This window comes from Canis lupus, chromosome 36 (assembly GCF_003254725.2).
Source record: "Canis lupus dingo isolate Sandy chromosome 36, ASM325472v2, whole genome shotgun sequence".
Lineage (NCBI taxonomy): Eukaryota > Metazoa > Chordata > Mammalia > Carnivora > Canidae > Canis > Canis lupus.
In genome coordinates this window covers 20,736,019-20,808,107 of record NC_064278.1, presented here as the reverse complement: position 1 = coordinate 20,808,107, position 72,089 = coordinate 20,736,019, and the positions used below count along the sequence as shown (strand labels likewise).

Genomic DNA, 72,089 nt, shown 5'->3' with positions numbered 1-72,089 from the left:
CATTTAGCTTAACTTTGTTTATTTCTATATTGTTGATAAAGCCAATGGAGCCACTCACTGTTGGCAAATGTCTGAAATGCCAAGATAGGACAGACAGGGTTCAAGAAAAACTTGGTGATCCACATTTCTGCTTCATTATTCCCTTTGGTAGATGAGTTGAATATGCTGCCGTGTAACTGGATTTTTATTGCGTATGATATGGTGGGAAAGAGAAGAAGGAAAGGGAGTATCTCTTGGTTGTCTTAATATCACTGGTTTTCAATTCTAAGAAACCTGAGGCTAATAGTTTAAAAGAAAAAAAAGAAACCTGGACAATGAGTCCAAAGCTTATTTTGGCCCTTCTGTAGATTTTTATGCCTTCTGGAGCCAACTCGGACCTTAGAAATATTTATTATTGGTATTTCTAATGAAGAACAACCCTTTGTATACACCAATCGCCCACAGTAACTTAGTGACATAGTGGAAGCATCTGCTTCTTCCCCAGGAGCTGACATGGGGTCAAGGTTACCTCTGGTTGGGAATATCTGGCATATGACATATTTGCAGGTAGGCTGTTTAGTTTTAAAATGGCTTTGACATCATATTTACTGCTAGGTTAAAGTACTATAGACCAGTTGTTAATATGAGAAATACAGCTGGAGACTGCTCTAACACAACGCTAACGGGAAGTTCAGGCCTGTAGGAACACTACATAAATAGTGTTCCTCCTGTATTATGTTAATTCTTAGAATAACCTCGCAGCAACATTTCATCGTGACATTTGCATCTATATACCCTCGTGAAGTCTTAGGTTGCTTCATCAGGCACAGAAATATGTTCTTCTTGCCTGTGGCTGCCAAAGTAAATAGAAATCAATGGAAAGCAGCAAAAGTGCTGAAGTCATTCCAATAAGGGAAGTGTTGTTAATTTAAATTTTGCACTTGACATTGGTAAGGACTAATAGCAAAAAATAATGTCCGAGGCTGACTTCTAAAGTCATTTTGGTCATCACTTATCCCACATTTCTTTGTTGTTGCAAAAATAGTGTTATAAATAAGAGACACTTTTAATTGTGATAGATCATGAAAATAAGGGGTAAAAAAACAGAGGTTTTATGCATCTGAGTGATATTAAGTCCTTGGAAAACTTTTACACCAAAGGGATCTTATCATCTTGCCTGTGGACTGAGTGACCTCTGTGTGTGTGCGTGCACATGTATGCGTGTATGCATGTGTATGCATTGCAGAAACTTCAAAAAGCACCTCCTGCTGCTTTCAAAACCAGGCAAATATGTTTGAGGCCTGGTGGTAATTTAAACTAGGAAGATATACACAGAGCTGAAGGTGGCTACACAGGAAATTAGAAAAGTCTTGACTCCTCTGAGCAAAATGAATGTGCCATTGTATCACTGAATAATTGGTGGGGTGGGTCTGTGATGTTGATGCTAAGCAGGTGTACATAAATCAGAATAAATGTTTGTAATTAATTGTTATTGGTGTTAATAAGAGAAGGTTTTAAATAAGCTCACTCGCTTTTCCCTCAGTTAAACCTTCGGGAGTTTAAGGCTTGTCATTTCAATCCTAAATGAATCAAATGTCTCAAGTGTTCTTGAAGATTTCATGCTAGATCAATAGAATATTGTAACCTGACATCGGTGATCAGTGATCATTTCTTCTTCTTTGGTGGAGCTCCTAACCTTAAATGAAAAGTAGATTTGCAGTCTGAGTTGTAGGGTCCCACATGCTGTTGGAACACCCACTTCAAAGCAAAAGTTTAAGAAAGGAAACACCTAGTTTGTCAATCCTTGGGGTGAAAGTTTTAGATCGAGTTGTTATGTCATGTCTGCCCGCTCTGCTGTGGGTCCGTCTGGCTTCACACCTGACTCAAAGATCAACTTTGTTAGGCGAACCCAGAACATCTGCTCACTCTCCATCTTTTTCCTTTCAAAGACATCTGTTAAAGAATAACAGAACTCTCTGGATTCATTTCTCAGATTTGTGGGAAAGCCCAAGTCAGGCACTTTGTGTCCCACCACACCTCCCCAAGCCTGATGGTGAGGAATGTTATTCTTCAATCCATATACATTCCTACAAAAGAACAGTCCTAGAGGGGAAGACAGGCTTTGCATTTGCCAAATGGCTGGGAAAAGAGGCCAAGGGAAATACCCTAGTGTTTAGAATCTGCTGTGTATTCCTTCTAGGAGTGCTACCTGGAGCAAGGAGACCAGGGGAAGGACGAGTCTGGAATTGGGTGAGGATGAAATCGAGATATGGAACAGGTAGGAGGATCATGTCATTAATTGACATAAAAGAGAATGCTAAGGCTAATTGCAATGAATGAAATTCAGAGGTCTAGCAAATGCAAGGAGACATTTATTCCAAACTCAGCAAAAGAGTAGTAGCATATTTTGGAGACTAAGGTAGCAGTCAGGAAATATCTCCCAGGTAGTCTGCATCTAGGATTGTGGCCTGGGCAGAATGAGTTGAAAGGAAGCAGATTGTGTGTTCTCCTTCTATTGTACCCTGGTTTTTTATGCTCTCCCCACATGTCATAATCATCAGGAAGCCAGAGGAAGATGCTACATAAACCGTACTACCATTACATGGGTGTTCAACAAGCTAACAGGATCCAGCCAGAGTGGTTACCCCAAGACTGTGTCAGCATGACCCAGAAGGCAGAGGAAAGCGAGGTTTATGAGTATTGGGCTGAGTCCACTCTTCCTTAAATGTTTCAAGAATTGTCTTAATGATGGAAAAGAGAGATAGGAGAGGAAGCTCATTAAACTTGCCAAATCTGAGATGTAGCTGGCTGGCTGTATGCAAGCACCGCAGAAAAACATTTAGAGGTCATAATACATTTTTTTTTTTTTTTAATGAGCTAGCAGCATAGCACCGAAGGGAAGAAACCATGTGTTCTGTTAAATTTTTAAAATAATTTTATTGTGAAAGACAGTAAGGTGCAAGCTGGTAGCTTTGTCAGCAATGCTAATTGCCTTTGAAGAGCATGCCCATGGGTTCTGTGGGGTAACAGGACACAAAGGGCATGGAGAGAGGATCTGTTTTTCCACTCCTGACCTGAACTCACTGAGGCTATGTCAGAAGCTTCTTTCCTCTGATGGCCCAGTTAGGTACTGGGCCTGGGCCAGGGTGAAGGTCGACAGAGTGGCTTGGTTCTGTTCTGAAGATTTTCCTGCAATATAAATTGCCTTTCTGAAAATATCTGAAAGAGTGAAATGCCACATCTCCAATTTCTAGCAACATATTCATCTGCCATCATTTGGCCTGGAAGCTTAAGCACGAAGACCACTTGAGGCCAGACTTCAGAGTGATCTGTCTCTAAGGAATAACTTTCATATTGTACTCTTCGGTTTTACAATTCTTCTTAAGCTACTGTAAATTCTCACCATAAATCTGCAGAAAGACTTCACCCTGCTTGTCAAACCCTTACAAGACTCCCATTTTCGCTCTTAGTTCAGTCTCCTTTCTAATAGCCAAAGGCAGACAGAGGCAAACCAAGAAATCCAGACACTGCACCAATGGGTTAAATTCTATGTCAGAGGTACAACTATAACATATTACAAGCTTTTCATCACATAATACATCACTCAGGGAAAAAATATTTGGGGCGGCTTTTCTAATTCATCTTCCTGGTGTTAAATGAGCACATCTCCGGTGTTCGTGTCTTTCTGCTTCAATTAAAGCAATCATGCCTGCTCTTTTAGGAAACTATTAAGGGTTTATTACTTCTTTGTTTCACTGCTAGTATTCAGTTTCTCCTCTTGGTCTCCCCTTTCAATACATCTTTTCTTTCTTTTTTTTAAACTTCTTTATCTGGCTCTGCTTCTCAGCACAAAATATAGTTTGGGCTATTGTTCGATAAGATGGCTGCTGGTAAGATATAGCTTGTTTAGTGAACATCAACAAGTGTTCAGTGTTTCCTGTGCATTTGATCCATTGGATGGGTGGGAGTGGTCAAAGGAAACATGAGGTGGGTCCTATTCCCAATGGGGAAAGGAGGTGTCAATACTCACAACATCTAGAAAACAATTCACTGTCTGTATAAAGCCAGATGTTTGGTTTCTGTATGGATGGGGTAATCAGGAGATTTAAAGTAAAAAAAAAAAAAAAAAAAAAAAAAAAAAAAAGCAGCCCCTTTAGTTAGGACAGTCTTTCTGGAGGGAAAGTATAACACATTGCCTAGCACAGAGGAAAACAGAACACATTTGGGATTGAGAGAATGGCCTGAGCATAGAAGGAAGAAAGGCCAGGAAACATGGGTGGGGTGCATCTGACCAAAGGAGAGGAACTTCTCTGCTGGCAAAGTCAGGTGCTACTTATGGAAACCTTCAACCGCAGGGCTGAGGGGTCTGTATTTGAGGCAGAGATACTGGAGGTTCTTCATAGAGAAAAAAATGCAATGGAGGGAAGAATAGGTAAACTTACCTAGTAGTATGGTATGCAGAACTCCCTGGAAGAGAAGATAGCAAGGGAACAGAATCATAGGTAGTTGGACCGAATGTCCATTGACATTCCTTCTAATCCACCTTGGAGAAAATAATTATATAATTCTATGCTAAGGAAGAGAGAGAGAGAGAGAGAGAGACAGAAAGACCTAATTGTAAAGATCTACAAAGGTGTCATAGAAGAGGTGGCATTTATTTTTATTTATTTTTTATTTTTTATTTTTTTATTTATTTATGATAGTCACAGAGAGAGAGAGAGAGAGAGAGGCAGAGACACAGGTAGAGGGAGAAGCAGGCTCCATGCACTGGGAGCCTGATGTGGGATTCGATCCTGGGTCTCCAGGATCGCGCCCTGGGCCAAAGGCAGGCGCCAAACCGCTGCGCCACCTAGGGATCCCAAGAGGTGGCATTTAAATTGGTTTCATGGAAATGGTTGGACGAAACATTTCAGGCAGCAAGAATAGTATAAACAAAGGCATAGAAAGATTAGAAAGTGTGGGGCCATATGGAGAATAGTTAGAAGTTCAGTTTGGGGAGGGTGTATGCAAAAAGGAACCCTGAGGTAAGTTAATGTGGGGAGGATTCTGGGTGTTGGAGCCAAGTTGTAGTTATTCTGATGTAATCTCACTCCTTGCCCTGCTCACCTCCCCGATAGGAGCCCTCTCTCCAATGTTTGTTGTATGTCTAGCTTGTTTTGAACACTGAGGCTCTCTCAGAGGAAACTCATCTTCTCCCAAGAGAACCTAGGCCATTGGAGAACAATTCTAATAATTAGAAAACTCTTTTTCATGTTGATGTGAAACTTGTCTTTCAGTATCTTGCTTCTGTTTATCCCCCTTTTGCTCTTTGAGGCTAATAGGAGAGGCACCAATTTAGAAAACCTGAGTGCTAGGTGCCAGGCTGAGGAGTTTGAGCTTAAATCTGTGAGCGGTGTATTCTGGAACAGTGAGTAGATGTCTTAGTTTCACTGAAGCATTAGAAGCCCCTAAAGTTTTTTGAGTTGTAGAAAATTGGGATTATTTTTATCTTGAGAAAGACACAACAGCTGTGTGGGAAAGGGAGCCAAGCTGGGAAGAACATTTTGGAGACAAAGAAGAAGACAGTGTAAAAGGAGAGCTGATAAGATCTTTAAAGTAAATGCTTAACTCAGGTATTGAGAAAACCATGAGATTGTCTTGGGGATTCAGTTTCTCATTTAAAAAAATGAGAGGAGTTGAACAGGTTACCTCAAGAGATACTTCTAATCCTACTATCTTGTGATTCTAAGTTTTTGAAACTGGAAGAGAGATTTAGAAAAGTAGCAAGGGTTTGTGTTATAGTAAAAACAGAGAGGGACTGGAAGGGGAATGGAAAAGTATTGAATCCAAGAAATGTTATAGAGAAGACTCACAACCCAATATGACAGCTTGGCTGCTAGGCCAAAGGGAAAACAAGAATTAACCGTGACTCAACTCTCGGGTTATTAGGCAGAGTGTTTCTAAGAGAGGGAGAAGAATAGTCAAACCATGGAGGATATTCTAATTGTGAGAATGGGAGGAGCCAGTGGAAGGAAGTGGAGATGGGAGGGAGGGGCAGAGATTGGGATGTGTTTTGAAGGTAGAGTTGATGAGATTTACTGCTGGATTGGATGGAAGAAGGAGGAATATATTATGCTTAAATCTTAAAGGCACATTAGTTGATTTAATGGAAATTAAACAGAACAAATTTAAATCTCCATCTCCAACTCAGTTTGACTGAATGATTTTCAGTGGAGCCCTACTATGTATGTTCCAGATGCATTCATTTGATAGACATTTGTGCAGCACCTGCTAAGCCTAGGTACTATTAAGGGTGATACTGATAAAATCTGGGGCAAGACAGGCACAGTCCTCTCAAAGGTCTTAGAGTTGAGGGAGTGACATAACTATGATGATTATCAAATAATCACCCTGTGAATGCATGACTATACATTATAAGAAGGGCTAAGAGGGAAAGGTATACAGTGCTTTTGAGCTTAAAAATGGATGGAGCTAATCCAGCTTGAATGCTCAGTAAGGCTTCCCTGAAGGATGATGGCAGAGAGAACATCATGTTCACAAGTCCTGTGGTAGGAAGAAACATTGTGATTCAAGGAACAGAAAGCCAGTGTGCCTGGAGCCCATAGAATAAGCAGAAGAGTGATGGTGGATGGTCAGTGAATGGTCAGATCATGCAAAGCCTTATAGACTTTTGTACAGATTTTGGTCTTGTTCCAACGGTGATGAGAAGAAGGTGACATTGATTAAAAAATCTCTGGCTACAGAGTTGAGAATAGATTCAAAGAGGGTCTTCGCATGTAGAGTTTCTAGGTGAATGCATAGATTGGCTAAAGCCTGAGTCATGTGAGTTGCCTTGGGGTAGGAGTGGAGACCAGAACAAAACTAGGGTTCTCTTAAAAGGCAAGGAGAGGGAAGTGCATGCAGTGGCACGATATATCATGGTCTCCTCTCCATGTCAGCATATCTAGAAAGACTACATTTTTCCCCCCAGTGGCTACATAACATTCAACTGTATTGCTAGGTCATACTTTAATATTTACCACCTCCCTATGAGTGGACATTTAAATTGTTCTGATTTTTCACTCTTACAGACGAGACTACAAATGGGAACATCCTTGAACATTTATCTTAGTTTTTATGAGATGCACAGAAATAAAAATACTCGGTCAGAGTATATGAACATTTTAAATTTTAATAAATGAGGGTAAATTTTCCTGAAAAATGTGATGCCATTTTGGAGCAATATTTTAAGGATCATCTTGAACTAGTATGTACTACCAGAGGTAGGCAGTCAGGAGTTAGGGCAGCCAGCGAGGAGCTGGTACAGTAATAGTGATGCAGGGATGAGGTCCTGAGTTCATGATCTCCCATGATGGACTGTATCAGAGTTTGCCTCAAAGCCAGTAACCCCCAGATGGGGAATAGTCCTTAGGCCAACAAATCCCTGAACTTCTAGGGCACCGGCCACCAGGAGAAACAGATGCTTTCTGAGAAATTGGCTGCAAAGAGCTAGAATCCCAGGCATGTTCTCCTTAATCCCTCTATCCTTCTTGACTGGTCTCCTCCTTTAATTTCCATAACAGCACATTGTGCTGTTTCTTCTCCTCTTTCATGGGCTATTGTGTGAGCTTCACTTTTTTTCTTTGCCTTGAATATTGATGTTCCCCAGACTTTGAATCTGGTCCCTCTTCTTGTGCATCTCCATACCTTCTCCTTAGACCATCTCATTTCTTCCCATGTTCAGTATCTTTCAAGTCTGGCAGTTCCCCAGTTTTTATCTCCAGCCCAAACCCCTCCTTTAAGTTTCAAAATTATGTATGTGCCAATTTAACTTGTCCAAATGGAACACTTAATTTCCATTTCCATTTTATGCCCTCCCTCACCCCAGTCTTTCCCGTAAGGCCATATTGATAAAAGGTATTTTCACACACCTAGCTACTCAAAGGAAGAACCTGAAAGTCATTTTGAATTCTGTCCTTTTCCTCACCCTCTCAGTACAGTCTGCCAACAAGCCTTGTTAAATCCCCTTCCACGTTGAATCAGCCGATTTTTCTGTCTCGTCATTTTTCTACTTTAGCCTACCAACTCTTCCCATTTAAACTCTTACCCTCTCATCCATTCGCCATATAGCAGGTAGATTTTTGGAACATGTAAATCAGATTGGTTACTTTCCTGCTTAAGCACTACCCAAGGCTTTCTGTTGGTTTTAGGATAAAAATTTGAAGGAATTACTACCCTTGTCCACAAGGCCCTGCAGAACCTGGCCAGGGCCTGTTTCCAACCACATCTCCTATACCTGCTCTCTCCATGGGGTTCACCACTTTCCGTCTTGCTGTTTCCCTTTCAGCAACTTGACCATGCCAAGTTTCTGCCCATTTCAGGACCTGTTCACCTACCAGAAATTTTTTCCCCCTGGTCTTTGCTTAACCAGCTCCTTTTCCTCCCTCATGTCTCAAAGTAAGTGTTCTCCTCAGGTAAGCCTTCTTTGACCCTCTGCAGAACACGGGGCTCCTGTATTGGGTCTCTAGGTCAGACCTTTGTTTCCTTCATACCAGTCATTATAGCTTGCCACTTAATTTTGACTTGTTGTTTTCTTTTCTCAGCTCTAGAATGGAAATACCATGAAAGATGGCACATGTATGTCTTGTCCACTCTGGATTTCTCAGTATTAGTAGGGAGCAATAAATACTTGTTGGATGATTGAAAGAGTCCTGTTCATTGGTCTTATTCTCAAACAAAAGTCTCATTTCTCTATGGCAGTGAATCACTTACTCTTTGTTATATATCATGTATAGAACATAACATTAGTTGATTTTTCTACTTTTACTCTTATTTTTAAGTCTCCAAAGAGAATGTCTCCTTTACCCAACTTGCTATGAAATTGCCCATTATGTTTTGGGCTTCACCAAATCAGAGACTAAAAAACCCAACGAGATCTTTTTCTCTCTGCACAACATACAAAAACTGCATTTCAAATGCTTTGCTGTGCCCTGAATTAATTTTTGTTGAGTGTCTTTTCTTTGATTCTGGATCTATATATGCTTTCCCATGAAAACATTATTTAATTAGCTTTAGGAAGATGTACAAAAGTCTTTAAAGCCTTGCAGGAAAGAAAGCAGAGTTTGCATTTATGGAATGGTGTTCACAAGGAAGCAGAGTAGAAGATGTACCCTGAAACTACCTCAAAGGGATCCCTGGGTGGCGCAGCGGTTTGGTGCCTGCCTTTGGCCCAGGGCGCGATCCTGGAGACCCGGGATCGAATCCCACATCGGGCTCCTGGTGCATGGAGCCTGCTTCTCCCTCTGCCTGTGTCTGCCTCTCTCTCTCTCTCTCTGTGTGTGACTATCATAAATAAATAAAAATTAAAAAAAAAAAAAAAAGAAACTACCTCAAAGAAATGAGGTAGGTCTGTTTCTGGAGCTCTCCCATGTTCTTTCTTTGTAGCAAGAACAGTCCTTTCTCACTTGATTGCTGGTTGATACATTCAGTGCTGCCATCTCTCCCACCACTTCAAGACTGGTCAAGCAGTAGGTGTCTGATGAATTAACCATGAGCAGTCAGCTATTGGCTCTTTGAGCATCGAAATCTACTAAATTTAGTAGTTGGCAGGACAGCAGATAACAAGAGTTCTGTGACTTGTGGCTTGACCTCCTCCCACTTCTGGGGTCTCTTATTTTTAATCTGAAAAACAAAAAAATTGTATGTTTACCCTCATCAACCCTCTGGACTCATGGACTTTCTCTCTCCTTTTCTCTCTGCCCACACACATGGATGAGGATAGGGGAAGAAGGCAAAATCCATTGTGATCTCAGAAACATTGTGAAAGTCCTGCGCTTGCAAAAGAACTATATGAAACCTTTCAAACAAAGTAAGTCTAGCTTTAAAATTTTATCTATTAGCACAGCCTGGACTCACACCTCAATTCCAACAGCCTGTAAAATGTCATTTTCCTCCATTACCAAAGTTCCATTATTGTTTAGATGTATGAGGGCTCTGATTAGCCTGATTTTATTGCACATTAAAAATTTGAAAAAAAAATTAGTGCTAACAATGGCCTGACAAAATACAAAGCTATAGTCATTAAAATAGTGTGATATTGGAGTAGGTCAGATATGTAGAACAATCAAACAGGACAGCCTGAAAACAGAACCATGCATATACTAAAATTTAGTTTGTATCAGAGGTTACATTGCAAATCAATGAAGGTGTAGATGGACCCACCCTGTTTTATTCCATGCACAAATATAAATTCCAGATGGATTAAGTGCCTGAAGTATAAATCGTGTAACTCTAAACCTATGTGGAAAAAAATATCCTTGAAGTAGAGTCTTTCTTTAATAGGATACAAAAAACATACACTATAGAGGAAAAGGCATTTAAATCTGACTATAGCAAAATTTAACTCTTTAATTTGGCAGCAAACAAACAAAACCCATTGTAAACAAAGTTTAAATATAATTGAACAGAACAGATGGTACTTAAAAAAAAGTTTTTTATTTAAATTCCAATTAATTAACATACAGTGTAATATTAGTTTCAGGGGTACAATATAGTGATTCAACAGTTCCATACACTACCCAGTGCTCATCACAGCAAGTGCCCTCCTTAATCCCCTCACCGATTTCATCCATCCCCCCACCTAACTCTCCTCTAGTAATCATAATTTTTTTTCTCCATAGTTAAGAGTCTATTTCTTGGTTTCTCTCTCTCTTTCTCTTTTTTCCGTTTTGCTCATTTTTTCTGTTTCTTAAATTCCACGTGTGATTAAAATCATTTGGTATTTGTCTTTCTCTGACTGACTTATTTCAGTCACTCTGACTAGAAAGCATTATACTTTCTAGTTCCATCCATGTTGTTGCAAATGTCAAGATTTTATTCTTTTTTATGGCTGAGTAATATTCCATTCATCTGTATCACTTTTTCTTTATCTATTCATCAATTGATGGACACCTGGGCTGCTTTCATGTCTTGGCTATTGTAAAATAATGCTGCTATAAACAGAAGGGTGCAAGTATCCCTCTGGATTAGTGTTTTTGTATTCTTTGGGTAAGCAATTAGTAGTATAATTGCTGGATCATAGAGTAGTTCTATTTTTAACTTTTTGAAGAACCTCCAAATCATTTTCTACAGTGACTGCACCAGTTTCTATTCCCACAAAGAGTGCCAGAGGGTTCCTTTTTCTCCACATCCTTGTCAACATCTGTTGTTTCTTGTGTTTTTGATTTTAGGAAAAGCATTTAGGTTTTTTTTTTTTTTTTTTAAGATTTTCTTTATTCATGAGAGACACAGAGAGAGAGGGGGAGAGACACAGGCAGAGGGAGAAGCAAGCTCCATGCCGGGAGCCCGACGTGGGACTCAATCCTGGGTCTCCAGGACCAGGCCCTGGGCTGAAGGTGGCACTAAACCGCTGAGCCATTCGGGCTGCCCAGGAAAAGCATTTAGTTTTAACTGATATTTCCACTTCTGAGGATTTATCCTATAGGTATTTGTACATGTATAAAATAATGTAGGTATAAAAAAGTCATTGAAGCACAATTTTCAGTAACAAAAAATTCAAAGTAACCTAAATATCAATCAGTAGGAAACTGGTTAAATAAGTCCTGACCCATCAATACAAAGGAAGACTCTGTAGTCCCAAAAAGAAAAGAAAAGAAGTATAAACTAACAGAGAACGATCTTTAAGCAAAAAAAGCAAGATGCAAATGTCCCCGTAGAGAAACATATAAACTTTTCTGCATATGCATAGGACTTTTGGAAGGGTACACCAGCACATTGATTTTCTCCAAGAAGGCAAACTGACTGGGAGAGGAGAGAATAGTTATGAGAGAGAGAGAGATTTTCACTGTGTACTCTTGTACCTTACCCTATGAATATATTACCAATTAAAAAAATAAGATTTGTAATGTATATAATGTACAAAAGACTACTGTGCAGGGAACATGTAGAATGTGCAGGGAACATGTATATATTTGTAATGTATATAATGTACAAAAGACTACTGTGCAGGGAACATGTAGAATCCTTACAAACTAGTAATAAAAGTCAAATAATCCAATAGAAAAATAAGCAAAGGATATGGTGAAAGAAAACGGTTATTGACAATTAGCCTTTGAAGATAGTTAAGCTTATGAATAGTCATAGAAATGACAAATACTTAGCCATTATTTTAAACCATCAAATTGGAAAAAAAATTAAATGCCCAATAGTATCACAAATAGGCCAACATGTGGGGGAAAATAGTCCCACCATCTCCTTCCGGTGGGAATGTAAATCAGTATAGTCACTTTGGGAGTCTTCAGCAGTGCCTAAGTAAAATATAAACTGTGCATACCATAGACCCATAGATTCTACTACTGAATGTATTTCTTTTGAAAACCCTTTTATGTATGTACAAGGGAACATGTACAAGAATGTTTGTTGTAGCATTGTAGAAAATAGTGAAAAACTGGAAAGAACCTAAACATCCCTCAGTAGTGGATTAAAAATGTGACATACACATAATGAAAAGGGATTAATTAACTAGATTACATACTTCAGCATAGATAGATCTCCAAAAATCTAATGTTTAATAGGAAAAGAAAAGCAAATTTCAGAAAATACAAAGAATGATGTCATTTTTAAAAAATAACAAAATACATATAGAAAGTAATACTATATATTTCTTGCTGTATGTGTAAGTGTATAAAACATGTATATTTTTGATAGACTGGAAGGATCCACAGCCAGTCTCATGAAAGTGGTTTTCCTTAGGTATGGGGGAGTGAACTGGTTGGGGTTGAAGGGGTTGGAGTTTAGAATCTGAAACATTATTTCTTAAAGAAACAAAAATTGGAGGAAAGTATGATCAAATGTTAACAGTTGTTAACTCTGGAAAGTACAAATGTAAGATTTTAGCTTTTTGTGTTTTGTAAATTTCTCAAAAAGAAAAGGGGTAGGGTGAGTGCAGACCTTTTCAGGGGTAAAGAATCCTATAGTTTCCCTCTGAGCTTGGGAGAACCCAAGCAATATGCCTTTCCCTTTGTGAAAGAAATCTTGAGCAAATGCTTGGCTTCTTCTGGAAGGAACTTCTGCTGATGATGGCTTGTTTCTCTCCTCTCAACTTTTCACCTTGCCCTACACCACAGACAATTCCAACAGCACTTTGAGGAAGGGTAGCTACTTCTCATTCTGGGAGTTTGGTTAAGGGCCAATCCGCCCAAGTGAGATTGTGTTTGAGAATAAGTTTCTATGAACATTATTTGTATGTTTTAAATTCTGCATTATGTGTGCATTTACTATTACATATTATTAGAAAACTTGATGTATTATGGGGAATAATATAAAGTGGCTTATGATATAGAACCAAAACTCCAAAGATTATGCTTTAAATGATATTCTGAAGGAATGAGCAATTCTCCCAGGTTTCTCCAAAAGAAAAAAAATTATAAGACGCCTGGGTGGCTCAGTGGTTGAGCGTCTGCCTTTGGCTCAGGTCGGGATCCTGGAGTCTTGGGATTGAGTTCCGCATTGGGCTCCCCACGAGGAGCCTGTCTCTGCCTCTCTGTGTGTGTCTCTCATGAATAAATAAATAAAATCTTTTTTAAAAATTGCCAAAGACTCTTCAGCAATTTCTCAGGAAGACAGTATTTCAGTGTGACAGATTATCAGTAAACATATTTGGTAGTCATGGGCCTTCTACTTGGAAGGGTTCAATGTATTGTACCCACCTATGAATGAGGCTAACTTTAATCAGCAGGAAAAGGACACCTGTAATTCATGTGATCCAGTGTAGGTTGGGAATGGGAGCAACTTGAATGAAGGATGGAAGGGCCATTGTCTGGGCCCACAATTGATACTATACTTGAGCCCAGGTATGGACAAGAGGTGCAGAGTCCTCTTGGGATGAGAGATTTCGGGTTCCGTGGACATTAAATAGCATCTTTTTCACATTTTGATAGAATAGCAGGAGCTTATTGCACTGGTTGTCTGCCCCTAAACTCTGCGGTCGCTCCCTCCTTGACAATGGTAGAACTATACATCCATTCAGGAATTCAGAAAGGAGACTTGCTTGTTTTGACACCATTGTTGCTATGAAAGAGGAAGGAATGGGATTGGAAAGGATAGTCATAAATTGGCAGAACTGATTAAGAATAACAACAGCGTCAGTGTGCGTCATTTGGGAGATGTAAAGAAAGCCTTGACAGAACACTGGAATTCATGGAAAAATGTTAGCCTGGCTCTTTCTCCCCTAGCTTAGACAGCATCTGTCTCATTTCTATCCCTTCTGTGTAGTTGAAGGGAAGCTTACCCCCACTTACCAATCACTTAATGTCCTATGGTGCCAGATACTAAAAAAGAAAATAGTATGTTATTAAACACAGGGATTCCTATTTGTAGAGATAAGTCTTTGCTTTTTAGTTAAGCCTTGATTTATTGTCTTTGGTTGTGTTAGGTAGGGGGGATGGCTGATTTTTAACAAGAAGATAAACTTACAGATGGAAATTCTTTTAAGCCATAAATACCACTAACTTGCCTGGTCCAGGGAAGTTCAAATAAAGACACTGGGATTTAGCAGCTGCTAAATGTTTTCCTTCTTTTCCCATTGGCCAAGGAAAAAGAAAAAAGATGTGCCCCACCATCAGCGGTCTAGGCGCCAGGGCCTGACCCGCGTCTGGATACGTAAACCATTCAGAGCTCCTCTTGTGGAGAAAGGAGGCCGAACATGACAAATTGGTCTATGCCATTTGACCTCTGAAGGGGAAGCATAACTTTCCACAGCAGTCTCTGATGGTTTCCTTATCTGTTTTATTTAGTATAAACACTGTCCGTCTTGAGTCCTCCCTGATTCTCCTAGCAGGCTCCAGGGATTAATTCTGGGGCATTGGCTGGATTCACTACCTCTGCTCTGCTCCCCAGTATTGTTTCCATCTTCCTTCTTAGTCTTACACAGATCTGGGAAGATACTAACTCTGAGTGCTGGTGCGACATCTTGATCTCCCTTGGGGCCTACCACTGCATGGAGCACAGCACATACCACTAGTAGGTAAGCAATACATGCTTGTCATTTGGTTAATTCAATAGTCTCAGTGCTGCGTGCACATCAAACAAGAAGGAGCTTTAAACAACACACAAACAACATGTACTACACTGCCCTCACCCCGGCCCAATTGGGTTGGGATCCTGGGCATGGATCCCCAGCACTGGACTATTTGAAAAGCTCTGTGGCTGAGTCTTGTGTATGGAGAAGGTTGGCAACTACTGGATTCATTAACTGCTGCTTTACTTGGCTACATTCTGCTTGCTTCCAAGTTTGGGAAGAAATCATATGAATTCTTTTGAGAAGCAAATATCCTAATGATTGGGAAGATGCCAATGCTAATTTATAGGGAGAGTAGAGTAAGAACGGCTGGCCATACTGTGTGGTCCTGGGTAAGCTACTCAGGACCTGTGCCTCAGTTTCCTCATCTGTAAGTTAGAAAGAATAATACTGCCTCTTAAGATTGTTGTAAAAATTAAATGGCTTGATCTGTGTAAAACTCTTAAAACATTATCTGGTGTTATAAGTACTTGGTAATAAAATCCAGCATGAGGAAGAGGGAGTTCTCTTCTTCCATTAGTGACTCCAGCCTCCTCCTAGACTAAGCTCCCAGGACAGTTTTTGACTCTAGCCTCCCCTTTATTCCTTCCATCTTGTCCCTTGTTAAGTCCTGCTCCTTGTATCTACCCCTTCCGTTTCATTCCCATTGCCCAAATCCAATCTTTGGGCTCCTTCCTCTGTTTCTCAGATCACGACTACCCTGCTGTCTTCTGCTGCTGATCTGGTCGTGAGTTGACTGTCTCCATACGGCTCTCAAATACCCCTAAGGTCAAGCTGTGATCTTGGTGCTGCCAACCTCAAAATTCAAACTATATCCTCATTGTTGTGAAACCCAAGCTGTGTGGCTGGGTGGTTTAGTTACTTTTCCCAAGCCTCCACTTCCTGTGTAACTGGAGATCATCTAACAACACTTTCTACTCAGTAGGTTTATAAGAATAGAATGAGAAGATTCCTGTGAATAAAGCGTTTAGAAATCTACATGGCACATAGTAAGAGATCCGTAAATACTAACTGCTATTACTACTATTATTACTTGGAAATTGCCTGCTAGCTGCTCTATAGGCATCCTAGGTACTGACCATATGGAAGTCCTTGCTGCTCTCAAACCACATTCTAGATCAGGCCTCTGCTCCCACTGTCCTTTCCTTAGAAATGCCTGCCACCCCTCTCCAGTGCCTGAATCCTGTCTTGAAAGGGTGTAAATTACTCCATTTTCTGACTTTGTCTAAGTCTTTTCTTTTAAGATAGGCTTCCTTAAACTGTAATGGACATCAGATTCTCCTGGAGGGCTTGTTAAAACTCTAATTGATCCTAATTCCATAGGTCTGGAGTAGGCCCCGAGAATTCACATTTCTAGCAAGTTCCTGGGTACTACGAGTCTGGTTGGTCTGAAGTCTATGCTTTGGGCAGTACTTCTCTAGGGTCCTGAACACTTTACAACTTCTATTTTAGTTATTTAAGTACAAATTCCTTCTCCACAGAGATTAAGTTTTCAATGGAAGGACCCAAATCTACCTTCCCTTCTGTCCAGAGGAGACCTGGGCTGGGACTTGAAGAAAGAACAGGGTAGAGAGAGCTCTGCAAAGAAGAAATCCAGGATCAGGGTCAGAGTGGCCTGACTGGGGGAGGGTGAGTGAATGGCCTATTAAGGCATAATAGGAAAGAAGTCTCAAGAGAGAAGTGTCAGGCTGGATTTCAACAAGTGTGGGGAAGAACCTTAAAAGGCAGACAGAGGGTCAGCCCCAGTGGTGCAGCGGTTTAGTGCCGCCTGCAGCCCAGGAAGTGATCTTGGAGACCCTGAATCGAGTCCCACGTCAGGCTCTCTGTATGATGCCTGCTTCTCCCTCTGCCTGTGTCTCTGCCTCTCTCTCTCTCTCTCTCTATGAATAAATAAATAAAATCTTAAAAAAAACAAAAGGCAGACAGAGGAGTGTATACTTGAGCTTGTAGCCTGGGAAACCCAAGGGCTCAATTTCTTGGTGTAATGATGACATTCCTTCCCATTGGCCATAAGCTGCTGCAGAGCTTGGGCTCTCTGTCCCCAGTAGTGTGCACTTCCTAGACACACAAGAGATAGTTGCTATTCCAGCTCCCAAAGCCTGTCATTCTGTGAGTGACTCTTACCCATGAAAGCATAGATGGAGGTTCAGGGCTAGCCAAGTGATCCTGCGTACCTGGGCCAAACCAGAGCCTTGAGGTCATTGTGACTGGTTCCCCCTCCCACAAATTCTGGCCCATCCCTTCCCTGAAAACCATTTGTGGTGGTTTTGAAGTTGCTTGACCAAGGATCCAGAAATATCAGTGCCTCTGGAAATCGTTTTTTTTTTTTTTTTTTTTTCCTCATTTTCTGCATATGCTTTATTTAAGGAGATAATCATGAGTGAGAGGGAAGGAAGTGGCCGCTTAGAAGTCATAGATCTGGGCTCGGTGAGAAGTCCTTGGTACTGCTCTGTGGGTTTTCTGCTACGCCTGCCTCACAGAGTACTGATGAGGTTAAATAATTAATGTATGTGAATGTACTTTGTAAACTCTAAAGCACTGCAGGAATATAATTAATTATGTTTATAATTACAGGTAATGTAATTATAATTGTAATTACTTTGTGGGTGGAAGCAGTATATATATGCCCGTTCTCTAGTAGGATATCCTTGGTGAGATCATCAATTTGTATAGTTGAGCTTGATTTACTCTCTCTGACTTTATTTTCAACTCTGAGAATAAAGCTATAAGACTTTAGCTTGAGGACTTTCGGTTGTGTTTCAGAAAATGGGAAAAAATCACATAGAGTGAGGATGGGTGACCCAGTACCTCAAAGCAGTATTCCTTGGCACTTATCTTATCAGGTAGATAAAGTTAAGGCAACTTATTTATTAATTTGCCTAGATACAACAATGATACTTGCAGAGATCCTATAGGTAAACAAACATATACACATATAATATGTATAAGATATGTATGTATTAATGTCTTACTCCCAGTGCCCGTTATTTCCAGAAATCCACTAGCATTTAATACAATCCAAGATGGTGGTGCAATTGCTAAGTTATAAGTCTGCTCTGTGTATCAGGCAATATATTTATTAATGTTAAGGCAAATGTGTAATAATTTGTATTATTTTCCTTGCTCGGCAAAATGAATCAGCTTGATAGTAGTGCTAGGTAGTTACTTCCTTTCATTAACACGCTTCATCTTAAAAAAGCACCATGTTTTGGACCATGTTTTGCAGCAACATTTGTGTTTGTGCCTGAGAGGCAACCCAAGTCTAAGAATTCTCATAGCCTGTCAGAGAAATCTGTACTGTTAAGAGATAAGACTAGTAGAACCATCGTTTGTGGTTTTCCCCATTTGAAAAGTCGATACAATGCCAAGATATTTAACAGGAAAAATTCTCTTAGTATGTCCCTCCTTGAAATGGCAGGCTTCCACCCGAGAAGCTAAACATCGCATTTTGGAGTCACTGACCTTCTGCCCTTGTTCCTATGCACTGTTAATTGTTGTTAATTTCTAACACCTCATTAATTACTTCCATTAAAGATGTGGGAGAGGGAAATGCCCTTCACTCATGGGTGGTCACACGAATAAACCATTAATAATTACAAAAAGTGTATTACTTTAAAAGTGAAAAGAGAATTTGAGCCATTTGTGTAAAAGTTTCTATGTCTCTCATGGCCTGGCTGTGACACTTTGAAATCTTGCCACTGGAGTGTAGGTGGGGACACTGGGAATGATACAACCGTGGCTGAGGAAGAAGCTGTCTCTTTTCCGTTCCTTGATGACTCTAACATTTGGCCTCTAGAACATGATGTACTTTTCAGAGAACTTTTTATCCTTACAACTTTTTTCTTTTTTTGCAAAAGAAGCCTGGAGCAGGGACAGTTTCCATCAATGTGACAGCCCAGGTCAGTGACACAATCAGGACTTAGTGTAGAGTTCCTGACTCCCACCCTGATCCAGCCTGCCAGACCATGTCGGGAGGTTAGCGCTGGTGCTGTGGTGACTTCACTTCCACCTCAGGCTTTCCCAGAGATGAAACCAGGGCCACTTCACTGACATTGGGATCCCAATCTTTTGAAAGAAAAAGAAAGAAAGAGAGAAAGAGAGAGAGAAAGAGAGAGAGAGAAAGAGAGAAAGACAGAAAAGAAAGAAGAAAGAAAAGAAAGAAAGAAAGAAAAGAAAAGAAAAGAAAAGAAAAGAAAGGAAGGAAGGAAGGAAGGAAGGAAGGAAGGAAGGAAGGAAGGAAGGGAAAGAAAGAAAGACAAGCAAGCAGGCCAGCCTGGATTACCATTTAGTGTTGAGATTTTTATTTGGTGCTTATCTTAAAAGCTTAGGTAAGAGAGTCTTCCCACAAGTTTCTAGGAGTGTTGAGAATTAAATATTATATTGGAAAAAAGCACATCAGATGTGATCTCTAGGTTGGACCAACCAGCAGAAAATTTTAAGGTATAGACAAAAGATTTGGGAGTTGTAGATGAAAAATTATTTTGTGGATATAGAGTTCAACAGTGAAATCCAGTTTAGATTCTATAGTCAAATGTAGATTACTGCAAGGATCATGTTTTGAGCTTAAGAGCTCAAGTAGAATTCCTTCTAGTTGAACTTCTCGTTTTGCTAATAAGACCATGGAGATCCAGCGAGGATCAGGAGACACCTTGGCTGTGAATATGGGAAATATGAGAACTGGCTTTCCTGGTTTCCTGTTACGATTCTGCTCTTCATCTGGACTGTGATCTCAAGAACAGGGCAACATCTTTTCTCTCTCCTCTTCTTCCCCTTTCCTCCTCTTCTCCTTCTCTTCCACACTAGGATGCTGGGGAGATCAGAGGGGATAACTTTCTACTTCCCAGAATAAGCTGAAAACTATACCAGGTGGCTTGGGATATCAGATGACTTCATGGACAAAAGGCCAGGTTGGAAGTCTATAAACATCAGCCTGATTTTCAGAAACCATTTAACCTTCGGGCCCCCATTTCTTCTTATCTGTAAAACGAGGCACTTATATTTTAACTCTTAAGGCTTATTAGACAGTTGGATTCTAAGGTCTAAATTCCCCTGTAATTTCTTCCTATTTTACCCTTCCTCTTAGTTGCTGTACAGTAGTCGAATAGTCTATAGTTGACACCACTTCACATTTTATTTATTCCCTCTTCTATTAATGGGAACTTAGTTTTTTTCCATTGAAAGTAATGCTATAGGGATGACTGGGTGGCTCAGCGGTTGAGCGTCTGCCTTCAGCTCAGGGCATGATCCTGGAGTCCCAGGATCGAGTCCCACATTGAGCTTCCTGCGTGGAGCCTGCTTCTCTCTCTGCCTATGTCTCTGCCTCTCTCAGTGTGTCTTTCATGAATAAATAAATAAATTCTTTTAAAAAGAAAGTAATGCTACAATAAACATTTTTGTATAAATCTCTTTAAAAGCAGGTGTAAAATTTTCTCCAGATTATCAATTTTACCGAATGCTGCCAAATTAGCCTCCAGAGTGGTTTTACTAATTTACCAATCTTCATTCCCTCCACTTCTGTTCCCACAAAGGCTGCAGGGTTTTTGCCACCTTATCACATCTAAAGCCAGCTAGCAGGACATGGGCTCTATTTCGTGTGGATGTAGGTCCCCACCATCTGTTCCCATTGTTTCTTCCACTTGTCTTCCACTTTGCCTCCACCAAACCACAGCTCTTTTCTTGGTAAGAGGTGAAGAAGCAGTGCTTCACTTCTATTCCTGCTTGCTCCGGACTCTTTCACCTTTGCCTTAATAATCAGTCTTTCTCCTAGGAGTTATGCTTTGAAATATGCAAGTCAGGAAGAGAATTCTTCATTTAACGCTGTCTCATCCATTCCTTGAGTTCTAGAGCAGAGACATGTACAGCTGCTTGAATAGGGGAGGAGAAACATCAAAAGGGGAAAAGATATACTAGAGGAAAAAAATCAGGTAATATTGAAAAATTTTATTTCAACATATGCATTTAACAAATTGACTTTATTGAAAATAGTAAAATTACATGAAATCTGAACTATGATAAATCTAACACATAGGGCCATTGTTACTGTAGGACTCATCATTTTTGCCTTGGATTATGGGATAGCATTTCATTACTTGTGTCTGGGTCTTATATTTCCTATAGGAAGACAACGATCTGTAATTAGACCAGCTAGATATATGCCCAGGCAGGGAGAAGAAAAGAGGGAGTCCAGGAAACAGTATAAAGGGGCAAGAGATTGAATGAAGGGAAAAGTGAGGAGGAGAAGCTCCTGACTGTGAGGAGTTTAGCCAGGGACACCAGAAGAATTTGTGTTCCTTTGATAAGAAATGGGAGGAGAATGTAGCTTGAGATGACAGGTGGAAGTGGATGAATTGGAAATGGGATGTAGAGAGTGTGATCATCTCCTGGAGGTGATCATTCCACGAGATCTTTTTCTTTAAAACTACAGGCAGGACAGAACAACACCTCTGCTGAGTTTCCATGCCATCTGCAAGGATGCCCTCCTGCGATGTGTGCGTGTTCCTGCCCACTCCACGTTACAGTGACCCCCTGCCCCCCACGTTCATGCGCCATGCATCAGCTTTCTGCTGACTTGGGGCTTTCCTTCTCATCACAAACCCTTCACATCTGAACTTTGCTGGCATTTGTTTGAGCACGTGGACACACATGGAAATAACCCCATGGGGCAAGAGACCTTAGATGCACACTTTTCCCCAGAGCAAAAGCTAGCTTCTTTCTATATCCTTAGAACTGGCTTCTCTTCAGCTGTGAGCATTCTTGAACATGGGCAGCCTCTTCACAGTGCTCTGGTACCTCTCAGGGAAAGTGAATGACCCCATGACCAGGTGAATATTCTGCTGGAGGTCCCCTGTTGGTTTCGGCAGTAAAAGGACTCCCAGCTCCTCCTTCTCATCCCTGTGGTGTATGGTTACTCCTTGCCCCTTTTGAAGTTTTTCAGAAATAAGTTACTCAGCAAATTTTATTTTGTTCTCTTACTTTCACCTCCCACTGCAATAAGGCCATAGATGTGTCCGTGCTGACTGCACCCTCTGTTCAACCCAGCCAGAAGCAAACAAAACAAGGACATTTCTACCCAGTTTATTTGAAGCACTATTTTAAACAGACTGCTCTGAGTCATCAGTGATGTCCTGTTTCTAGGACAAAGAATAATTGCTCTGACCTCATAGTTGCTCTTTTCAAGGACTCAGGTTTAAAGGTTACAAAGAGCTATTCAAACTCAATTATTTCTAGTTCCCTCTCACTTTTTGCACTGCCTTTCAATATGCAATGGAGTGCCCATTCATAATCATAGACCATTCAAGTCATATATGTTTTCAAGATTGTAAAATGAAGATTCATTCATTCCTTGACTTACCCTTTCAACCAACATTTCTTGAGCACCTTGGCATGCTAGGCCCAGGTATTGATGCTGAAGAGCCAAGACCCTGAGAGATGCCTTCCGGAGGGGAGCTCAACTGCCAACAATTGGCTATAGCTAACTTGAAACAAATTGCTCATCTTCTGTGTTCTTTTCTCTACTTTTCTTCCTTTGTCTTTTCTATATTTATTTTTCATTGCTTATATTTCATTCTTCCTTCTTTTTCTCTATTTTTTCCTTCTTTTTTATTATCCCACTATGCCATGTTATTTTCAAAATGCCAACCTTATCTTCTGTCTTGCCCATTCATTTCATTGTACCAATTTTTATCAATGATTGAAGAACAGACCACCTCTATGACCCTTCAGGATCGTTTGGCAATTTTAGGCATCTGAAAGAATGAAGAAAAATGTGTGAACTACGGTCTGAGTGAATAAGGCTATTGGAAAAAAGATATGGGTTTTATGAATTGGAAAGAAGGACCATATTTCTGAGCAAAACGTCAACTTCTGGATTAGTCAGGACTGGCTGGGTTTTGTTGTAGTAATAAATAATCTCCAAACGTCAGTGGCTTAATCCAACAAAGGTTTATTTCCTGCTGAAGCTACATGTCTACCATGGGCCTGTGAAGGATGCAGCCCCACCGTGTCATTCAGGAATCTGGGATAGTGGGCACTCTGTCATCTCAGCACGTGCTTCCAAGACCACTTCTGCAGGGGAGGAGAGAGCAGGAGGGTCATCCACTGATAAATGGATGGGAGTGACACACAGTTCTTCTGCTCACAACAACCAGACAAATCAGATGGCTTATCCAACTGAAAATGAGTTGAGCTGTGCAGCCTTCATGTGCTTGAGAGGAGAGGGTGTGTGGCTCTTTGTGACATTAGTAGCGTCCACCACAGCACTCAGAGTCAGCAAGTTTGAAATCAAGACTGTGGAAAATTCCAGATGTCTGGCTCTGCAATGTCTGAAGGACGAATGTAGAACAAATAGCCAATCTGTTGTGTTCTCTAGTGACAGAGCTCACTCTTCGCCCTCCTGGTTGCTGCTTGTAAGTGCCTATCTCTGGCCACCCAAATGCCTCACAACCTCACACATCCTCTTCCACAGATCCTTGCATGTGAAGGCAGCATTTTTAATAAATACCCATGTGTGTCCTTTTATCCAATAAAATGTCAGTCTTAAATTAGTAAGATAATTCATCCCTAAGGTTGAAATATTCCTCTTAATTTACTTCTTTAATTAAGGGAGGTGTGGGGTTTGTGAGGCTTGGGCCATTAGGAAGCATAACTGTTCTGAGCCAAGACTGGGAGGCCATTCCTAGCCTGTGACAGTGTGATGAAGCGAGGCTGCCAGTAAGCCAGGGTGTCAAGGATGACAGGACAGCTCCATCTATTGTAGCCACCAACCTGAATACATAACAGAGTGCATCACCTCCCTCAGACACATTCTCTCAAAGTGAAATTAACTTTATGGGGTGCGCAATTGTAAAGTCTATTTGGATGGTTTTATGTAATGACCCAGGAGTTTTCAGACAAGTGACTTTTGGGCAGCTATAAACTGGAGTTAGCCTGTACTTCTGGACTACCCAGAATGTCAGAGATCAAAGCCTGAAGGGTCGTCCATCTAAGAGTGGATATGTACTCATGACTCATCTCTTGCTGGAGCCCAGTCTACAAGAGAAGAAAGATGACAAAACCAGCCCGACACAGTGGCAGAGAGCGGAGACTCCAAATCTAGGCCAATTCTGGGTCTACACCTTGGTTGCCCACTTATGAGCTTGTGTGACCTTGAGCAAGTTATATAACGTCTTTAAACTTTAGTTTCCCATAAAGCAAGAATGAAAATAGTACTTGCCGCACAGCCTTGTTGAAAGAATTGAATGAGGGGATGATACTTAGCAGAGTGGCTGGCTCACAATAAGTGGTCAGAAAATGTTAACTCTTACTAGTACTTGTTACTATCAGTATTGTTCAGGATAGCAGGAGTATTTGGAGCTTGTGCCTTAAGCAAAATGCTGTGCTGGACCCTAAGATACAAGGGCAGAACAATGAGAAGAAGCAGGAGATGAGAGATACAAGATAACTAAAATAAAAATAGTCAGCATTTAATTGTGGGCTTACTCTCTAATAGGTACTTTACATAGATAGATCTTTATATAATCAATCTCATTTAATGTTCACACAACCCTCTGGGTAGGAAAGATAAAGTCAGTTGCAGTGGACAACACTAGAGCTGCCTGGAGAAATGGAGGAAAGACTGGGCTGTGTGGTCTGGCTTGACTGGAGCACAGGAGAGGAATGGCTAAGTGGAACAGGATATAACTGGTGTCCCCGCGAAGCCCCTCACCAGCACAGTGGTCATTGCCCACATGGAGTCCAAGGTCATCTCTCATTTTGGCCACATGGTCATTATTGGCATGCTGTTTGACCAAGAAATGTGAGACTGCCTTGAGGCAGTCACCACAGCTTTGAGAGACTGGAAGACTAAAACACATATTCAGGCCATGTTTAGGTGCAACTTCAAATCTTGGGGCAAATTCAAGACACGCTAGAAAGCAGTCAATAGCAAACCAGTCTCACATGGAGGCCCCGGGAGGCTAAAACTTCTTGGTGATCCAAAGTTGACCACTAGATGGAGCCCTGCCAGGTATGGTGACACCTGAGAACTGCGCTGAGAACCCAACTCAACCAACCTCTCCACCTCTCCCACCTCCCATTTGTTTTTCTACTGCAAGGTCAAGACCACCATCAATACCACGGTTTTTAACACCCCTCCCATATGTTTCACTATGAGTCAGACATAAAGTATAAAAGCATAAGGAAATTTGGAAACTTCATGACTCTTCTAGACTTTTGCCCCAGTAAACACTTTGGTAACAAAGGTTATCTCCGTGTAAAATCTCTATTAAAATCACTTTATGGCCTTATCTGAAATTAGCACCTCCAGAATTCTTGTGCTAACACTTGGTTTAGTTTACCTACTTGTGTCTTGATCTTACACTTGATATGCCCTCCTCAGATAAGAAAAGGGTTGAAGCATTTCTGGACTATAGATCAACCTCTAATGTTATTTGAAAGTAGGAGTTGGGCTCAGGGGTTAGGTTTTTTCCCTTTTTTATTTGTGTATGATTTAGTGTTCATCCTGCACTAGACACTAAAATGCATTGTTTAATTATCTGAGCTCAACACACCATTTTATAATTCATTAGTCAGTTGCTCTTTGCAAAAGCTTATTTCTTATGAAACAAAAGTGGGAATCAAGCAACTGGACTATTTATCTCTCTTTAGGGGTTGGGGGTTAATATCTGATAGCTCATAACATCTTTATTATAATGCATTTATAATGATTTACTGGAATCATTCTATGGCTAAGTATCTAATGTCAAAGCTGGGATCTGGCATGAAATAAAATGCTGTATCCTTGGGTAGCTCTAGGGAGAAAAAGGCCTCAGCCAATATTTTCTGTGTAATTCTACAAACTGTAATAAGGGTAGGGGTAATTGCCTTAATGTCAATTAAGCTATTAATAATGCCCATCTTGTCATTCCTAAATATAGCAGTGTCTCAATCATACATTACTGTTCCCTGTTAGGACTGCACAGGAATGAGATCACGGCTTATGTGGATCAGGAAGTCTGTCTAGCAGCCAGTCTTACTCCTTTCCATAAAACAAAGTTTGGAGATTGATTTACTTGTTTTTGATGAAAAATCTCTACTTAGACATTATTTGTATTTGTAAGGGCACCGTGTTGGCAGTCCTTGTGAGCAGGGGACAGTGCAGCCCAAAAAACTGCCTCCTGTTCCTGTCTGGCTTCTGCATGACCAGAGTAAGGTACTCCGAATCAGGACCGGTCTTTGGGTTCCGGATCCCTGACAGATGGTCAGGACAGTCCCGGAACAACCCTCCGGAGGATCCTGTCTAGCCACAGGGGGTGCTGTGAGCTGCGCATGCTGTTGCCCAGCGACTTGGATGCACACAAGTTCCTCAAGGACAGACAGACGGACTGAGACAGGTCACAGACTCACGGGGCTGGTGGGCCATCAGCAAATTTCAGCAGCCAAGGTCAAGGGTAAACGGCATAGCTGGAGTAAGGACTAGAGGGTGAACTGTGGGACTTGGGTGAACGAGGAGAATGTCACCGGCACTCCCAGATGGGCCCTGAATCAGACCCGTTTCTCTCCCAGCCACGAAGGGCCGGGCCTCCTTCGGGTGGCACTGCTGTTTCCCGGGGCTGGGCGCCCAGCAGCCTCCGCCTGCCCCCCGCCCCCCCAGGCCTCTCGGTGAAGTGAACTTGTACTTGATGATATTTAGAGCTCATTCATTTGTCCCGAGGAAGCTTATTGTATGGCAGTTTAATGACAGAAACCTGTTTTAATGCAAATGGACATGTAATCCCACTAAGCCACTCCGAGGGTGTAAATTTAAAACAATTGCTAGAACTGACACGAGAGTTTAAGAAGATGGAGGGCCCGTTGCTAGACCCGGGGCCGCCGGGGGACCCCGACACCCAGCCCCGCGGTCTCCGTGCAGCCGGCGGTTACCATGGCAATTTGAACGGCGGGCGGAGGAGCCTCGGCAGCCCACCTCCCACCTCCCACCTCCCACCTCCCACCTCCCGTGCTGGGCCGCAGCCCCGGGCCGGGCGGAGGAGAGGAGCGCGAGTGGGTGTGTTCTGCTCACTAGGCCTCGGGCAGGGGTGGAAGCCTCCGGGCCTTCATCCCGCAGGAGCCCCATCTTTCCTGGGAGCCCCCTTGTCCCAGCGGGGGAAGGGGGAAGCCTGCCCCAGGGGCGGAGGCGGGAATTGTCTGCGAGTATTTGCTGGATTGTAGTGCCGTTGGGTACTACATCATCCTCCAGAGAGCCCCGAATAAGGTTATTATGGGTGAAGTCATTTTTGTAATAAAGTTGGCTGTAACTCCGGGTCGTAAATCACAGGTTCTGGTACGAAAAAAAAATTACTAAACAGGCCTCCGTTACCACATACTGTCCTCCTCTTAAATACTTTGATTTTACTACAAATCCTCCATTGACTGAGATGGGGGGAAATCCACACAATGAGCAAATGATTCCTTCCGTCCCCGGCAGCAGCCCTGCCGGCATCTGGGCCTCCCGGAATGATTTCCTGAGGTGTGATGTTATTTATGGCGTGCTTTCTCTATCAAAAAGGCAAACAGCATCCCGAGTGACCCCGGAGCATTTGCATCATTGCTTCTCTTGCTAATTGATTCATCCCCTGGCAGGGCCCGAGACACGGGCTGTTAGCTGGACACTCTCTCCCAGCTGCAGAGCCTGCGGATTGAGGTGCCTAAGAAGCAAAGATGTTAATAAAATTGTTAAATGTCACAACTGCAAACCCCACACCCGTTCCGAGTCCATCAGCTCTTCTGGAATGATTCTGTAAAATACCATCTCCTCCCCTTGTCCTTTTCTCAGTCTAAACTTCATAACCTTTGTTAAGTAAGGAGATTAAGAACTATTATTAGCAACACTGATTGTTTAATTTCTTTCATGACTTCTTTCTTTCACATAAGAGTCCGGCGCAGAATGAAAAGGAATGTTATCATATGAAGTGCATTTCAGATGTAATAAAGCAGAAAGGAGAGGGTGGCCCCAGTGGCAGTTGTAAGAGGGACAAAGTGTGGATCTCTATAGCTCAGTGGCTGCAAAGCAGAAAATGAAGATTGTAAAAACGTCACATAAAGAAAAAATGCACAGTGGATTCGTTTTGCGATGCCCATAATTCAGTAATGCCTTTAAGTAGCTAGAAGAAATATAATAAATGTTTTTCCACAACATTGATCATACTGTATCAGAGGAAATATTAGTGTGCAGGGAGCCATGATTATACTGGTAGTAATTCTCGGTGCAGAAAACTAGTAGAAGATGGGACCCTTTATAGGCCGAACTTTTATTGGTTGCAGTTATTTACCTTTAAGAATACGCGTAATACATTGTCCTGTAGCTAAATATTTTTGTGAAAATTCAAACCAGCACTATCAGTAAATCAGAAATCCTGCCACCATTTTATAGAATTTATATATATTTTTTCCTGCAGACGCCCTGATATGTTCCAGAATACAAAACCAGCCAATTGACCATGTAAAAATTCTGGAATGTCTGTAAAACAGATCCTTCTTCTATATTCTGAACCCGGATAGGAGCAGACAGGTTTACAGCATGTGATTCCATCCAAATGCCACCTGTATATATATAAAACATCTCTCTAAAGAAATTAAATGGATTATTAGATTATATACTGCAGTAAAACTATACCCAGAGCTGTAAGCGAGGAAAGGGTATGCATGTCATGCAACTGCCTTTTTTTTTTTTTTTTGTACTGAAACACTGAAGAAAGCTTTGTAAGGCAGGTTTTTTTCTTTAGGGAGAAAAGGAGAGAATTGATTCCTCATGCCAGCCTCTTGCTCCTCGGGCTGGCAGGAGATGGTAATGCGGTGGCCGAAGCAATCTTAGTGCAGGAAACCCTGGCATGCTTAGGGAAAGGTCCACTTTTGTGTTGGAGGGACCCTGGACTTGACTCTAGAAATCTCTGACCTGGGCATCCAGGGTGCACCAGATAAGAGCTGGCCCAGCCAAATTCTTGGAGAACTCCAGGGAGAGGTGAGACCTGGGCATATTAATTCTTGGTGCGTTTCCCACAAGGCCCAGCTGTGGAAGTTTCTGGGAGAAGCCACAGGGCGGAGGAGTCTCCAAGTGAAGATACGGTGAGAGCAGTGATAGGAGCAATGGCGTTCTTTTTCTTCGGAATCTGGATAGGCCAGCTTGCAGTTCAAAGGCCTTGGAAAACCAACCCTGGCTCCCTGCTCTGTTTCAGTGCACATCGCCCCTAACTCTCACTGACATGAATGGGAATCATTTCCCAGACTTCCCTTGCGGAGACCATCCCCATCCCCATCCCTTTGTCTTAGTGCTCCTTTGCTTGATGCAAATCACAGATTTCACACACACATGCTCCTTCGATGCAATGCAGTTTCTATGATGTTCTTTCTTCTCCACCACTTGGGCACAAAGGCAATGCATTAGCCAAAGAGCAGTGGGCACTTTTAATGGAGTTATGTCTTGATTTTCTCCCTGGAGTTGGGTAGATATTTTGTTTGATTTGTTTCCCCTCCTCTAACAAGAAATGAAAGAGGGCACCTCTAAATTCTTCCCATCTTGAGGGCTTTAGAGAGGCAGGCAGGTGAAGAGAAACATCAGAGAGGCAGGCAGGTGAAGAGAACATCAGAGGAGCAGCCTGCCACAAGATGACGGCTCCTCTGAAGGAGTTGCCGCCTGGGAAGTTGGTAAGCCATCACCTGATGTGCTCAGCATTGCCAGGGACGCAAATGATTTACAGGCTCAGGTGACCTAACAGGCTTCTGTTGAGTTCTTTACCAACATGGTGGAGGGGACGCTTTTTAAGTGTCCTCTTTCAAGTGGCACTGTTCTAGGTACTTCCAAGCAGCAGGGGCTCTCCTCGGATTTTTAAAATGAAAATTACTATTACTGTTCTTGTTGTTTATCTTACTGAGTTAGTTGCTTGCCAGTTGAAAGAATGCAATTTAAAATGAAAAAGAATTTTGTGGAGGCTAAGCTCTTTGAATTCCCTCTTTAGATGTATTATCACATTAATGGACCTACTACCAAAACTGATTAAAAATCAGTGGGTAGTCCTGTTCTTTCCTCTCTCTCCTTCCTTCCTCTCTTTCTTCCTTGTTTTCCTTCATTCCTTTTTCCCTTCTCTTCTTTATTTTCCTTCCCTTTTCTTCTCTTTCCTCCCCCTTCTTTCCCTTCTTCGCCAGTGACTTGGAAAAAATCGTAATGGATTTCTTAGAGCAATTCTACAATAATGAAAATATTCGGAGTCACATGCCTTCCCTGGAGTATTTAACAGTGGAGTCAAATGTAGCCTCCATTTTTGCTGGGTTTGCAGCAGCACCAAGTCTCATTTATGCTTGCAAAAATATCTAAGTGTGCGTAGGAGGGTCAGAGACACCCTTGGGGAGTAGACCCTTATAATTTTCCTGAACTTCAAAAAGCAACAAAATAATAATAATGGGACAACAGACCTTGCAAGCTACTTGGTGAATAAACAGTAAATCTAGCTGCACTGGCCATCTAGCCCGAATTACTGACTTACACTGTGGCCCGATGAAGAACGCAGGCACCTTTGACAATACTGCGAATTTGGTTCTAATAGGGAACATTTTCTATTTTAAAGTGAGACACACTTGTACTTATCTCTACGACCGCTGGATGTCACTGTTGCATACCTGTGGCCATAAAAACTTCCCACTTAGGGGATCTGAAACTGGTATTTTAAGGGCTGTCATGTTACCTCCTTGGCGCTCTACCTTTTGATGGAGCACCCGCCACCATGCTAAGACGACTTTCTTCTGCATTCTGTGCAGTCAGCCCCGTTCTCAATTATGGCATTCTAGTGGGAATTCTTCTAATTTATACAGGATGAGATTCCCCAAACACAATTACCTTCTTTGCTATATTCAAAAGGAGTAAGGTACTTTGATAATAGTTCGAAGCATTGTATATTAATTATAACTAACACATTCTGGATACCAAATGGAATGAAGTGAAACATAACCATAAAATACCCTGGATTTATAAAGTGTCTTTCCCTGCCCTTCTTCAAAGAGCTTATAACAATTTCATATCTATTTGCTCATCTGTCTTCCCAACATCCCTAGGGGGTTACCTGCTTTAATGCTTTTATGAGTCAAAGTTGACCTGTGAAATAAATTGAATGAAGTAATTATTTACACTGGCATCCCAGGAGTAAAGCAAAAGCAAACACTGAAAATGTGTTCCAGACAGCTAATTCTAGTTTGCAAAACTAACCCACTGAAATTTTGGTAGTTCTGGTTTTCTTTGTCAATTACTTTTATAATTCCTTAATTCATGGGCCCTTTAATCCTTCTTTTAAAAAGTTATTTTAAAAAATCTGAGCCATCTAGTGTAGCTGACGTTATACAGAAATGAGATCTAGACACTTTCCCAAACCTGAAGAAAGTCCAGCTCAGTAGAAGTGTTAGACTAGACTAGACCGGTGGGGGGTGGGGGGGAGGTTGGCAAGTGGACCAATTGGAACAGTACTTAGCTTTCTCTGTGATCAAAAAATTATCATAAGCTTCATTTTCGCTCTTGTTTCATCTCTTTCTTTTTCTTAAAATCTTGGAGTTGGGGGCACCTGAGTGACTTGGTGGTTGAGCGTCTGCCTTTGGCTCAGGGCGTGATAGTGGGGTCCCAGAATCGAGTCCAACATCGTGCTCCCTACAGGGAGCCTGCTTCTCCCTCTGCCTATGTTTCTGCCTCTCTCTCTGTGTTTCTCATGAATAAATAAATAAAATCTTTAAAAAAGTCTCTTGGAGTTGTTTTCTTTAACTTCCTCTTGTGCCTTTGCACTGGGGAAGTCAGAGCTGTTCCTAGAGAACAGCTCTAGATTGTGGCGGGTGGGGGGTGGGGGATACTCTGTTTTAGTGAACTAGCAGAGAGCTGTGTTGCCTGCCATCAACGGGATGCTTTGATCCAAAATTTCAGTCATTGTTTCCACATTTAGGGGCTGGAATGAACATCAAAGAAGTGGGTGTACGGAATTTACTAAATGCCAAAGAAGTACAATAACATACAGAGGATATAAGCAAATCCCAGTGGCAAAATTTGCTGCCAATTCTTGCACATAATAGAGGCCCTAAAGTGACAGTCTATCTTTGACAAATGCATAATGATATCAATGCCAAGGGAAGGAACTAGCATGCTGAAAGGTGAATAAAAGAGTTGGGAACAATTCAGTGCACTTACACATTTCCTTAGTGTGTTTTCACACAACAAGGAAAGCAGATGACACAAATGCATTAGGTAATCATTGGACGGGGCTGCAAACTCACCAGCGGGTTTAAACTGACCTGGCTCTTTTGGGATCCAGCTCTAAAGATGAAAATAAAATGTGATTAGAAATAATTCATCTTCTAGAGGAAAAAAAAAAAAGGAACAAGTAAAGTGAAAATAGCTTTCTTGCTCTGTCTTGGATAGTTCCAGTTTTAAAGCCCATATGTTGTTTGCCATAACTTCTTCGCCTCCCAGGGCCAATGCATTCCAAACGCTTCAGCTAGTGCGCTGCACTGAGGAGTCTAGGAAGTTCGGGCTCATTTGTATCCACAGTCTTTGTTCAAATATGGATTAATTTTGGTTAATTTCAGTAGGTGCACATAAAGTAAAATGCACAGAACTGAAACCACTGAAATCAGGCCATTGTGTGATCATCTAAAAACCTACTTTTCAAGCTCCTTTAAGTTTTATTTTTGAAATAAAAACAATAAAATGACTGTAAAAAGTTTCCAAAAGTGTTGACATTATGAGCAATTGCTAACCAAGGCTATTCCCAGAATGATAGCGCAAATTCAGATATAATTCTGGAAAAGCTAACTACCCTGCCTTGCCAGCTATAAATATTTCATTCAGAAGGTGATCTGAGAAGGGTCCTATGGTACATGGCTCTTGCCTCCAGGGCCAGGTATCTGCATAGATGCATATTGTGTCACTGTCACCAGGCCTAGCATGGGAAGGTAGGGGCAGACTCTTGCCCTTAAACTGCAGTCCTTTCACTGTGAAGAGGAGTATGAAGACCTTCTGGAGGATGCTTTAAACAAGCAGACCGTGTGTGGATGTTTAGAGAGCGGAGTTTCGAAATGTCACAGTACATGGCAGACGCCTACAGGCTGGTACAGGAAATTAAGTACAAGGAAGACCAAGGTGCCTGTGTGTTTACTTGAAATCCTCCTTGGTCGAGCAAGACATTGTGCCGGTTGCAGAGAGCCAGCATTTTTCTCCTTTGCATCGAGCCATCAGGGAAGAGCTGCACATAGACACCAAAACCATTTCCAACATAGTCCCTCCCTGCAGTTCTTCAGTGCTTCTTACAAAATTTCTCCCACAGCCTTGCCCTGCGTAATAAAGGAGCCTGTGGAAAGATCGTGCTCTGTGTATTGTGCATGTTAAGTAAATGCAATGCTTTTCATTATTTCAAACTCTGTAATGCAATGACTGAGTGCCTGGCAACATTAGAAAATGGACAAACAAGTATTCAACTGGCTGGATGAACCATGGCTTTCTGGCATTAAAAGTGTAATATTTATGAGTTAATTTAATCATAGAAGAAAATATTGAGTAGGTGACTGAGTAAAATGATGACTGTGTATTATGTTTTTGCCATGCAGCTGGATAAACATATTCAACGACAGATCTTGGCAAGAACTGCAAAGATGCTCTTGACAATGGCATGAATAAATATTAGGTGCTGCCTAGAATTCACTGCATTTGAGGTCTTGAGCAAAGCCAGATGAGGTTTAGCAGGGAAATATAGAAGAAGCCACGCATGCACACTGGGATTATGTAAACATTGGAGTCTTTCTCTGCAGCCCGGGAATTGCTCTAACATTCATTTTCATCTACATCACTGACAGGTTTTTTTTTTTTTTTTTTTTTTTTTTACTTACTATCTTTGCACTTCTAGGAGTGTACTTTAGCATTAAAACCCAGCTTTTGATCGCTTCTCGGCCTTTTGGCTAAGATCAAGTGTAAAACCCAGCTTTTGGGAAGCTTGTAGCAAAATTTTCAACAACATAGACCTGGGGAGAAAAATACTTTGCCTAGGCTACAGAGAGTTGCCAAAAAAAAAAAAAAGATACTCTTCTGTAGCAACCCTATCCAACCCATATAGAACAATAAATTGAACAAACTTCTTTAGATTGCTTCTTACGTTTCTTTAGGATATATGGCTTCTGATTCCAAGAAGAACCATAGGAAAAAAAAACCCCATATTCTGAAAGGATATTTTGAAGGGAGGGGATCGGTAACATTAAGAGTCACTTAATGAAACATTTGTATCAGGTGCAAAAAGAACCAGTGTGTAAGAGTACTATAGAAATATGTCATAGTTTTCCTCCTGTAGAATTGTTGTTTTACTGATAAAGCAAAGATTTTTTTTTCCCAGCTTTTCGAGACATAATTGACATATAAGATTGTCTAAGTTTAAGGTGTGCGACTCGTTGGTCCGAGATACTTATATTGGGAAATGACCACCACCAGGGCATTAGTGAACACCTCCATCACTTCACATAATTGCCATAGCTTTTCTGTAGTGACAGCCTGTAAGATCTACTGTCTAAGCAGCTTTCCAGTATATACTATAGTATGGTTAACTATAATCATCAGGCTGAACATTAGACTCCCACCCAAAACTTATTCATCTTGGGACTATAAGTTTGTACCCTTTGACCAGCATCTTTCCATCTCCCCATGCCCCAGCCCCTGGTCACCACCATTCTACACCTGTGTCTATGAGTTTGACTGTTTTACAGATTCTGTATGTAAGTAATACCATGCAGGATTTGTCTTTCTCTGTTTGACTTATTTCACTTAGGATAATGGCGTCTAGGTGCATCCATGTTTTTGCAAAGGCAAGGTTTCCTTCTTTCTCTTAGCTAAGTAGAGAGAGAAATATGGTATATATTGTATATATAGTAATACCGTACTCCATTGCATATGGTCATACATACATACATATATATACACACACACACATATATAAAGATTTATATGTATATACATATAAAGATTTATCCATCTTTATCCATTCATACTTTGATGGACACTTAGGTTGTTTTCATGTCTTGACCATTGTAGATAATGCTGCAGTGAAAATGGGAGGGCAGATATCTCTTCGAGACCCTGTTTTCATTTCCTTGGATGTATACCCTGAAGTGGGATTGCTGGATCATATGTAGTTCTATTTTTACTTTTTTGAGAGACCTCTATACTGTGTTCCATAGTGACTGTATTCATGGACATTCCACCAACAGTGCACAAAGGTTCCCTTCTTCCCACATCCTCACCAACACTTGTTATTTCTTGTCTTTTTGAGGATAGCCATCTAAAGGTGTGAGGTGATAGCCCCTTGTAGTTTCAGTTTGCATCTCCTGATGATTACTGATATTGAGCATCTTTTCACTTGTTTATTGGCTATTTGTATGTCTTTGGACAAATATCTATTCAGTTCCTCTGCCCATTTTAAATTGGATTTTTGTTTTGTTTTGCTATTGAATTGTAGGAGTTCATTATATCTTTTGGACTATAACCCCTTAGATAGATGATTTGCAGATATTTTCTCCCATTTCCCTAGGTTGCCTTTTCATTTTGTTGGTTGTTTCTCTTGCTATGCAGAAGCTTTTCAGTTTGATGTAGTCTCAGTTTACATTTTTAAGTTTTGCATTTGTTGTTTGTGTTTGTGGTGCCATATCCAAAAATTTATTGCCATGAACAGTGTCAAGGAGGTTTTCCCCTGTGCTTTCCTCTAGTCATTTTATGGTTTTAGTTCTTCCGTTTATGTCTTTCATTCATTTTGAGTTAATTTTTGTGTATGGTATAAGATAGAGGTCCGGTTTCATTCCTCTGCATGTGGTTATCTTAGTTTTTCCAGTGCTGTTTATTAGAGAGACTATCCATTCTGCCTTGAGTATTCTTGGCTCCCTTGTCAAGTATTAGTTGACTAGACATGCAGGGGTTTATTTCTGGCTCTCTGTTCTATTCCATTGGTCTGTGTGTCTGTCTTTATGCAAGTACCATACTGTTTTGATTACTAAAGCTATGTAATCTAGTTTGAAATCAAGAAGTGTGAAGCCTTCAGCTTTGCTCTTCATTCTCAACGTCACTTTGGGCATTCAGGATCTTTCAGTGTTTCTCATGAATTTTAGGATTGTTTTTCCTATTTCTTGAAAAATGCCAGTAGCATTCTGATGGGATTGCATTGAATTTATAGATGCCTCGGGGTGATATGAACATTGTCTCTTAAAGGCAGTATATAGTTGGGTCTTGTTTTTTTATCCATCCAGCTACTGTATGCCTTTTGATTGAAAATTTTAATCTGTTTATATTAGAGTACTTATTGGTAGGTAAGGATTTATTAATGCTATCTTACTGTTTTCTGGCTGCTTTGAATCCCTTTGTTCCTTTCTTCATCTCCTGCTGCCTTCCTTTGTGAACTGATGATTTTGCATAGTGGACTGCTTTGATTCACTTCTTTTTCTCTTTTGTGAATGTACTGGAGGTTTTTGTTTTGTGGTTATCATGAAGCTTACATAAAATATTTTATAGATACAATAGTCTATTTTACATTAACAACCAAACTTGGATCGCATACAAAAACTCTACCCTTTTCCATTTCTGATGTCACAATTTACCTTTTTTTATATTGTGTATTCATTACCAAATTATTCTAGCTATAAATATTTTTAATACTCTTTCCTTTAAGAAAATTTCTTACTAAGGTCTTTGCTTTTGATTTTCTGGAGCACACACACACTGTGTCTGAACAACAAAATAACTATGGTATCTGGGCCACAGTGTATGTACCAAAGACTTCTGCTAAATCTTTGAATTCACTAGATTGCCTTTTATTCTTTGGGTCATCTTAGCATTAAAATATGAGGACAGAATGCATCAGAGAGGCTAGCAGAGCCTATAGGGAAAAACACCTGTGTGGGTGTGGGTACTCCAGATCCTAATCTTAATTGTTACCCTGGGCAAGTCACTTTGCGTCTCTGTACCTCAGTTTTCAATCTGTAAAAAAAAAAAAAAAAAAAAAAAAAAAAATTTAACAGATTTTATTTATTTATTTGACAGAGAGTGGCAGGCAGAGGGAGAAGGAGAAGCAGTTCCCCACTGAGCAAAGAGCCAGATGAGAGGTTCTATCCCAGGGCCCTGAGATCATGACCTGAGCTGAAAGCAGATGCTCAACCCATGGAGCCACCCAAGTGCCCCCAATTGTAAAATTGTAAGAATATTTGTTTGCCCAGCTTTGAGAGTCTGGCTATGAGAGAAAAACTAGATCATCTAAAGCAATAGTTTCTTTTGTTATTAAACCACAATGCACTTAATTGAAAGTCTGATTTGTTCCCAAAAGGATTTCAGTTGCATTTAGAGAAATCAAAATACAAACTTAAGATATGACCATGACAGGGCGCACCTGAGTAGCTCATCTGTTAAGCATCCAACTCTTGGTTTTAGCTCAGGTCATGATCTGTGGATGGTGAGATCCAGCCCGACCTCCAGCTCTGTGCTCAGTGTGGAGGCCTCTTCAGTCTTCTCTCTCCCCCTTTGGCCCTTCCCCTCTGTTTCTTCTTGCCTCTGCTCACACATCTCTCTCTCTCTCTGCCTCTCTAAAATAAATAAAATCTTAAAAAAAAAAATATGACCATGACTACAAATATTTTCCAAGATATCCAAGCAAATATGGTAGGTCACAAACTTAATTTTTCCTTATTTGCTTTTGAAGAAACCTCTCAAAATTTTATCTTTAAAAAAGATTGATTGATTGATTGATTGACTTAGAGCACAAGAGCAGGAATGAGGTATAGAGGAAGAGGGAGGGGTAGAGGAAAAAGGAGGGGTAGAGGAAGAAGGCGAGAAGCAGATTCCCCACAGAGCACAGAGTAGAATATGGGGCTTGATCCCACAATCCTAAAATCATGACCTAAGCCAAAATCACGAGTCAGATGCTTAACCAATTGAATCACCCAGGCACCCCTCAAAATCTTATTTTTAAAAGAAAATCTATCTCCCAACTACTCTGTCTTCCTGGTAACATTCTTAATTGGACACATTCCACCTTGACATGCATGTAACAAATAAATGGAGTACTCGAACCACTTAGTGGAGCGAGAAGTAGGAAGAGGGGTGTTTGGAGGTAAAATTGCCATAATTTGGTGATGGGTTGGATTTGGGAAAGTGTCCCAAATAAAGTGTCCAAAGATTACTCCCAGACTTATACAGAAGTTGAGAGAAGAAAGATTTGGAGGAATAATCTGTTTGGGATATGTTAAATCCAGAAAAAGACCATAAAGGCAGCTATGATGGTAAAAGAGCACTGTGGTTCAGGGCAAAAGACTTCAGTTAAGGTCCTGGCTCTGCTGCGATATGTGTGACTGTGGGCATGAAGACTTCTTCTTCCTGAGTTTTCGTGTCTTTATCTGTCAAATGGAGATATTAATCTTTCTCATTACTTTGTTGGGAAGGTAAAATGACCATTTTTAAAAAACGCTTTTTTAAAGTAATCTTTACAGCCAGGACAGGGCTTGAACTCATCACCCCAAGATCAAGAGTTGCTCATTCCACCTACTGAACCAGCCAGGCACCCCAACAGTTTTTTTGAAGGCATTTTATAAGGAACCACCCTACATCTTGTTACTACAGAGACAGAAAAAATAACACAAAGAAGCAAGTTGGGACTTTCTCTCCTGGAAACATTCCCACTAAGCAACAGATACCCGTCTCTTCTTGTCTTTTCACTAATTCATCTTATATCTTTCATGGAGTTGCCTTGGAGGCCCACTCTTTCTCTTTCCTACCTACCGCTAGGAGGATGCGCACACCCATGACCTCATCTCGAAGGGCACATAGAGTTAATGTGGAGAAGAGTCTCCTGGGATTCATGGTTAATTAGGGACAGGAATCATGGCTTTGGAATGTTATGGGCTTCCAGTGAATATTAATTGATTGGACTTTGGCATTACCGTTTTACTAGTATGGCTTTAAATTGGTGGGAAGAAGAAAAGATTTTAGTCATTTGGGAGAAAACATCTCCATGCCTGCTCATGTTGGTTTGGGAACATCCATTAACACCACAAAGTGGAGCCTCATATTGACCCCAGAACCCAAGGAAGGACAAAGGCCATGGAAACATGAGGGAGAAGCTAACGTTTCCTCTATTTCTGTTTCCCCGGGGTAAGCTCCTTGATCCCTCCCTACAACGATGTCCGGAAAATCTGTGTGCGATTAACTTCTTTTGACCACTCCAAAGCCAAGTAGGGAAGCTGGCTGCCAATGGCAGTGGGATCGCTTTGGAAATAGCAGAGATTACAGGAAAGGGCAAAATGTATCTGCGCTTATGCAGAGCCTCAAGAAGACTTCTTAAAGGGCAAATAGATTCTGCTTGTGAAACATAGACTTCATAAAATTTGAACATTTATTAAAGCTCAACATGGGGCAAGGAGTATGGAAATATGAACTGCGCCTCAGTCTTACAACCTACCCGGGGGGAGAAAGCTAGGTAATGAAGGACTTGGTACTAGATAACCTCTCTGTACTGGGAAGCAAGTCTTGTTGTGTTGTTGTCTTTGCCTCGTCCGTGTATTTTGTGAATGTCTGTTTCCTGCCTGAGAACTTCCAAGTGCGACAGCAAAAAAATAAAAACGTAGTTTGAACTATCTCCATATTTTCCAACACTGAGTGCTGTTTCTGTGTTAAAATTTTCTTCCTGGGGTAATATTTTTCTATTCTTTAATAATTGTCTCTAGTATGTTCAGCATGATGTCTTGAAATACCTGAATCAGGGTCAGTCATTAGCAAATTTGCAGGGTCATATATGGAATGAATGTAAACCAACTTGATGCTGCGCTTCCCAGTGTACATGTAGAGGTGTGCACGTATGTCACGGCAAAGGGAGGAACCACTTGTTATCTGATGTATGTAAAGCATTTAAGACCGTAGCTGTACCATGGTAAGTCCTATGTAAGTCTTGACTACTGCTGGTTCTACTAATACCATTACTACACTGTTACTGTTGGAAAGACTCAGGGTTATGCTGTGACCAGAGGTCAACTGGGCTGGTTTCATGAGATCTACCAACCTCTGATGTGGACCTAACACCCGTGCAGATTACATGCTCGCTTCCCACCTGTGAATGCCCCTTGGACTCTTTGGGAAGACCATCTTTTTTGGTCCACGTTTTTGCCATCAGCTGCCTCTTGGGAACTGTCAGAGTGTCAGGAGGAAGCTTTGGGATGCTTCCTGGTATGCATGGTAGCCATCACTCTAAGGCAGTGCATCTGAAATTATGTGTAAGTGAAAGATAAGTTATTTGTGTTGTGTTCTTAATTTCCAATCTGTCACAGCCTGATCTTTTGTAAGGGGCAATAAAAATAACTTAAAATGGAATAAAATACCAATCCACACAAAATTCAAGTCCTATTTTTTATTAGATTGAACAGACATAAACTCATCATGCCAAATGGCTCTCAACATTTTAAATGCTTTCTCTCGATTCTATGCTTGTCTCATCTCTGAACAGTAACCAAGATTACAACAGTGGGTCCTGTTTTGAATAGCAATGTCATAAAGGACAGTGAGGAACCCCCAGGAGCCTGTCATTTTCGTGCTGGTCTCCTTTTGTGAAGCTCAGAGGGCTCTCACCACAGCAGAGGATGCTACAGGTCAGCAGGCCTTAGGGTGCTTAGAAGGTGACTGAGAGGCCAACAGAGACAGCTAGGTTCTGCTGGGTGCTGGCCATTCTCTCAGCCGGGAATTTATGCACAGCTAAACGTTGGGCTGTTTAATGCGGATGCACAGGTGTGGAAACAGTCTGTGATAGGCAGGTTTATGGCATATAAACACATTGTATGATATACTGTAATCAACTATATAAACAACTTTAAAATTGTCTATACTTCATATTTCCAGCATTTGGTTTTGCTAATCATATGTCTTCCTGACAGCAATTAAATAACCTTGAGAGAAAATGTACACCTGCTGTCTCCCCTGGGGAAACTGCATCTCTTTTGTGAATGACATAAGTTCTCCATAAAGCATAACTGAAGATAGAATTGAATTTGAAGATATGTCTCTTTTCTCTCCTGTTTTATCTTCTAGTTGAAATGGAGGGCATGGTTTAATAGAGCTGATATTTTTGTGGATTCCTATTCTAGGCTTCTACTTAAACCAAAATATTTTACTGAGGGGCTAATTAGAGGCGAGAGCTAAATGAGGTTGAGATGAGTATGGCAGCAAGGAGGTCCCACAGTCACCTCCTTGGCCTGCACTCCCACTCTTCCCAATCTCTCTACCCCAAGGCTTTCAGTTCTTTCAGACTTCCTTTTAGGATCACCATACTGATTCTGTTTTCCTTCACACAAAACAGAGCATAACAATGCATTTGCTTTGCTTGGGTCAGGTTCCACATAAGGTCCATTCATGAGGATTGATGAATTAAAAATTTCTCTTGATTGACAGGTGTTGAGGCCAGGTGGGTCCTGGGGGCTCAATGCAGGTCGGGCACCGCTATAGCCTGAAGTGACCAAGTCTCAACTCTAGATTGGTTCAGCGAGGCAAAGCTTGGAGGGTTAGTGCCCCAAGGGTATGTTCTTAAAGCCAGCCTGCGGTGGTGAGTGGTACAGGTGCACTGAATAGGCGAGGGCCACCCCAGTACCAGAGCTTCAGGTGTGACAGCTGCCAACCTGGCAAAAGCTATGCAGACTTGAGGTCACAGTTCCCCTTGCACCTCTTCCACCCTAATGAATGACTGAATTCATCCAGGCCACGGAGCCAGTAGGTTGTCCTGACCACAAAGTATCACAGAGCCTTTTCAAAATGGCCAAGTCCTATGTTGGAGCCAGAACTCTGAGGCCCTGGGACCCCATCCCAATAGTGTTCTGCTGAGTTGATGAGTTGGGAACAGCAGTCTGGAAGAAGAACATATGCCACTGAGTCTTTCACTCACTCTTAGAATGGTTCCATCAACTATCTACTTGATAAGAGAAATGGCTTCAAAACACAGCATTTGGTCAGTGTGAAAACAATGCCAGAGCTATTTGACCTTGTTAACAGGGACCTGATCTGTTGGTCTGGTGGAGAAGGAGAATGTCCTGATACTTACTGGAACTTTACAAATTTTCTTTCTTGAATCTTCAGTGATAGCTCTGTCAAGGATGAAGGGAAATGGCCTATAGGGTTAGAAATGCTCCTGTTACCAAGGATGGTACTATAGCTGTCAAGACAAATTCAAGCCGGGAAGGTCAGTAGATCACAAGTGGGAGATATGCACCACCACCTACAAGCCATCCAGGATTATCATTGTGATGGAGCCATGTCTGACATCGTAAGCGATTCTGCAGACATTTCAGAACTAGTTTAGACAGTAGGTTTCAAAGGCAACTATCTTCTCAATGTTGAACCAACTAAAGATGGACCAGTTGTTCCCATCATCCAAGAAAGGCTTCTTGCTGCTGGGAAGTGGTGGTGCATCCATGGGGAGGCTGTCTACACATCTAAACCATGGAGGGTGCAGTCGGAAAAGAACACAGTATCTATTGTATACCTCAAAAGGATCAGCTATGTATGCCATTTTACTGCACTGGTCAAAAAATGAAGTCTTAAACCTTTAATCCCCCATAACTACCTGGATGACAGAGGTAAGGATGCTAGGAGCCCGAGAAGATCTGAGGTGGTCCACAGTCCTGGATAAAATTTTCCTCATTTTTCTGACCTCACCATCTGCTCTCCTAGTTGGGTTTGCTTAGACTGTGAAGCTGATCATTGGAATTCAAGAAGAAAGGGACACTGCCTGGTGTTTGCTGCTTTGATTTTCCTCGTATAGTACCATCATTGTAATAGACTAGCTTCTCTTTGCTACCCAGAGATGGCTTTTCTAACACGATCAAAGGAGCTGAGCACATTACACTGATGTCTCAATGAGCCACGGATCTGAGCACCATCAATAGTATACCTCACTTTGGGCAACAAAAGAAAGGACTGAACAGTTTAGCTCTGAGTTCATCCATTCCTACCTTTGGAAATTACCTACAATGGAAACTTCCCTCTATTCTCTGTTTGATAAGCTTACTTCCTTACTCTATGACTTTAGTTCAGGAATAAGCCCAGTCACCCTATTGCCCATGAGAGGGAGTAGAAAGTTTGGCAAGCTCAACCATATGCTATTTATTTAGCATCAATTGTCTCCCCCACCCCCATCCCAAGTGTGAGAGAGTCTGGGGAGGAAGGAAAAGGTTTCTAGGCTGCTAATGTTCAATCTTCAGAAGTTTCTGAAGAAAACTAGTAGCTCTGAATTTCAGTCTGTTTGAGGGAATACTGTTTTAAAAACGGTTGTGATTCTACACTGCCTTTTAAAATAGGAGTAAATAAATACATTTACATGTCAAAAGATTTATATATCTCCCTATCAGCTCTCTTTCTCTCCATTTTCCCCTTGCAATCTTGGTTGTTATTGTTGAAGAAACTGGCTCTTTGTCTTGGAGTTTCCAAAAGTTTGGATTTTGCTGACTGTCCCTATTTATTGTATTACTCTGTCATTAGAAGCTCTAAATTGGCAGTTAGATCTAGAGGATTGATAAGATTTAGGTTCAATTATTTTGTCAAGAATATTTCTTATGAAGGGAGGCCTGGGTGGCTCAGTGGTTGAGCATCTGCCTTTGGCTCAGGGTGTGATCCTGGGGCCCTGGGATTGAGTCTCACATTGTCTATGTCTCTGCCTCTCTCTGTGTGTCTTAGAATAAATAAATAAAATCTTTAAAAAAAAGAATATTTCTTACACAGTGTTTTGCATTTCTGTAAGAGGTACATAATGCCTGATTGTCTCTCTCTAGTGATCTGAGCAGCCATTGGTGGTCATTGCTTAGATCCACCAATTCAATAGGAGGTTGCAAAATGGTGATATCCTGATTCTATTGGTATTTATTCATTTGTTAGTTGGAAAGCTTCTATGAAGAGAAAATCTCCCTTGACTCTCTGGTTACCCTGAGACCAGGTATTTTGTTTGTTGGTTTGTTCATCTTATTTATTTTATTTATTTTTTTTAGCACAATGAATTGGTTCCATAACATCCTTTAAAGGTGAGTCTAATTTTTTGGTATCATACTGAACTTGCAAATTGAAATATACTTGATATGTTTCAACCCATTGCATTTATCAGCCCACTGATGCTGAAATCTTTGACCAGTTGGATCCTCTTTAAAACAGTACTCAGATCTTTTGGGCAGAACCCCATAGTTTTTCAAAGCTTCCTTGCTTTCTGGTATGACAAGATATTCCAGGCTCATTTAATAAACTTCCTAGAAATTCATTAGGCCTGGAATCAGCCATCTTTCCAAGTGTCTTGGTTCCTTTGATAGGGAATAATATTTAGAGATACCTTTAAGTTCCAGGGATGCTCATTGCCATTGGGTTATTCATTGTTTACAGGCCTTTCCAGTGGACAGAACCAGAAAATGAGGGTTTTTTTTAAACATAAAGCACATTCTGAATCAGAATTGCTATGTCAGATTTATTTGCAGAACTATAGATTTTTTATAGAATTGATCTCATTGATCTTACATTTGTGTCTGCTCTCACTTAAGCTGAAAGTCCCAGGCCCCAGTGACACCAGTATATATGCATTTTTGCTTTAGCTCACACTACCAATACAATAGTTTCAGAACACCAATACCAAAACCACCACAATATGATTATTACAGCAATCAATTGCTATTGACTATGAATCAATAGCAAGTCTGGGGGAATTACTCTACAACCTAGCATGGAGTTAACTCTAAATTATAACTTAAAAGTAATAAAATGACTGACACATATAATTGCATGAAAACAAGTGGTTCACGTTTAATTCACATGAGTTATATGAGGCCCATTTTGCAGATGAGAAAACTGAGACTTAGAGAAATTTTGCCAAAGTTTACAGTTAGTAAATGGCAGAGATGGGACTTGAACATAAGGAAATTCTAACTCATTATGCACTGAGCCACCTAGATTTCTGTCCATTCTATGTGCATTCAGAAAATCAGAGAATAAACATTTTCCAGACCCCACTCATAATTGGGAAATAAAATCTTATTAATACTATGAGGCCAGTATTATGACTATTGTTGTTATTATTGGTTTGATACAGACTTCATGTTGAGTTGCAGAAGAGCTTTAAAAGGCATAGGAGTCTTGGGAAAGAGACTTCAGTGTATCTTTAAGTATAAAATGTAAATATAATATGACACTGAGCATGGAAATTTATATCTTTTAGTTTTTATTCTTGGTCAGGACTCTGTTACATTCCTGCAGCCTATTCTTCCTCATAGCCCTGTACTGTGAAACATCATCCCAACCTTCAGAATTCTGCTTTAAATATAAGAAAATTGAAAGACTCTTAAGATCTCTTAGTTTGTTATTGGCAAAGGCAGTGGCCTGGCTAATTCCTTTAATGGGAACAGTTCAAACTGCTTGTTGGGCTTATAAAGAGAGGAGGTGCCAACTGATCCAACGGTTCTCTTCTTGGTTGGTACTTGATGTTTGTACAACCTTTATTTCTGTCCTTCCCAGCATTTAATTTGTTCATGTTTTAATTATTTATTTTCTTCCAGTACAACTCCTGCCTAGCCAACAAATACTGAATTTCTCTTTCTGTTTCTTCAAGAAAAGTTTTAAAACCAATTATGCTTTGTCTCAGTCAGGAGCATGGCTATGTATCGGGGTTTTGTTAGAGTGATGAAATCCATCTGTTCATTTCATAAAGATGTATTAAGCACTGATTAATGTACCAGGCATTGTTCTAGGTGTTAGAGATGCAGAGAGGACAAGGTAGACAAGTTTTTGCTCTCAGGGACCTTACCTTCTTAGGAGGAGACAGAGGAAAAACAATGAACAAATAAAAGCCAGATACCGTCAGAGGAGACATATTCTGTGAATAAAACCTTAAACACAGTGATGTGGTAGGGACTGGGGCAGGGAACTTCCTCAACTTGGATGGTCAGAGAAGAAATCCCCGTCTAAGATTGTTTTTTAAGATTTTATTTTTAAGTAATCTCTCCACCCAACATGGGGCTCAAACTCACAACCCCTAGATCAAGAGTCACTAGCTCTATCAACTGAGGGAGCCAGGTGCCCTGTCCCTGTCTAAGATTTGAGCTACATGAACTCTCAGGGAGAGAGATGTCAAGGCAGAAGGAACAGTGCAAAGGCCTAAGGTAGGAATACATTTGGTGTGTCTGAAGAAGAGGAAGAGCACAAGAGCTGAAGGGAAGTGAGCTACACTGAACGATGACTGACCTCCAAGTATTTAAGAAATTGCTCGTTAGTTTGTTATTTATACCCTGCCTTGGTCCAAAAAGGATTTAAGATAGCTGTTTGAATGTTGCCGTTCCTGAGAGTGCCTACAGATTTGAGAAGCATAAAAATGAGTCCCTTAGTCCATAAAGTCCAACAGATAGATCTGTGGGATAAGGACCATTGATGCAAGATGTTTAATTTTTTTTTTTAAAACTCATACACCTTGAAATGTCATTTTCAAGGTGTATTTTCATTCTTTAAAAAGATATTTTTTAAAGAAAATTGTTGCACTGAATTTAATTTCAGATCAACAGACCCATTATATTCTCTAATTAATCACGGCACATGCTATTTACCGAACTCCTGTAAAAACAAATTTCTTTTGTACACATCACAAAGAAATGTTACATAAAATTAAGCACCAAGTAATGACTTTAATTTGCGGTTAGTTAATAATACACAGATGATCACACGCTTGTAAAGGAAGCCGCTTGGGACATTAACAGATATGCTGGCACAGAGGAATTAGAAACAGGCTGACTATGAGCTCTGGGTGGGGAATAAAGAAGATTCCAGAGTAAATGGACATTAGAGGTTTTGACTTCCAGTAATGGGCAGAGACCCACTGAAGGCCTTTGCCCAGAGAAGCCTGTCTAAATGACTTTTAGCTTTCTTCATGGCTTTCTAAATTTATTTTTACCTCTTGCCCAGCAAAAAGGTTTTAGAAAACTTAATGGAATTTTCTTTTCACATGAGCTTGGCTGAATGGCCTTGACTAAAAAAAGTTCTTTTTTTCAGCTTTGTAAGAAACTGTAATTGTTTCAAGTTCCATGAGCCACGTTAGTAGACTCATTTCTTGGCACTTAAGGATTCTAATCTAGGACGCTCAGACTCTACATTTTTGGGAATAAATAGAAAATGGAGTCAGGTCTTAATATCTGAAGTACATCAGTGCTACATTTCTCTGAGGTCTACGGGCTACATAAGTAATCATGCAAATAGACAACAGAATTCTCTCTTACATTGTAGCAGATGGGATGGAAAACCAGTGGTCCAGAGGATTTGTGATTAAAATTTGTCTAAACCTTCTAGAAAGGAGGAATGGAAAGTTGTCAGGAGACTGAAAGTCCTTCCTCTTCCAGAACAACTTTTCTGATATTTTCTCAGTTCCACTGCTGCTATCTGAAAGCCATCTGAAGGGGATTTGCACAATGAAAGATTTATGGTGTCAAGTCTCAAGAGAGGATTTCAGTGTGCTGAGAAGAAGAGACTCCTAAAGGTCATTCAGGGCTCCCACTGATTCACAGTGTGACTCTTACTCATCACTTCAACTGTCCACGAGCCTCTTTTGCTTTGCATGTGAAATGGGTGCCAAAGAACCATTTACTTCGTGGTGGTGGTTTCAGCTTTCTAAACAGGGGACCGTCAGCTAGGTTGGAGGTGACATCGGTCCCACGTTGCTTCTCGAAGGCACCTGTGGCTGGTCCCTGTTTCCCAAGGACACTGGGTTAAGTCGTTCTTATCATTCTTACAATTCTAGAACAGGATGGGAAGGAGGAAGTCTATATGCCTCCATCTAGAATCACGGCTCACCATGGTCCTTGCCAGGCTTTGGGGGCAATACGATAATGTAATCACACAAACAGGCACACACCCCATTACGAAACTAATGAGGAGCTGAAAATAAAAAGGAGATTTAAAGAAGGGAAGCCTCAGAAAGGGATTAATCAACAACTCCAAGGCAGTATCCTGCTGTGCTCATGTTCTCTGCAAATATTGACTCTGAAAGATTAAACGTGTGACTATCTGCTATGTCATTGTCCCTGTGAAAGAGCCTTCCATGTGACCACTTCAGACCAAAGGCGTGCAGAACAATGGAGGTGAGCTCCCCCCCCCCCCCGCCCCCAGGACAGCACTGTGACTTTCCTTTCCTGCAGGGAGGGGCCCGTGTGATGCATGTGGTTGCTGGTTATGTGTGTTTAACTTCTGTTCCATCACCAGTGATAGGAGTGTAGTCACACACTTGCCATAGATACACACGCACACATTGAGCTAGAAGAAGAGAGGGTGTTAGCCAAGGATCTCGTGTTTCTTCTTCCTTTGAGTTTGCAAAGCTATCCTAGACTTCCCCAGAAGTAGTCAGGGACATGGAAAGACATCTGTTTAGATGGCAGGAGAGCTGGAAATGGGGTGAGACTGGAAGAAAGAGAGTACCAAGAAGGTTCTGGAGCCTGGGCAGCTCAAACAGCATGGAATACAAGCCAGAGAAAAGAGTAATTTCTTTAAAGACGAGGCTCCGCTGGTTCTGGAAACCAGGGTCCCTCACCGGGCAAGTCCTGACTGTGTCAAACAAGATCAACTGGGAGCTGAGCAAGGAGCCAAGTGGTAATGCTTTGATGTGAAATATTTGTACAATATGAGACATGTATTCTTTTACATAAACCTCTCAGAGCAGACCGTCTCAGGCTTGACTACATCCTGATGGCATGTTTATTGGTCCTGTAATTTGGATTTGGTGTGTGGTGGGTTAGAGGATTGTTCAGCAAATACTCCTGCCCCTCTATACCTTCACGGGGGGAGGGGGTGCTTTCCTGCTCCACTGATGGGACAAGTGGCCGTGTGACCCGGCTTGGCCCGATAGAATATTAGCAGACACGACACAAGCAACATGGAAGATATGCCTGTGCAGTCGGGCATCTGCCCAAGAAGAAAATACCACGGCTAGTCTGGTGGTCTGAAGAGGATGAAAAAAACATGTAGAGCTGATCTGGACCCAATCTGTGGCTTGAAATCAAGGCCAGCTGAAGCGAACCTGGATCTGCCAAATCCAACGTAGGGTGAAGAATAAAATGGTGATTCTTTCAAGCCACTGAGATTGGGGGGTGGGTTGTGATAGAACATGACCGTGGCCGTAGCCATCTGCCACGAGGAGAACCGCTGGCTGGGCCAGTAAACAGGGCAAAGAATGTGTGTTGTATAGTGTTTAGAGGGCGCGGTGAGTGAGCAGAATGGTGGGGTGAGTCCCTGGGAGGTGCGAGTAGGCTGTAAATGGTGGGGGCTGCCACACGGAGCACCCCCCCTTGGGGCACGGTGGCAGGGTGCTCTTGCCCACCACAGCTCAGGGCCAGAATTGGGCTGCCACTCTCTCTGGCAGCGTCGGAGGTGCTGAAGCTGCTCTTAGGTATGCATGTCTGACAGCAGCAAATACATCACCCCCTGGACTCCAACAGTGGACAACATCATTCCAGACAGAAATCAAGAGAAACTTGGTGCTGATTGGTGCCATAGTCGCTCACAGGATAAACAAGAAGCCACCAGGACTGTCCACTCAGCACTTCTCACCAATCACAGACAAAAATGTTTCTCTTTTTTATTTTTTATTTTGTGTTTCTTTTTTTTCTAAAGGAAGATGGAAGAAGGGCATTTTTAGTGCAGGTTGCAGTTCTTTATGACATAAACTGCTCAGCCCAAGGGAACTGAAATGGACGAAGCCTATGCAGTCAGATAATGAATGGAGTTTGGGTGAAACACTGTAAAAGAAAGTGCTCAATTGTATTTTTCTATCCGTAATGATGTTTGCCTTTACGGTGGTCAGTGGGGCTGTTCTCACTGACATTGAGCATTTGCAGAAAGAGGGGAGTCATACGTCTGTGATATCCAAGTGGGTATAATGAGATTTAGCATTACTAATTTATTTGCAAAATAAAATTTCAATTAGATACTAATTGTATGAATTTCCAGGACCACCATTTATTAGACAAGGGAAGTCAAACTACCACATTTGCTGGTCCCCTGATAGAACTGAGGCGATGTTACCTTCATCCTCAAGGAGAGTATGCTGGCTAGATTATTAATGGAGGTGCACCTCGGAAAGAGGAAAGAAGACAGATTGAGTGGCAGACAATCCTGTCTGGACCCAGCCTGTCACTTGCAGACGTGCACCAGTTATTTGCACCTCTCTGGGCTTCCCGACTGCCATGCTGAAATGGGTTACAGGCGTACTGGGAACTGGTAAGCCCTCAGTGCCTGAGGCCTGGGGTGGCTGAAGTCCCAAGCTGGTCATGAGAGGGCTCGTCGGGAGCAGCCCGGGGGCTCTGTTGGGCATGCCCCCTATTCCCCACCGATGGCTAAAACCGTGAGTTTCTCTGCAATGCACTGAGCACTGCCAAGAAGATGCCCTTTGCTATTGACCTCAACCATCTGCTGCAGAGTACACTGCTCCCCACTGTAGGTAAAAGGGTTGTGGAAATGCTAGAGACTTCCAGTCGCAGGGGCTTGTGGAACGTGAGCATGATATGCAGGCCAAGTCTGGGTTGAGAGTAGGAGACGGGGAGGCAGGGAGGCCAGGTGGGACTCCTGCAAGGCCTAGCTCAGTAGGTAGCCCTGTGCCTCTTCCTTCACACAGACTGCTTACTTTTGCCTGTTTGCATAGGTCTGCCTTTTGCGTAGAGTCCACACAAGTGGCTGGGCAAGGGCTTTAGCGTCGTGTGCACATTCCACACGTTCAAGCACCTCTCTTTTCAAATCTGTGCAACGGAAAAGTTTGACTGGATTTGAAATTCATTTCCGTTATCACAAGAAATTTCAACATCTATGTCGGTCAAAGACAATAAAAAGAGAAGAACTCGTAGATTCTTTAAGGATAATTTCGACTAGTTGTAAATTTTTGAATGGCTGTAAAAAATGGCTTTAAATTTTTTATCACCTACTTGTGTGAACAAAGTTTCTCATCAATGGGGACTATCAAGAATTTGAAGAGATCATTAAAAAGACTTGATCAGAACTTGCTTGTAGCCATTTCAGACATAAAACTTGGTATAAAACAGTTATGTCCATGGGAGCAAGCTCTCAACTTTCTCATTAAGATTTTTGGAAAAGATTTGATTTTGAGATTTTATATGAATTTAATATTTAATATCCGTCTCAAATGTTCTGTATTTTATTTTGATTATTATAGTAAGAAAATACGTTTTAAAATGTAATCAGTGTTTTCACCTGGCCTGTACAGGTGTCCTCAAGGCTCTCCCCTTCCCCCCATGGCTTATTCCAGCGGAATGTACAAATGTTCTCACATCGTGTCATGACTTCAGGTAGACATCAGAACACTTGGATGTTAATGCTTGTTTGCTGCTTTCTTTGACCAAATCATGTGAGTGACTTGGGCCTCAGTTCTCCTATCCATAAAATGACTGGATTGGGTGAAATTCTTTCTAAGGTTGACTCCAATTGTGGGGTTATTTTAAACCATCTCTTTACATCTAGGGTCGTGCCTGGGCTTTATTTCTAATTAGGATACATCTTGGTAATTGATCAGTGGTTTTTAAATAACTTTAATTCCTGGTGGTCTTGCTACAAACCAAAGGAATTCATATGCGTTACAGAGATAATGGAATTGGGTAGAAGTTTGTGACCAAAACATTTATTAGCAAGGAAAATTTAGCCAGTGCCTTGACTCCAAAGAACTCAAGGTGCTATACTAATGCCACAAACCTATTTGTTCAAGTTAAAATTTCTGGAAGCATTTGTCTTGTTCCTTTAAGTTTAGAAATGCAGACCAGGGCAGCCCGGGTGGCTCAGCGGTTTAGTGCCACCTTCAGCCCAGGGCCTGATCCTGGAGTCCCGGGATCGAGTCCCAAGTTGGGCTCCCTGCATGGAGCCTGCTTCTCCCTCTGCCTGTGTCTCTGCCTCTCTCTCTCTCTCTCTCTGTGTGTGTGTCTCTCATGAATAAATAAAATCTAAAAAAAAAAAAAAAGAATGCAGACCAATTTGAAGGAAGCCATAATATGACACGACATGACACGACATGATATGATATGAATGCAAGCTCCCATGTTCAGAAGGCGCTGCTGATATGGACTGTGCCTGTATTAATCACTTTTACATCCAAGCAGTGCTGCCTATTTACTTCTAAGCCATCTCTTTCCACCTTTGGAGACCACTGTCTCAGATTGAGAATGAGGCTGAAGATCGGAAAGACTATGACTACTTTCTAATCAACTTGTTTTGAGCTAGAATTGTACCTTATTTGTCTTCTCCTCCATGGCCCCCTGCCCCTTTATGAGCAAACATGGAATAATAATAATAATAATAATAATAGTAATAATAGTAATAATAATAATAATAATAAATGTGCCAGATACATTCAGCATTCAAAACCTGATAAAAACCCTACTGTAGACCTTAAAATTGACATAGTTTAGGAAGAGGTCTGGAAAAGTACATTGCTGGATATCAGAAAACCTTGAAGCATTAAAGCATCCATTTCAAAGGAAAGGACTCAAAGAATAATTCAGCATGTGTGATCTGATTGGACATGGACAGCTTTGCACAGACCATTGAATATGTAAGTGCGTGACCCTAAATGCTTATAGGCACTCCTAAAATTAGAAATATGTGCAGCCTGCAGAAGTCTGAGAAAGAGAAAAAGTAGTTGACATGTATCATGATGCCTCATATTCCCCTCTGAGATGTGTAGGCAGTCTTTCAGGGGAGATTGAACATCAAAAGCTACGTGAAGAAATGATCTAACATTGCCAGCTCATTTGTTCCATGGATTAGTGTCAACATCACACAAAACAGGCACTATACAGTGGAAGCAAGAGTTCAGGGTTTGGTCTGTGGGTGAAGAAGATAAAGCAAAAGTCAGGAATTAGTGAGGCCTTAAAAACAATGGGGTCTCTTGGGTTCCAGCAGGAACTCAAGTTGCATAAATGGAGCATTTAGTAAAGATGAAAGACGCCATAGAACACTGTCTGTAAAATTCAAGAGCCGATGTTGTAAAGCCATAGGAAGGAAATACCATTTATTAAGCACATATGTAGGGCACTGTGGTAGGTGCTTTCACACCCTTTGAGCTAAGTATAACCCTGGTACCATTCCCTTCCTAATTGGTGAGGAAATTAGGACTAATGGAAAGGTTACAAAATGTGTTGTTGACTGTAGACATACATGTGATGGGTGGGTCTGTTTCTTGGCCTAACTGAGGGGATATTCTCAAAGATCACAGTATCTTCCCTGTTGGTTTCATGGAACACTGCACTTAACAGCTATGTTCCTTAAAATCTGGAGGATTTTTGTCTTAATATTTCTGATCTAAATTCAGTCACCCAAGTATGAGGCACTTTAAATGTTTCCCAGGCATTTATTTGAAAGGAAAACATTTCTTAATGAGTTCTACCAAGAAGCCAAGAGCAATTGTCCTTAGGGTTAGGGGTACCGCAATGACAGGAGTGTCTCCTCTGGGTTCCGGGGCTGCTGAGGAGGCCACACTGCTACAATACTTTTTTCCTACCCTTTTTTGGCTGCGTACTCCTTGAGTGACTCTTCGTATGACAATTTTGTAACATTTGCTATAGGAGAAGTAGAAAGATAATTCAGTCTTTCCTCTAGCAAGATTGATCAAAATTTGAATGTTTATTATTGACAGGGTAGAAAAGTTACTTCCTACTACAGATGCTCTATTTGTGAATTTCTACTGTAATTACATTCCAGGAACAGGTAATGCTCCAAAGAGAGAAAGCAAGGTCCTGAAAACAAGCCTGCTATTTCATAATGTGGCCAGAACGGACTAGAGGCGGAGTCCCAGCAGAGCTGGAGAAGCTGAAAATTCAAGGTCTTTATCAAGGCATAGGTGCTGCCTGCAGGAGGAAGCAGTCACCTGAGCTGGGAGACAAAGAGCGTTGCCTCAGGCTGGGGGCATCACTGCCCTTGCCTGTGGTGGTCCTGGGGCTGCTGGTGGGGCTGGCACACTGGGTACAATCTACCCACCCACCTGGTCCTTAATGACAACTACTTCTGGCGGGACACCTTGAGCATCCTGACCCAGCTTTGCCTTCAGTGAGAAGTAACTGAACCAGGCACTGCTCATTATCACGTGGCTTTATGGCCACTTGGCATCCTGACCTCTACCCTCAGGTCAGACCTGATGAGGAAGAGGGAGGTGAGGACTTGGGATGGGAAACTGGGGAGGGGGTCTTCCCACCTTGATCAAATCTCCAAAAGCTGTGGCCTCGGGTGAGAAACACCTCTCACGCAAAAAACTACTAAAGAATTTACAGATATGGCATTGCCATAAAAGGCTGAAGCAGAGTCACTTTTTAAAGCCATCAATAATAAACACATTTTGATCAATCATGCTGGAGAAAAGACTGAATTACTTGTCTATCCTTTTTCTAGGAAATATTACAAAATCGTTATTATAGAAAGAGGCAGTCATAGAGAATGAAGGGAAGAAATGTAGGGAAACCAGCATTACAGGACAGTATCAGTTCTAATAAGCTAATAAAAATATTTTTCTGTTATTCAGTTACTTTTCTGGATTTTTCGAAAATTTGTGATATTGGTCAGTTTTATAAAATTTCTGATTTGATGCAATTTCTTTACCCACTCAGATTAATTTTTCTACTCATCCCTGATTTTGCATTCATCTTTTGGAATTCTTTTTCTTAAAGAATACCCCAGAAGTTGAAGCTTCAGATGCCACCAACTGGGATCTGTCTCTTCTGTTCACTTCTGCTAGGACGCAGAAGGCCATGCCCAGCATCCCTGTGTCCCCAGGGCTGGTATCCCTGCCAATAGGGATGTTAGGACTTGGTGCCTGGTAGCGTTTCATAGAAAGGACATGGATCAGAGAGGGATTTCAGTTTTATTTCTGAATTAGGCTTGTTCTAATTATGTGCCCCTGGGCAGGCCACTATAGTGCCCTGTGACCACATTTTACCATTGATATGTTGTGCTAAATAAATAAGGGCCTCCTCATCTCCCAGGGATGTCCTGTATCCAGTATTACATATAGTAATGCTATTACTACCTAGTATTGTGTATAGATGGTAAAACCTATGTAGAAGAAGGCAGCCAAAAAGAAGGAAAAAAACTATTGGTATCATGCTTTTTCCTCTGGCTAGCAGCAAACTGAGGTTACCTGTAGCATCTTGGTGAAGCTTTACCACCTTAATATGCTGTTCCCTTATCATCTTTGAGACTAGATGAAAACTGTCACATGTCCTTTTCTAAATTTCTCAAAGTGGAGTTGTTGTTGGTGATGAGTTGCCTTTTTTCCTTTTCCTTTTGTTATATAGGAAGAAGTAGAAACACTCATTTCTTCCCTGTTTCTACTTACTTCGTACCTTTCTCAACCTGTCTTCCTCCTTATCCTCATGAACCTCCCACCCAGTCAATGGCCCAATACCGCTGCCCTCGACTTCTGGTCAAAAAATGACCTAGCCATTCATTCCCCTCTTCCAGCTCTTCCAGGGACTTGTGAAACATTCTGGAATTAGGCTAATATTCCCCTCCCACAGACGGAGCAAAAGATGAGGGAAGACGACAGGGGGTGGCCTTGTTCACATTTGGGGAGGTCCACTAGGGAAGGAGCCAACAGTGCTTTGTGCTCCTTGCTGGTCGCCCAGTGGGATCACTTGGGCTCCTCTCGTTCCTGAAGAAGAAACCCCTGACCTGTATTCTCTTCCTTGTCATATCTGCCCCCTACCCCAAGTTACTTTGGGCTTCTGAAATGCGCAGACCATGAGCAAATGAAAACGGGGCCGGGGTGGGGGTGTAAATAATCCAAAGTCAATTAAATATCTAAGAAAGGAGAATAACACCCTCCAAGGTGTCATCAACCAACGAGAAGGGGAATGAGTTTGGTCCCATTTGGAAATTTTCTGAGTCTCTATGAATTTGTTTCTCAAGGTAAATCACCAGTCTGTCTAGCCACATTTGTTAACAATGCATGTAACTCTTAACGGCATCTCAAAAGCATACTTACTCTCAATTTCGCTTCTCATTCGTTTTTATGATGCTAGAGAAATTCAGATTATATAGGCTTTCTTTGTGCTGAGATGGTAATTTTATATCACTGTAGATTAATAGCATTTTTAGTGATATTTGGTATCACTCATTTGTCTCCTGTGGTCGTAAAGATATATATTTTTTCTAATTTGGCTTTGCCAACAAATAAAAAATAAGAGTCTTTTTCTGTTGAATGAGCGAAAAAATCATTCTGATCATGAAGAATTATTCCCTTTTAACATACCCACAATCCGCCATCTAATTGTTTTTGTTATTGCGGCAATACAGTTTCTACAAGAATGTGTGTGCGTGCCTGCGCACACGCATACAGTTTGGCCTGCAGAAGAATCTCTCCTGGTTGCTACTTGATCTTTACTTTTGAGACTTGGAGTTCTGATTACTGAGCCTATAGCTTATCTGTTTGGAGCCTGTTCATCCAGGCCCCTCTGTCTTAGAAGACAGAAACCTCCTGTTTCTTCCCCTTCCTCTCCCGCGGTCCTCGAGTTTTGCAGTTATCTTTATTGGTGAGTGGCTAGATATGTCTGGAATTCTATTCTGAGAACTGGTCCTGCAGTGCTCACTTGGAGCAAGCACCCATTCCGGGGACGGCTGTTATGGAGTAGGAAGGCAGTCAGACTCGCTTTAGCTATCAGCTTTTAAGAGCTTCCTCCATCTGCTAAAATGTGCACTGCAAAGTTGCACATAAAATGCTGATTAGTACCTCAGTACAGATTCATATAATGAGCCACTCTCTCTTGGTTTACACCACACTCTCCTAACTACCTATTCACCTGTTCTATTGGAAAATTTTAATCATCTCTCTGACATTAGCTTGGCAATTTCAGCGGCCACTTCACAATCTTTCAAAGTCTTTCTGCTCCATTTCATTCCTATTTCTTTTCTGCTTGTGTTAATTATTTTTGCAGCCAGCATACGTGTTTGTCAATAATGCATTACATTTTCCATGTGTCAGTTCCTCAGCCCATCAAAGAACCCTGCTTTTTACATTTGGAATCTATTTTCCCCTTTCCCTACTCAGCTCATTTTGCTCTGGGCCTGCCTCTACTCCTCATTCCAAATCCACCAGAAGTTGCCTGAAACTTGGCACTTGCAGAGCAGTTCCCAGTTTTAATTAGGTCTAGTTCTCCACAGAGCATTAGGTCGGGGCCTGCAAGGGGCTGCAAGTTGTCTGAGGGCCCTGTGATTCCTTAGGGGCCCAAGATGACTTCCAAGCTCTCACTTTCTGGGATGGTCACTTCTGGGATGTGCATGAGACAGTTCTCCCATCTTGGATCAAGGACCAGGACCTAAATCCCTCACTAAGCTTGCGGATCATGAAAACCGGTCCTGACTTTAGTGGCTCCATTCCCAATGTGCTGCCTTTGCTTAATGAAAAAGGCCTTCTCTTCAAAAAAAATTTGTCTTTAAAATTTGTGTATAGTTGACACACACTGTTCCGTTAGTTTTGGGTGTTAACACTGCAATGATTCGAACCCTTCATACGTTATACCTCACCACCATCTGTCACCATAGGGCCCTGTTAAAATATCATTGATGGTATTCGCTACACTGCGCCTTTCGTCCCTGTGACTTATTCACCCCATGCCTGGTAGCCTGTAGCCCCCACTCCCCTTCACCCATTTCACCCATCTCGCCCATTCCCCCAGGCCCTTTCCTCAGACAGCCATCAGTTTGTTCTCTTTGTTCATAGATCTGATTCTGCTGGGGGAAAAAAAAAGCCTTCTCTTAATGGCCACCCAAAAAACCACCTAGCTTAGTGCCAGGCACATACCAAAGCTTTACACTTACACAACCGGATGTGTTGTAAAGGGCTTAAGACTCACAGGCCGATGGGAGGCATGTTGCTCCTTTTAAAACCATCAGGACCGTTCTCCCCTCGGGCCCAGCATAACCTTTTCTTGGGGATTTTCCAGTGGTTACCATTTCCCTCTTCATGATTAATATCACGGGTCCCTACGAGTTGTCCTAATCCCAAGACTCTTCCTTTGTCGGTGCTTCTGAGAATTTACAGACAGTTCCCTCTCCCAGGCCGAGGAAGCGCCATTTTAAGAGAACTCTCGGCTGCTCAGAATGGATGCCCTTTGGTGAAGGGCACAGGAAGGGAAGTTTCTTTCCTTGCTCTGCTTTTGTTTCAGATCCCCCGGGGGTTACACACATCCTGCTCGAATTCCCCGGTTCCTTGGGGAAGCGCTCAGCCTGTGACGGGAAGAGAAGGGACGTGGGCCCCGAGCCCCACAGACAGGGGGGGGATGAGCTGAGGCTCCTCTGGGTCTGGGCTGCCACTTTGTTTTCTCTTCTGCCCAAGTACGTCACTCGTGTGCACCGGAATCCTCCAAGTGCCACACGCTGACCCTTGGTAAGATTCCATGTCTTACTTCCCATCACTCTGGCCTTCAGTTGCCAGCTCCTTCTGGTATTTTTAACTGCCTCCCATCGTCTCCACGCCGCAGGGCAACACGAGTGTGGGAAATGGGGGTGTCCGAGGGGTCCCCTGCTCCAGGGTTTCAGAGTATCAGACCTTTCTTTCAGGTCTTTTCCAGTAATCACAAGTGATCATTTTCTGCTGCTGGTCCCACAGGGAGCGCTGCTTTTCAGATATTTTTCGTTTTCGTTTTCTGTCCAGCAGTCTCGTGACTCAGCAGAGGCCTTGACAGAGGTTGACCCAGGGACGAGTCAGGGACGATAAAGTCATATTTCACTCACCCTTCAGATAATCACCTGGTTATGAGTGCTCACTAGAGACAGAGGCTTTCTCTCCAGGTGGCCTTTGTCTTTATTCCTAGATCTTTTAGGAAACACCTTTCTTGAATTGAAAGGCCACCTCTAGATAGATCTTCCAGGACAGAAGACTTCTGGTGGAGTCTCTAACTCACAATAATAAGAAGGTGAAACCACCTCTCGACTCAGTGACCTTGTATTTGAGGTCAGCACAGGATGAACATTGTGCAGCTTACCTTGTCCACTTGATGTTGAGCTCCGGTACCTGAATCAGGCTAAGAAATTGCCTTCCCTGACTCCCTGCTTTGCCCAGCTAAATAAAAATGAGTTGTTAGTTTTATTTGGTTTATTAACTCCACGGGTCAGGATAATGTAAAGAAAAGTATATGCATGAGGCGAAATGCGGACAAATTCTCTGTGCTTATTTATAGGCAGTATCTACAGTTAACTATGCTTTGTGAAAATATTTCCTTGGAACGGTCACAGGGGAGGGGTTTTGTTACGAAAAGTTGAGAGTGGAGGAGGGAGGAAGGGTTCTTACATCACACCCTCTGCTGAATTAAAAAAAGAAAAAGGCTTCCATAATATTCGGTTAACTTTAGCCAGTGATAACCTCACCGAGTGTCCATATATGTCAAATTGGGATTATGAAATTACCTGTCTCGTGGGCTTCCTGCGACTACTTCATATCACTTGTACAAGTACCTGGCACGTAGTAAGTATTCTGTAAATGTTAGCAGTTATTATTATCAACTAACACAATTCCTAGCTGCTCTTGTAACATATGACCCTTTAGAGGGAAGTTGCAGGCCATGAATGGGTTGCAGTCGTGAACAGAGTTTTAGAAACTTTTTAGTTGCTCTGTTTTACAATCGAGCAATTCTGCACACATACCAAAAAGCAACAACAACAACAACAACAACAAAAACAAAAAACAAAACCCCAAAAAACAAAAACAACCAGTTATTTGCAGGTTTGCTTTACAAAGAGAGGACCCAGGATGTGAGGCATATTCAAGGTAACACAGGCTGGAGTTGACGGGCCCTGTGAGAGGGTGTGTCTTGCCCCTTTGCCAAATTGTCACCGCACAGGCATGCAGCTTGGCCCATTGAGCATTTGCCCTTCCCTCTCCTGTCTTATATACTACACCAAACACTCTGAAATAGGCGCCAGTATTTTGCTTTACACAAAGTATAAGACATGTGGTTTGGCAATATTTTCCACAGTTCAGAGTGGAGGAAACTAATAGAAGGGAAGGTTACGTGACTTGAAAAATGTTGCCCAGTGAGTGTCTAGGGACTGGGACTAGAATCCAGAATCCGTCTTCAGCAGCAGCACGCCACTTCCCCAACCTGGTGAACAAACTCCTTCCTCATATTTCAGCAGAAGCAGTTTGTCCTCTGTCAATTCACCAATTGCTGTGATTTTTAAGTAGTAAGGTGACAGGATGTGCCAGTTTCAAATGGTAAGTTGAAATGTGACGACCTAAGGTGTCTGAAGAATGTCCTCTCCACTGTGCTCACAAACAGGCAGGCTCTAATTATTTGCATGGAGTTTGGCTCCCAAGATAATTCAGTGTCCGCGTGGCTCCGTTTCACCTCTACTTATTTCCATTACCTTGCATATTAGCTGTGTCAAGTTGATGGGCCTGCTGTTCCCCAGGGTGGCTATTATAAATATGGTGTTCCAGTGGAACGCTTCCAGTCTTCTGGAACCTCATTTGAACTAAGCAAGTTCTCTATAATGATCATTAATGATGTATTGCTTGCATATAAATGTTGGATATTAATCTTTTGTTTACTTTCTATATGCCATCAGACTTTTTAGAGGTTCTTTGTAACGTGCTCTTAATTGATGATGAGAAGGATTTTTTGCAGTTGAGAAAGAGTCCGTGTTTTCAGTTGACAAGGCACTGTGTGGTAGGTGAAGGCTTGATCCCGGAGCCCTGACCGATGGACCCACCTCCCTTGGCAGGTCTGTCTGCTCAGCGCTCTTGGAGTTCACACATAACTAGTGTCAAGGCACAAAACCTCACCTGAGCCAAGGCTGGCCATTGGCTCAGACGTTTCATGAATTAGAGACAGGAACCTGTCTCTGCCAGGAAGTCCCTGCAAGATGGCTGGGATGAGTTAGCCACCAACTCTGGAAGGAGGGACGTTGTGGGTGCTGGATCCATTCTTCTCCTTTCTCACAGAACCTGAATTGGATCTGTGCTATAGTGGGTCTGAGGGCTTGTCTGGTTTGGATCCTTTGATAAAGCCCCTTCCGCCAACACCCAGAACTCCAGTGCTGAGTGCAATCCGAAAGGGTCTCCCGTGACTTGGGACAGATCTTCTTTCCCTGTTGAATTAGACTGGAAGAAATGCCTGCAGTTTGGTTTAGTCTGACTTTACACCAGGGGGTTACCCCAGGAATAGATTAACATTCCTAGATGTGCAGGAAATGATTAGGCGCCAGTGTTCTTTGTGGCACGAAGTCACTCAGTAAGATAGGTGCTCAGGAATAAGACAGACCCTGGATTTGAAACCCTGCTCTGCCACTTACTACCTGTGTAACTTTAAGAAAGTTTCTTTTTTGTGTGTGGATGTTGTTTACTGCATGGATTTCCCTGGAGTTTTATTGAAATATAACTAATACAGAGTTTTGTTGAAATATAACTAATATAGATGCTGTATAATTTTAACATGTATTTAAGGTTTCTTAAACTCTATTTAAGCCTTGGTTTTCCTTTTGTTCAATAGAAACACTAATGGTACTCACTTGATGGGGTTGTTAGGAGAATTAAGTGACAAAACATATATAAACACAGCCCTAAATGTAATACAAAGCAAGTGCTCAGTGCAAAGTACAAAGCTGTAATAGTATTTTAAAAATTATTTGTCATTAGTATTCTTGATGATGATGATGATGATGATGATGATGATGATGATCTTAGCTGTAGAGTCCTCTCCTGACCTTACTCATCATCCTGGAAGAGAAAGGCTATTTGCTGGGGTGTCCCCGTGCACACATCCCTGTTCCGCCTGTCTCTGTTACAGAAATTACGCGTGCTAGAGGTAAAGGAGATCTTGCTGGGTTTAGTTAGGAGCAGGATGAGGAAATGGCCCTGTGCCAAAACCACAAATTCACCACAAGTCTTTTATGATAAGGAATGCACATTAAAACCTATTAGAAGCAGACATGCTTATGACATGTAGACTCATGTCTGGGGAAGGTGTGGAAGATCTCCTGGCAGAAGCCAGTCGTAGACACGGAGGCCACTGAGGCAGGCATGCCATGGGGTCATGTGGAAGGTGGTTAGTTCCATGGTTGCTCTTGGTATCAATAACTGTGGTCATGGGTGGGCTGTGTAATCGCCTCTGTCCTCCAGATTCTCACCGTCTCTCACTAGAACTTTGGGAAAAGCTAAGACTGTGTTCCCTGCCATCAACCTTTTCCTGCTCAAATTCATTCTTCCACACTACTGGCAGAATGGTCTTTCTAGAACATAGCTCCACCTAATGCCCCTTCTCTGCTCAATGGTCTTTGCTAGTGCCCATTGTTTATCCAAGTAAGTTAGTGGCCAGAACCAACAGCCTAACCCCTTAGGCCTAGGTACATGACTGCCAATCCCTTGTGCCCCAAATCCAGGATGAGTTGGTGGTCCCACCCTAGGGGACAGTACTGGGAAGAGGCTGGAAAACTCAAGGAGGGCTTTTCACCACTCCCTCTGAGTATTCACCATCCAGTGTGTTGCACTGGAGAGAGATGAAAGGAAGGCACACATGTGTTTCCCATCTTGCCTGGAGATTAAGTGTTTTCACAATCAAGGAAATGTGTATGGTTTCATATGCCTGAAAAGTTGTTCGATCCCTAAAGCTGAGTCTGGAATCTTCCTGAAGCATCACTAGAGAGGACTGGGAACTTCATTCATTTCAATTGATTTCTTTTTCCTTTTGGAAACAAATCTTCATCTTACTGCTTGGGTGTCCCTAAAGTACCACCCTTCTACTTTTCTTTAAATATATACTTGTATTATAAATACATACTTGGAAGTCTGTATGATTCTTAGGGGAGCTTCCATTACATATGGTTTTTTAGCGTTCTCTAAATAGTCACTTATATCATGTAAATAGAAGTTGAGGCCACTCACCTTCAGATTCTTTAGAAAAAATGAGTTTTTCCTAGACAAATAAGGCAATGACTCTTTCTTCAAATCTAGGAGGGCTTGACTTAAAGGCAAGCCAGGTCACTTTGGCAGAGGTAGAATGTACAACCCTTCCTGGTCTTCCCCCATTTTTCTTGATCTCCTAGGCCCCACATCAGCAAGCTGGAGAACTCTGCCTCTCTCCTGGGAATTTAGGAGATTTCCTGGAGGACTAGCACAGTGGTGATGGTACAGCAGCCCTGCCTCAGGCCCTCTGACTTTGCTTCTGAGGGGGGCCACCATTAAATGACATGTTCCCATTTTAATACTTAAAACCAAGAAAGAAACATTCTATCTCCCCTTCCTCGATATTGATCTCACAAAAAGTAAAGACTGGGTAAGATTGATTGATTGATTGATTGATTGATTTTAAAGAAATAATTCCTAGTAGGCCCTGTTTCCCAGGGTCTTCTGTGTGTGCCAGAAACCAATGTGCTTTGGCTCAACTGAAAATCAGAGACCAAAGGTTTTATGATTTGTGTCAGCCAGGTAAATCTGGTTTGTAAGTCTTATCAATTGGAAGTCTAGCAAAATGTTTGGCTCCTAAGATTATTGATCTATGTCCCAAATCAGCTTTTTCTTTTTTGAAAAGATTTTATTTATTTATTCATGAGTGACAGAGGGAGAGAGGCAGAGACAGGTAGAAGGAGAAGCAGGCTCACTGTGGGGAGCCCAGTGTGGGACTCGATCCCAGGACCCTGGGATCACACCCCAAGCCGAAGGCAGACGCTCAAACACTGAGCCACTCAGGTGCTCCCTGAATCAAGATTCTTTTGCTCTCATCACCCCTGTCTGTCACTAGAGATATGACCCAAGAAATGCCAGTCATAAAAGCATGTATCCAGCAGCATTTTTCTTATTAAGTTAGCAGTGTACAAAACAAATATAGAAGTTAGTGATTTCCTACAGCCCCAAACTGCTTTGTTCTCCCAACAGAAATGCTGCAGCACATTACTCCAAAATGTAGACTAGGACCCTTGGGTATTTTACAACAAGTGAACAATGGCTGGGTCATTTAATTTAAGAAACACAGCTAGCTAAGCCCTCATTTATTTGTGCAAAAAATTCAGTGGGCTTTTATCATGCTTGTACAAGATCCAGTTTTCTGAAGACTCTGTAAATCCATAAATACCCTTTGACATGATGGGCCATTACAGCTCTTAAAGACTCATTGCTGTCTGTTGGATCAAACTTGTACTTCATGTTGAAGCCTGGGAAGAAGATTTATATGTCAACCATTCCAAATCATATCTCTACTTAAAACTCACTATCTTGGGAATGAACTGTAAACTATTTTTGCCTGCTGGTATGAAGCACTGTTCCCAGCCAAAGAGTCTTAGAAACATTTCAACTCTCGAGGCTCACATCTGTACACACCTGCAATCAAATATCTTTCCCTTTTCTTCTCCCTGGGGGATGGAACTCAGCTTGGTAGACAAGTCTCATAGTCTCAGACCTACCACTTAACTCAAACTTGACCTGAGTCACATAAATCACTTAATCTTTTAGAAAGAGATGAGTGTTGGAATGAAGAGTCGAATTTCTTACCAAAGGTCATTTATTAAGTTTCTGTTCATGACCAGAAGGAGAAGGAAGGCAGTGCCGCCTCATTAAAAGAATCAGAAGAAACCTTCAAAAAGCCAAGAGTAGTAAGCAATGTCACGTGGGAGAGAAGGTTAAAGAGAATGAAAACTCTGAAAGAATCTTGGGTTCCAACTTTTCTCTCACTCCTCACACCCAACAAGGCATTTGGTCTCATTCATTTTACTTCTGTGGTGTCCCCCAAGCCCAGCCCCCAACCCCATTCCTTCTGCTACAGCCTAGTTCAGGCCATCAGCATCTCTCCCTGGACTCTTGGTTTCTCTGTTTGTCCACATAGCAGAAGGCATTGCTTTGTAATGCGAGGAATGAAATTATGTGGCAAAGAGGGTCTTCCACGATTGGAAGGTGCTTCTTCTACTCTCCTGATCTCCTTACTTCCCACCATTCCCTCAGAACATCTTGCCTCAGTCCTGTCCCTCTGCCTAGAACATCCTATCACATCTTGCTCTCACTCTTTGAAATTCTAAACTCCCATGAAACCCCTTCCATCCGCCTAATGAAAATTTATAGCTGCTGCTTCATTCACCATGTCCTCAAAGCACTGTCTTTGTAGAGGTCAATTTTGATCTCTTTCTTGTCTTGTATATATTCATCGGTGTACCTCTGCTTTCCCCTCCGATTATAAACTCACTGAAGGCAGGGTACATATCACCCAGTATCTAGCATGGGGTCCTACATGTAGATTATGCTTAGTAAACATGCACTGAATAAATGAGTATACATAGACAGGTAAGTGGACTTGGCAATTGGTGTTTGGAAGAGGAGGAAGAGGAGAGTTAATGGGGTTGACATAGAACTCAGAATTGAAAACAGTAAGGTGAGAAAGCAGTAAGGTGGTGAGCAAATAGAAGTGTTCTGCAAGATATATATAAAAATACAGTATGCACATATAGGGTTTTTATTTATGGAGGTTGTTCTCATGTACTGCTAGCTTATCTCTTCCTATTTCTCTTCTGTCTATAGCCTAAAGAAATTCTCTCCCTTATCATTCTCCTATCCAGCCCTGTAAAGTTAACTATACACAGCAAGGTCTTTGCTGATCTCAAAGCCGTACAAATCTCAGTAGTTAATAGGATTGGCATCGAAATACTTCTAGAGTCTGGTTTCATTTCTGCTCCATCCAGCATTACTGCAGGCGCATTCTGACATCGTGGCTGTTTTTTCAATCCTTTCTGTCTTCAGAGCATTTTGGAATTATCTCTGAGTTGATTCAAACCTTATATTTTCATTGCCTTTTCATTTTTACTTTTCTTGTTTTTTTTCTCTGCAAATTAACATGCATTTTATTCTGTCCCCTTAAAAAAATTGAATGCCAGAGTCTGATGCCACTTACATTCCCTCAGACCCTTCTGAAGAGATCCCTCCCGTTCCTCAGTGTCGCTGATTTTCTGTAAGCACAAAACATTTTCATTTGTACCACCTTCATGCACATGTCAGAACACTGCAGATCCTCTATCCTCTAAGGATCTTCAAACAGCCTTGGCAACATCTGTGTGATGACAGCCTAGGGTTGTCCTCACTTTGGCTTCCTTTAATAGCCAACCTTTACCCTCTGGACCCATTTCTCCACTTTCCCTATCTTTATACCAACAGGGACCGTGACAGCTATAACCCATCTCTCCCCGTATCCAACAACTACTGGGTAAGTTGGAACACAGTTTTCATTACTTACTGTCACCAAACCAGCTTCTAGAAAGGCTTCTGAATGACTCTCCCATACTCACCGTTTGCCTCTGTTTATCCCAAAGGGTTTCTATTCCTTGGATGAGGCTCCTCGATGGTCGAGAATCCTGCAATCTCAGGTGGAGAGTGGGGCCAAGCTAATTCTATTTCTAATTCGGTCTCATTCTGGGACCTCCTGCTGCATGTCTTCCATGCCCACTGTGCCAGCCTCCCCATCTGTTTTCTCTGATATGCCTTCTGATGCTTTCTGTAATGCCCCACCAAAAGCCTCCTTTCCTTTTCCTCTCCACACCTCTAATTCATTTATCCTTGCCTACAGAGTTATTATTTGGAAGAAGAGCTAAAAATTGTTGAGCTCTTCCTATGAGCCAGGCATTGTCCTTTGCACTGTCTTTGGATTGGTTCCTTTGTTCTTCATTACAGTTTCGTGAGGAAAGTACTGTATTTTTAGGCCCACTTTATAGAGCAGAGAACTGAGGTTTAAGGGGGGAATCAGCTTGCTGGGCTTCCACAGCTGGAGAACAACAGCAGTAGGGGTTCCCACTGTGCACTCTTGCATTAGTCGGCCTATGGGAGGGCCTCGTGCAGTAGGCTGGGCGCGCTCACCGATGGCTGGTACAGCAGTGCGGGATGGAGATGCCCACATCCTGCCTTCCATCAACTAAGTCCTACACAGCATCACTGGCAGGGTGCCTAATGGCAGCTGCCATAGAAACGACCTTTCTCTACAAGTGTGCAGGCTGCTTGCATCTGGGCGGGGGGCAGAGGTATCTCTCTACAACCTTGGCTAATTCTGGACTGATCCTTTTTTTTTTTTTAAGAGAGTGAGAGAGGGTATGAGCAGAGAGGGTGGAGGGCTAGAGGGAGGAGGAGAGAGAGAATCTCAAGCAGGGCTCGATCTCATGACCCTGAGATCATGACCTGAGCCGAAATCAAGAGTCAAACACTTAACCGACTGAGCCACCCAGGAGGCCCGTGGACAGGTCCCTTCTTCAGCTAACCCTGTCCTCAGACCAGGTGACCCATCAATAGCAGCAGGCAGCCCCCGTGGCCCAACTTGCCCTTGGAGAAGCAGCGTTGAAACAAATGTACACACCTCATAACAAGATCTCCCACCTCCACACACTTTCCCTCTTAGCTTCTAGAAACATACAACCATTCATGTCACCCTCCACCCTTGCCTGCAGCTTAACTGTGCTGCTTATCAAGATCCGACGAAAAAATTTGTGTACAGTAGAAATTGAATCCAGACACAGAAGAGATTCCCTGCAAATTCTTCCCTCCCATCTTTCCCAGCCCTTAGCTTAGGCTGCCTCTTTTTTTTTTTTTTTAATTCATGAGAGACACGGGGGGGTGGGGAGAGAGAGAGGCAGAGACACAGGTAGAGAGAGAAACAGGCTCCATGCAGGGAGCCCGACATGGACTTGATCCCCGGTCTCCAGGATCACACCCTGGGCTGAAGGCAACGCTAAACCGCTGAGCCACCTGGGCTGCCCTAGCCTGCCTTTTTTAAACTTTTTTTTTTTTTTTTTTTTTTTTTAATGAAGCACCACTTTCTGCATACGAAATAATAAGCCATATACCAGATTGGTCTTAATTCCAGCTCAGCTATTGAACTTCAAAATTGAGGATGCTTCCTCTCTGTAAACTTCAGTTGCCACCACCAACACCCACCCCCTCTCCCCACCTTGAGGAAGGTAGGAAAAATCTAGATTCTGATTTTTTTTTCAGGTGTCAATCTGCAATTTTTTAAACCAACTTCCCTCTCAATGTTCTCAGAAATTCTTGAGATTTCGATAGAACTTTAGAAGCTAGAGTTTTTCTGAATGTCTTAGCGTTTTCCCACCAACTTGATACCATCATTGGCATAGTCTTCCTTAAGAGAATTCGGTCCCTAAAATGCTACTAGCTGGGGATTTAGCACCACTGCCGTATGTTTTCAAGGTGTTATTCTCTCATTGGATGTCCAGCTACCTGGGTGTCCCATATCACCACGTGCCTAGGTGGGGAGGGACAGAGGAGGCTAAACCTTGATGGTGGAGGCGAAGGAAGTGACCAGGGAAGAGTCCGTCTGGGCATTTGAGGGCAGCGTGATTGAACCAGCTGGCTTTGGGGGATGAAAGGAAATAGCTGGCCTGAGGAACGGAGGTGGAGGTGAGCCATGAGTGAACTCCCAGCAAGGCCCTGAGGAGTAGCTTTTTCCCAGAGCTCAGGGTCCTTCCTCTCCTCAACTTGGCTGGGCCTACTGGGCTCCTCCTTTTGGTTCTCTTTCTTCCCCTAGTGATCGCTCCCTGCCTCTCGCTCCTGCTGTGGCTGCACTGAGTCTCACCATCAGCCATCCAATGGCACCCTTTCGTCCAGGCTGCTGGCTCCAGGGCCCTGGGCATTACTGTGGCCGAAAGCTACTGGTTTTGGAGGCTGTGATTGAATTCCTATTTCATCAAGAAAGGAACAGAGCTTTGTGTGTCTCTAGTGGGCTGGATCTTGAAATGTGACTCTTGCACTGTGAACTCCTGTGCGTTCACTCCACATTTGAACCATGGGGTCAGGGGCCTGTGTCATCAAGTTGCCCTCTACCACTGACAGCATGTGCTCCTGTGCCACAGAGGGCTTGCCTTGTACGCCAGCCCTGGAAGCTGATCTGGACACATTGGTTTTTTTTTTTGAGGGGGGGGGGAGGGCAAATGGCAGGGAGCAGAAAGCTCCATGCCAATGCCACCGCGTCCATCCGGGGCCCCGCTCTGTGCTCAGAGGAATGGATGAATGAATGAACGAGCAAATGAGTAAGTGAATGGCTGAGTGAATAAATGAGTGAGTGGTTGCATAATGCTGCCTGGAAACAAAGGCCTGGAAGGCGGCAGCAAAGGATTGCTGGTCTGTAAAACCACACCCCAGCTCCTGCAGCGCTGCGGCCGGCTGTCAGGGGAGCCACACTGCCAATGGCAGCTCTCGGACACTCGGGGACCTGGGACACTGCACAGAAGCTGTTTAAACAGGCAGCACTGCTCAGTGGCCTAGGATAAATATTCATACTTAATACTGGTTCTAGGGTATGAATTTTTAGACTATAATTCTTTAAAATTTATTATAGTTTTAAACTTAATTGGGTGAAAATATTTATTGGTGGGGGAGGGGATGCAATTACCCAATTATGAAAGCTAGAATGAATCCTAGGAGGGACACTAAAACTATCTTTAAGTACTGAGAGGATTTTATTACAGCAACTCTTAAAACAATAATGAATGTTACGTGCTCCTTGGTCCTTTTTTTTTTTAACAATAGAAAAGGAACACACAATATTCAAACAGAAAGCAGATTTGCGTTCGTGGAAGAAGAAATGAGAAAGGGCCCTGTGCCAAAAAATTCTCCTTTTAGACCCTCACCACCTACAATCGCTTTTTCTTTGAACATTAAGAAAAAGGAGGGCGGACAGGGAGGGGAAACTCTAGTGAGGTTACAGACAATGAAATGGAGATGTGGGAACTAGTATTAAAAATATGCTGGCATTTTCCCAAACAGGGAGTGCTGACAAGTATAATCCTATTACTAAAATCACTTCAGCAATGAGATAAATGAAATAAAAACATGATCCCGTCCCACCAGAGTGGCTATTTGTCCACAAAATCTCATTGCGTTGTTTATCAATCTGTCCCCTCAAAAATCGCATGTAGTAGAACACAGTGTTAAGGAGGCTTTTAAAACACATCATTGAGATTACAGCACCTTTTAAAATAAACAGCACTGAATACCAACACAGGTAAAATGTCATTGTGAGATGGGGATCCGATATTCAACGGTGTGCTTTATGGCTTTCCAGTGTGTGATAAAATCTGTTCACCAGATGTACTATTTGTCTCCTGTGTAGCATACTTGAGCATCCTGTAGGCCTGAGGCCCATTTATTTCATGTAATTGCCTTTCCTGTGCACACCTTAGGGCACCCTAATTCTCCATTTTATTTCAGGCACTGTACAGGGTACCATCTGGTAGTTTAAAACTCATCCCATTTTATGGCACTACCACAGCGGCTGTATTCAGCTGTAGTGCGGGCTTTCGGTGGAGACAGACTTCTTACTACCAGCTATTTATTTTTGCCTGAAATAAAGTAGACTTGAACTATCAACATGCAGGATTCACACGTAGATCATCACTGGTCCATACGAGCTTGACAGAGGTTCCCGGGCAACCTGCAGACTCGAAGCAGTTTCGAATTGCTTTGCGCACAGCTGTTAACTTATAGAATTGGGATTCTAAATTCTTAGCCTACTTCTGCACGTAATGATATCTTTTTAGTATCTCATTTGTATTATTTCAGTTCAGATGAGCACAAAAATAAATGTATTCCATCACATCTGGAAAAGTACCGCAGAGAAATCGCTTAATATACAAAGCTGCACACCTCATTATGAGGTTCGTCACTCATTTCAAGCCCAACCTTACCTCTGTCCCTCATCAACACGGCTTTTGTTTCACTGTTGTTTTCATTAAATTGTTAAATCATTTTTCAAGGGAATTTGCAAGATCTTGAAAAGGCGAGTTTGGAAATAATATACTTGGCAGAAGGAAAATAAATCTCAGAACCACGCAGCTTTTCGGCAGCAGGTCCCCGATGAGAGCGCCTTCTCTCAACTTGTGCACAAATTAGATAGGAAGTGACTCTGCTCTCTGTGAGAATTCATCTCCCGCCTCAGACTGGCCCCCCACCGATGCGCCCACACAGCTGGGCAAGCCACTTTAACAAAGGGTCCCTGATATGCAAATAACGCACACCCAGCTGCACATTTCCAAATGAGTCATTGTTCACCTGCTGGCTCCTGCCTCACCAAATCCCTCTTGCTGCATATGTTATGCATTCCCCATCTCCTCTCCCTTCCCTCCCCTGTCCAACAGCGAAGGTCTGTGGCTTCTGGAATGGCAACGCAAAGGCTGCACCAGGAGGGGGCCAGGAGGGGTGGTGGGACGAGGTGAGTGATGAGTTGGCTTACCAGCCACTGCTGCCTCTTGACATGTGTTATCTCGGCGTTGCCTGGGGAGATTACCAGTCCTTGGCCTGAGATACAGAAAGACTTCCAGTGTACAATCTGCTACCTGGCACCAGTGACCTATGTAAACAAACAAACCAATCAGGAGATGGTGCCGTAGCTATAGGCACCTCAGCCCTTCCCTCTTTCTGCTGCTGGTTGACAAGGGCTCAAACACCATTAGGAATGGACGAATGTTTAAGGGGGAAATAGGCTGGCTGGAGACTCTTCCGTGTGGTGTGTGGCACATTCTTTACATGTTTTGCATTCGTGGCAATGACAAATGTAGCTAAATGCACCTGGTTGTAGCTGTCTGTGGTGATCTAAAGCCTGTTTGAATGAAAAGAATAACTCCCTCTGTTATTTATTGTTGGAAGCAGAGTTTACTTTGCTGTCTTGAACCTCAGCAGAAATCAGAAATGCCAGTTTGAGAGCAAACTGATGAGTTCTAGGCAACAGAGCAAAGAGTCGTTGGCTGGTGTCTTGTAAATCAGTAAAAGAAGACCAGTGACCAAATAGATTCATATTTATTTTCCTGGAGTCTCCCCCTTCTTTGACTCTCGGGCAATCTCGTTCTATAAAAATGTTAATGCTGGTCTGAATATGAAGGGTAATTTTTTTCCCCCACAGCTCTGTCAAACATATCTTCCCAATAATTAAATGTGCATCCTTGGGCTCTAAGAGCAGCAGTCTTGTTGAACAAAGCAACCGCAAATCCAACTAACCTTTGAAGAATGAGGGTGTCAAAGTATAAGCAGATGTTTTAATTTGCACAATGCTAGGATTTTTTGGA

General features: G+C 42.1%; 1 pseudogene; it reads left to right on the top strand.

Annotated features, from left to right (window-relative positions):
* Positions 1–26,851: 26,851 nt before the first annotated feature.
* On the top strand, positions 26,852–43,572 carry LOC112668263 (tissue alpha-L-fucosidase-like; annotated as a pseudogene).
* The last annotated feature ends 28,517 nt before the right edge of the window (positions 43,573–72,089 follow it).